The 72,089-nt window shown below is 42.6% G+C and overlaps 2 protein-coding genes across 2 annotated transcripts in view; one reads left to right on the top strand and one right to left on the bottom strand.

Moving 5' to 3' along the window:
- The window catches only part of snrnp48 (small nuclear ribonucleoprotein 48 (U11/U12)), an 18,437-nt gene extending 5,420 nt beyond the window's left edge, over positions 1–13,017 (bottom strand). Inside the window, exons 1-5 of the mRNA XM_083644770.1 lie at positions 12,778–13,017; positions 9,788–9,901; positions 8,999–9,059; positions 7,485–7,565; positions 195–365 (exon numbers count right to left, since the gene is read on the bottom strand). Of these exons, the coding sequence (XP_083500896.1) occupies positions 195–365; positions 7,485–7,565; positions 8,999–9,059; positions 9,788–9,901; positions 12,778–12,933 (583 nt within the window). The 5' untranslated portion in view covers positions 12,934–13,017. The remainder of the gene's footprint in view (positions 1–194; positions 366–7,484; positions 7,566–8,998; positions 9,060–9,787; positions 9,902–12,777) is intronic.
- A 19,680-nt stretch (positions 13,018–32,697) lies between these two features.
- Positions 32,698–69,464, top strand: sri (sorcin). Its single transcript, XM_083638027.1, has 8 exons — positions 32,698–32,969; positions 39,484–39,549; positions 40,353–40,422; positions 42,710–42,753; positions 47,254–47,401; positions 63,952–64,065; positions 64,994–65,052; positions 68,978–69,464. The coding sequence occupies exons 1-8, from the start codon at positions 32,922–32,924 to the stop codon at positions 69,002–69,004; spliced, it is 576 nt and encodes a 191-aa protein (XP_083494153.1). The 5' UTR covers positions 32,698–32,921; the 3' UTR covers positions 69,005–69,464.
- The last annotated feature ends 2,625 nt before the right edge of the window (positions 69,465–72,089 follow it).

Genomic DNA, 72,089 nt, shown 5'->3' with positions numbered 1-72,089 from the left:
AGCGTCATTCTGGCAAAAAAAAAAATATATATATTTTCTTAATTGAATATACATTTTTAAAATAGAATGTCAGCATTATGAACGGATACTCAAATATTGGAGTACAGCCCTAGTATACTGTGATGTGATGATGATGCTATGTAAAGCCCTTTGAGACATGCTTGTGTGATAAGAGGCTTTAAGCTGAACTGCACCTTTCTTCAGCTTGGCCACCAGGTCCACGTACAGATCCTCCGTCTGCCCTTTCTGCCGGGCGGTGGCGGCGGTCACATGATCATACAGAGCCAGCCGGTCAGCCACAGTGAGGTCACACAGTGCCCTCTTGTGGCTCTGAGGGATGTCAACAGGCTGACCCGAGTACTGACCTGGAGAGGAAACAGACGCTTTACACACCGAGGGAACGCTAGGTTAAAACACACACACACGTTTCATTCATTTCAGTTCATTCAAGTTTTTTCCCCTTCAGATCTCCCCCCCCCCCTTTGCCTCTACACTGCTTTTACCTCTACACTGCTTTTACCTCTACACTGCTTTTACCTCTACACTACTTTTACCTCTACACTGCTTTTACCTCTACACTACTTTTACCTCTACACTGCTTTTACCTCTACACTGCTTTTACCTCTACACTACTTTTACCTCTACACTACTTTTACCTCTACACTGCTTTTACCTCTACACTACTTTTACCTCTACACTACTTTTACCTCTACACTGCTTTTACCTCTACACTACTTTTACCTCTACACTGCTTTTACCTCTACACTACTTTTACCTCTACACTGCTTTTACCTCTACACTACTTTTACCTCTACACTACCCAGACACCCAATCATTTGACTATATGACTCAACTTGCCTTTTCATTCCGTCTGCCAGCATTAAGATTTTGCAATTTTTCTGATTTGTTTCTCGGCCAATACGCTCTTTGTCTTTTGTTTGTTTTCCTTTCTGCAATGTTTGCATGTACTACATATCTTCTGCAGCTGTTTTATTCACAGAGCATATGATCGACTATAAGCCTTCAAAAGGCACAAAAACATTCGGTATGTGCAAAGTCAGCACTAAAGACTTGTGATTGGTTTAAGACTGGACCAATCAGGGGTTAGGGCACTGGGTAAGCACATGCTTTAAGTTTCTGCTTCAGCAGATATGGACTCTGAATGTACAAACTATTAGAAACATCTTCCTGATGCTGAGTTGCACAATCCACTTCTCTGTATCTGCATCTCCTCCTCTGTGATACGGGAAATCAATAAGGCATAATGTCTTTTACCGGGATTCACCACATCATCAGTCTATTGCATGAAAAGTGAATTGACCCTAACATGGACATTCAGTGTAAAGCTCTTTGTTTTGAAACGAGCCATAAAACAACGTTTATTTAGGGCTGGGCGATATAAACGATCTTGATCATTTTCACGATAAAATCTTCCCACGATAACGATGATAAAATTATGAGCTGTCGTTTCTATAAAGTAATTATTTTAACCAATCCCACAGCAAAGAAACAAGCGCATGCTACATTAACAGCCAATCCCACAGCAGGGAAACAACTGCGTGCTTCCGCAATCTCGGCTCCTCCTCCCACTCACAACAACGACTCAGTCTGGCCGCACACTGCAGCTCTCCAATATTATCCAGCTCCAGCAGTCTGATAAATTAGGAAATTAGCAGTCCAAGCGAAACCGAGGGTCGTTGTACTCTAACAACTGCCCTGGATCTCAGTTTACGGAGTTTATCAGTCAGTTGTCTGTCTGACAAAGCACAGACCAGCGTTAGGTGCAAAATTATGTCGGCAGCCAGTCCTCAGCATTACGGGAACCACCACCAGTGGCACAAGAGCATGAGTTTACGTTATCATGCTACCGCTAGCCTCTCTGCAACTAGGCTGTGTGTAGTCTTTCTGATTTATAACTTAACACGTTCACTGCCAATGGCGAGTTGACTCGTCAAAAAAAATCCAACGGTTGACTGCCAATGACGAGATGAGACGTCAAAAAAAAAAAAAAAAAATTTTTGACGGTGCTACGTGGATAAATGCCCCCCACGTCTCCTATAAAAATATTGGAGCCACCGAACGTGTACAACCCATTCCACCGACCCACTAAGTGGCGACAGCAAGCAAAAAGCAGTGTGAGGAAGCCATTCTCATGAAAATGGATTGGCGAAAACGCTTTCGCGCTTGGGAGCTGGCGGTGGGGTTTTGCAAATTTGCATAATAGATTACGGGTGGAACACACTTTGAAACACGCAGCATAAATAAGACCAGAATCGCAAAAGCTTCATCAAAGCTCTCAGAACCCCAAGAAACGAGCGAGCCCATCCAGACTTGCCCAGCGGCCGCCAGCAGACAGGCACAGCAGCAGCAAAGCAGTGAGCCTGGTGATGCGAGGTTACAGCAGCAACAGAAACGAGCTTGTGACACGCCCGCTGCAGCCAAGAAGAACACACACGGAGGGAGGAGTTTGAAGGAGAGGGGTGTTTCCTGCTGTTATGGAGGAAATTACTGTTCAAAACTATTGTTTAGATGTCTGACGTCTTACTGATGCCAAAAATGAATGGTTAAAGTGACTGTTCTATCGAATTTCACAAAAAGCCGTTTATCTCAGAATAAATTTTCAGATGCTGAAACCATGCTGTATTCAACTGCTAATGCTTACATAACTACGGTACTAACTCTACAAACTAACTCTTTTAGACAGAGAAAGCACACATTCTATTACCGTAAATTCCGGACTATAAGCCGCGGCTTTTTTCCCGTTTTTTGGCCCCTGCGGCTTATATAACGGTGCGTCTTATCTATGGATTTTTTCAGAAAAAAAAAAAAAAAAAAAAAAATCTCTCTTTTTTAGCACTCTTTCTAACTATAAATCCACTTCTGTTTTAATTTCCTCTCTTGCCCTCTTTTCACCACACCGCGGACACTGTGTGCACTGTAAAAATAAACAACGGTGGTGTTGTGTTATGTTGTTTTGTTGAAATGTTACGGTAATACGGTAAATGGGAGCTTCCTCAAACAGCCATCTCTTTCCCGACAATCCCCTCTGTGCGTGACCACTTACATATGGTAATTACGGTAAGCAAACGGCCACAAGCCCATCAACTCCCTCCCCCGACTACCAGGAGAAAATCACAAACTTCGGCGAATTCACACAAAGGAAGATCAAGGAATATTCCATCGAACCGGAGCAGATCATAAATATGGATGAAGTGCCTTTGACGTTCGACCTGCCACTCACTCGGACTGTTAACAAGAAGCGCCCTGGAGGATTCTTTCACCAAAAAAAAGCTTTGCTCGTTCTCGACAGCATGAGAACGAGCAGTAGATGATCATGAGGTGGTTTTTCAGACGTGTCGATATAGCAGTTTATCGCAAAAGTGTAATGGAAACACATTTTTCGCATTTGCACGTCATGTGACCCATATTATCCCTTGGAAAAGGAGCGGAAAATAAGTTTGGTAAGTAAGGTTCGATAGCCGTGTCAAAACCTCCGCAGCAAGTGGAAAACTTTGAAGCAACGCTACCTAGCAGAAAGACGAGTGTTGTGCAAAAGCGTAGCCGGGCAAATTAGATAATGTTTAATGGCAGAAATCGGTCCATGGTGACAGCAGGCTGCCTGTGTGCGCGCATTTGGCACAGCGGCGAGATGAGAGGATGAAAAGCACACACTGGTGCGGTGGTGCTGTCTGAAGTGAATACAGTGACTGTGAGTAGGCTAATACATTGCACACGTTTCAGGTGCAATTATAGAACCAAATCAGCCTTTTCCCCCCTCCATCTCTAAATCGGACCAGTTGTAGGCTATTAGGCTACCTTTTTTCCTCTGCCTGTCGCGCTGACTGCATTCACGCAGCCAGCAACATTTTGCGACTCATTTTCTTTTGAATTGATAATCAGGCTCGTTTATATGCATTGTAACTTCATGTTGGGATTTCCATTGACCATTGGTTGGATTTGAGCATGCAGGGGACGGGATATGGGGCAGATCCCCGTGCGTAATCACTGTGGCAGCTGCTGCAACGGGGAATCACTCAAACGCAACTTCAATGGAAACGACTACAAGTCGCAATTGTACATTGTCGAAGTTGTAGAAATATCGCAATTCTTTTGCGAAAAACTGTAATGGAAACACAGCTATAGATGAAGAGGAGTTCGTTGGTTTTGAGTGACAATGAAGGAGAGAGGAGAGTGGTTGACGAAGCCACCCTGAACCTGTTCGTTTCCGACACTGAAGATGAGGACTTTGGTGGTTTCAGTACGCAGGAAGAAGAGGAAGACGAGCATTAGTGACTTGACTTCTCTGGTTACAGGTTTGCTGCACATATAGCCTATTGTTGTGTGATTTTGTCTGGGGATTAGTGACCTGACTTTTGTTTTGTTTTGTTGAAATGTTAATAAATGGGAGCTTCCCCAAACAGCCATCGCTTTCCCGACATTCCTCTCTGTGCACGAACCCTTTCATATGGTAATTAAACATCAAAACACCCGCGGCTTATAGACCGGTGCGGCTTATAGAAGAAAAAAATAGTCAATTTTGGTCCCGCGGCTTATACACCGGTGCGTCTTATAGTCCGGAATTTACGGTAGTTCTTTTGAGATATTGTGTGTTCACAAAATCCTAACAGAAACGAATCCTCGGCTCTTGAAAGATGAGCCAGAATCCTCAAAAAAACCCTCTGGCAGAAGCTAACTACAGTATTGAAAAACGGCTGGCAGTGAATGTGTTAACACATTGAATGCCAGCCATGTTTTCATTCCTGTAGGTAAGTTGTGCCAGGGGTGTTTTTGACGATTCTGGCTCATTTTAGAACAGCCGAGGATTCTTTTCTGTTAAGAATTCATGAACATCAATCATCTAAAAATAACTAATAGAATGTGTGCTTTCTCTGTCTAAAAGAGTTAGTTTGCAGAGTTAGTAGTTATGTAGATATTAGCCGTTGAGTACAGCATGGTTTCAGCGTCTGGAAATTTATTCAGAGATAAATGGCTTTTTGTGAAACAGTCACTTTAACCATTCATTTTTGGCATCAGTAAGACCGTCAGACATTCTAAACAATAGTTTTGAACAGTAATTTCCTCCATAACAACAGGAAACACCCCTCTCATTCAAACTCCTCCCTCCGTGTGTCTTCTCCTCCTTCCTCCTAACAGCGGGCGTGTCAGAAGCGCGTTGCTGCTGCCTGCCTGCCTGTCTGCCTGTCGGGCAAGACGAGTCTGAAATGGATTACTGTAAAATCACGTCGCCATTTCCTTGAATGGCTGGCTTGCTCCCGCGGTGTGTGTGTGTGTGTGTGTGTGTGTGTGTGTGTGTGTGTGTGTGTGTGTGTGTGTGTGTGTGTTCGCGCGTTGCTGCGCGGCTCTGGGGGGAAGGGATCTCTGTCCGTTCTGTGTGTGTGTGTCCGGGCTTCTGACTGTAAAATCGCCAAGCCATTTCCGCGGGAGGCGGCTGCTTTTGTGGCTTTTGGGTCCCGTGGCTGTGACTTCTCTCGGTCTCTGTCGCCACTTAGTGGTCGGTAAAATAGATTACACACATGCTCTTGCTCCAAATAGTTATCTCGAAGATGTAAAAGGGGTTGATTGATGTCCCACCGTCAAAAAAAAAAAATCTTTATGTAAGACGAGTTAGTCCGTCCTTGGCACTTAAGCGCTGGATTATGTAAGACGAGTTAGGTCGTCTATGGCACTTAATGAGTTAAGAGTGCCACAGTTTTACCACAAACTGTGACTTTCTCGACTTGCAGCGTTATCTTTTACATTGACAAACATAACGTGGAATCCCGTGGCACAATTCAAACGGGATCAAAAAGGTAGCGTATCGCTCCGTTCACCACCATTCATATTTTTCACACGCTGGTACAGGGAGAAGAGCAGGAAGCGATGTTCACTTTGGCTCTCTATTCACCTTATCGTGCCACGCCCACTTTTTCTCTTCCATGTCGGACGCAATTGTATTTCTTCTTCCAGTTCAGCGTGCCGGCCGGCCGGTTGCATTGTAAACATTGATAAACTGTAAACTATGAATGAAGTTTGGAAACATTCAGCCGCTACACTGCAGCGAGTGGTCAACTTCAGTTACATTGTCCTAGCGTTACTGCTGCGAGGAGCCGAAGCCGACCACCCGGTCGGCATAACGTCGGTTACAATTAAGCACGTCGACAGTGTTTTCTCACTGCCGGCTGGGTTGACAGATACTAGCTAGTCCGACCAGTTATAGCCAGCGCTCGTCATTGCTCGTTAAAAATGTCCAAATGGGAGTTATGTTGGTAAACTGGTCACATATTTGGAATGTTACGTTCTCATCCGAAAAAATATTAAAACTTTATAACAGTTTCTTTGCTTGAAAACAGCTTTTTGGCAAGTCGAAAAATGATAAAGGGTAGGAGTAATCTACTTCCAGGTCTAAAACGGAAAGACGATTACATGCAGAAGTATGCAGAAGCCTCCTGATGTGGGCAAATGATCAGGTGAATAGAAGGAACATTTGGAGGTGGTGAAGGTGGATGAGGGATTTAGACATTTTAAACCAAGATATGGCTCTCTAGCGACATCTAGTGGACTGTCTTTGTAACTGCATTCAAAAATAAAACTCCATGTGCCAGAGAGTTCCCACACCTTCTTAAACATGAAATTGAAGGACTTCTCAAGGACTTTTCAGGCCCAATTCCTTCAAATTCAAAGACCCTACAGTAGGGATGGGATATCGGTATCGGGATATCGATATCGGTAGCCGATATCACGTAATTCACATATCGGATATCGGACTGATGTCGCTGATCCACATTCCGATCCAGACTCCATTCATAGCCTGCACTGGATCATAAACCCACCGGAACATAACATGAAACAGTGCTAGTAAGTAGTAATAGAAGTGAGGTAGTAACAGTAGCGGTTAGCTAACTCAACAACATGTCCTTCTTAGTGTTTTGGAGATATTTTAGTCGCAGGGGTGTTTAATTGTCGCTTATTTGTTGAAATGCTAAATTAATCATTTTGAGTGGATCAATTGTTTTCTAAATATCTAATTACCCCCTATTAATTGTTTAATTGAATATTATGGGCCAGGTAACTAATGCTATGAGATCAATTGATACCAAACCAAATACTAACTGATGTCACAGTAGGAGCCAGCTACTATGTAAACATGGAGGCTGCAGCTCCTTGGAAGAGTTGCCAAGAGCTCTGGTATCGGAATCAGTATCGGTATCGACAGATATCCGATTTCAGGTATCGGAATCTGAACTGAAAAAATGTGGATGGGTGCATCTCTACCCTACAGCAGACATTTTGTATTGAGCTGGCCTATAACGAGCAGACATTTTGTATTGAGCTGGCCTATAACGAGCAGACATTTTGTATTGAGCTGGCGTATAACGAGCAGACATTTTGTATTGAGCTGGCGTATAACGAGCAGACATTTTGTATTGAGCTGGCCTATAACGAGCAGACATTTTGTATTGAGCTGGCGTATAACGAGCAGCTACCTTGCCAGAAGATTCCCTCCATCCTCATGAGTGGAGCAGCAGATCTGGCCTGGAGAATCACCCGATGCTGTGTGTCTTTGTCTGGATGGAGAGAGAGAGCGCCTGGGTGAGAACAGGACACATGATGATGACACTAAGGCCATGTTCAGACTAGGAGGCCAAATCTGATTTGTGAACTTTAGTGACCTATTAATTACTTTATCCAGATTGGTTTTATGAGAGTCTGGACGCTCCAAGTCTGATTTGTGTCACTTGTCCCAAACCACATATGGAGGTAGTTTCCAATCTGCTTCAAATGTGCTTTTGACTGATGTGTCTTCAGTGCGGACGCGCAGATCCACCAAATCTGATTTGAACGTCACTCACAACTCATCATCAAATGCTTCTGCGCAGGAAAACCACGTCACCAACATACGTATTTACTGACGCTCACGTCATTACCATAACAACCCATGCAGATAGGCTGTTTAGGTCTGGACACGTAGATCCGACTTTAAAATCAGATTTGTGGCAGTGCGGACACACTCCCAAATCAGATTTGGGAAACCAATCAAGATAATGATGATTAATGACTTTATCACCAAATCGGATTTGCCGGTAATGTGAACATGGCCTAAGTAATTCAGCCACAGACGGATATTTTTATTGTTCCTTACCTTTAAGGTAAGGAACAATTAACCGTGTTTGCCAAGTTAATTTGAAGACTTTTTAAGATCCTTTTATCACTTAGAATGAAATTTGATGCCAACTTCATCGGCAAAAGTATGAAGAACATGATGGAAAATCACTATGGATTTTAAGCCTTCACGGCATAGTTTGGGACATGGATGAAGATTAATTACTGTTACAACATTGTCATTGAGAATTTTTTCTGACTGCAATGCTTGTTAGAAAATATTTGTTCACTTATTCTCAATTCAAGCACTTTCAATGACCCATGTCTATTTTCAGAAACTTTCCAATGTCTTGATTTTTAATTTTCCAAATTCACAAACTTTCAAAGCTTTCAAGGACCTGTATATGTACTGTGGGAACCCTGTAAAAATATGTGTTTGTTGGATGAAGAGTCCCCAGCCCTCTCCATAGCCTCACAGTGCCTTTTCTTCAACTTCTATTGCTCTAATATTACATTACATCTCTCCCAGTTAGGACTATCATAAAATTATAGGATTATCATGAAATAGCCTACGCTGTCCCCTTAAACATTTTGCTAAATCAATACTTTTTCTCCTTCTTTTTTGTGTGTGCGATGGTTTATTGTCAATGAAGGCTAAATGTGACTAGCCGTATCTAATGTGAATATAGTTTATTAAGCTTTCATTTAAAAGCATAACCTCTTCATCAAGAAGACTTGAGGAGGTCAAAATTACTTTTTAAAAGTATTTTTTTCTGCAATTGTATTCACACAGATCTCAAAAGCATGGAGAATGTCCAACATTGTGACTTAAGGACCTTGGGGACATGAGATTTGTTGTGTTGAGAGCAGCTAGCTTCAGCTATCAGGAACAACTCACCCATTGTGAAGCTTGTCACGCTGCTGTTCTCATAACACACGGATGGGTCGCACATCTCCGCCTGCAGAGGGCGTGACAGCGTTTAGTGGACACTTATGGTACAGACAAGCTAACGGCATGTTAGCTCTGATGTACAGCACATCCTGGGAGGGTGTTCACTAACAGTCTGTAACAGTAATGAGATTTTGGCATAAACCACAATGAAATAAGAGTTTTGTAATTTTTTGGCATAAAATAGGTCTACAGGTACATAAAACATATATATATATATATATATATATATATATTCACCGCTCCCCCAGGGGATGGGTCAAATGTGGAGAACAAATTTCACACATTGTGGGACAATAAGTGGGACTTTACCTTTACCTTACACAAAGTGAAATATTTCAAGCCTTTTTTTTTATGATTACAGCTCAGGGAAATAAAAAATCCAGTATCTTAAAATATTAGAATATTACATAAGACCAATCAAAAAAATTATTTATAATACAGAAATGTCAAACTTCTGAAAAGTTCAGTATGGCACGACTGGAAGAAAAAGGTGAAATGTATTTTTTTATTTGAGTGTGACACCTCACCTTGGCCTAATAGATTCACAACTGAGAGGCAAAACAAAACATTAAATCCGTCGTAATGTGTGCGATGCAATGAGTTTAGTAGGAGTTTCAAAATCTTCTAGTCTCCTGCAGCCTCAGAGAGAACATCGGACATGTTACTGCCATCGTTTGATTAGCTTGTGTGTGTGCGTGCCGTGCACACGTGTGTGTGTGTGTGTGTGTGTGTGACCTGTTCCTCAGCTGAGTAGCCCATCCTCCTGAGCCTGCAGTAGGCTTTGTGTCTCTCCAGACTCCGGGCTGGCACCCTGTGACCCGGGTCGAAGGGGCACTGCTCCATCGCCTCCTGAAACGCACAGACAGACAGACAGAGACACACACACACACACACACACACACACACACACACACACACACACACACACACACACACACACACACACACACACACACACACACACACACACACACACACACACACACAGTATTTTTACTTTGCCTTTTTGTTATCTTGAAAAAGTCTGAGTTGAACAAATAGTGCAACGGGGCTTTGCAACTATTATGTCTTGGTGTACACTTCCTCTGTTGAAATTAGTGCAATAAGTTCTTTGTTGTTGACTGTTGTATGTGGTCTGTTTGTTAAGCCGGGATGTGGCTATATGCACTTTTTGCCCAAGACAAATTTTCCCCAAGAGACAATAAAGTTGATCTCATCATCTCATCACATCTCACACACACTCACACACATTTGAAATATTTATTTATGTCCACATAAATACAAGTATGCAAAGGACATAAACAGTAATAGTGCAGTCAAATGCTGGGAGTCAGTCAGTTACATGAGTGCCCAGACTGCAACCACAATAATGCATACACATAAGAAACACACAGGATGATAACATGGCAGGTTGATATATACAATTATACTGTAATGCAAGATAGCGGTCAGTGTCCACTTCATGGGTACAAAAAGCAGTGCCTCCTCCATATTGAGCGGCTGCCGATAATAGTAGATATTGAACAATATCTCGCTAACTGCTTGGCCCTTCTCTTTGGGAGACCAGCCATCTGAAGGCCTCTCACAACCAGCTTATGGACATGATCTAGGCTACCAAATATGAAAACTAGAAGTTTACACCTGTAGCCCAGCTGTGAAATGGTCTGTTCTAGCTGTTGGTATTTCATCATCTTGGTTAGAAAGGTCTCCTCTAGGCTGTGGTCAAAGGTACAGCCAACCTCTCGAACAAACACCTCTCTACGATTTTCATTGACAACAACAACATCAGGAGTGTTAGCTGGAATATTCAAGAACACATCTGAATCGTCACTACACAGACTGAACATGCTCGGCTTCACAATAGAATGTTTAAAAAGCGATATTGAAGACCCGAAAATAGAAGAGATATCTTTTGATATCAGATCCACTAATCTGTCATGCCTACATATGTAAAGCCCTTTGTATGCATGGCAACCATTTAAGATGTGAGCCATGGTTTCAGTGATCTGTTCATGACCATGATGTATACAGTGAGGAGCATGACTGTCAGGAAGCCAGATGGAAAGATTGAGCTTGGTTGGTAAAACTTGCAGTCTTGCTTTTAGAGTGAAGATGATAATGCTCTCATCCAGAGCGACACTTTTAAACACTGCATGAGAAACAGAGTGATCTGCTGCAGGGAGACATGCAAGTTTCCCTTGGACCTGGACCTGACATGGGCCAACCACACCGCCACTGTTGTCAAAAAGGCCCAACAGCGACTACACGGACTCAGGCGCCTGAAGAAATTCGGGCTAAGGCCAAAAATCCTCAGGGACTTCTACAGAGGCACCATTGAAAGCCTGCTGACTGGCTGCTTCACCACCTGGTATGGGAACTGCACCACCATGGACCGCAGGGCGCTAAGAAGGGTGAGGCGCGTGGCCCAGCACGTAACAGGATGTGAGTTGCCAGAACTGCAAGATCTGTACAACCAGCGGTGCCTCAGGAGGTCCCTGAAGATCATCAAAGACACAAACCACCCCCACAACAGTCTGTTCTCCCTGCTACCCTCAGGGAGGAGATACAGGGTCCCAAGAGCACGCACAAATTGCTTGAGGGACAGTTTCTTCTCACAGGCCACGAGACTCCTTAACACAAATAGTGTAGTAGCTGTACTGTACCGCACTGTAGATGCTACCATAATGTATGACTAATGTTCAATAGTATGTTTAATTAGGTACACGCTATTTGCACCTAACAGAATGTTATTATGTTTAATTATGTTTAAAGTATGTTCATGCCATTTGCACTATGGGCAGTGAATACGCCACTGTCTGTGGCGTGTCTTACTGCTCTATTGCTCGTTGCCTCTTGTTTTTTATTTATATATCTTTTATTTTTTGCACTATGTTGTAACGGAGTCTACAGCACAAGAATTTCACACGTGATACTTGTACTACGGAGTGACAATAAAAATCTTGATCATGAGGTGAAATCATGAGGTGACCTCGGGCATTCATTAGAGGGAGATGATGATCTACTCCACACACACACACACACACACACACACACACACACACACACACACATCTTGGATAACAACATTTTCTCGGAGGTGGGTACAGTTTTATTGTGATTGATAACATGTATATCACTGCGGCCATTTAGCGTTGCAGTGGACATAGGGGCCGCGTCTCGCGTTGAGGCTACATATATTGCATACTGTTGCAATTCCTAATACAATTCATAGATTAGCCTGGTCAGTGAATGCATATTGTAACAAAGTGAGTATTTGTCCAAGGAACTGGAGACTTGAAGTTGGTACAGGCTTTTTATTCTTGTCTTCACAATATAGCTGCTAGCTCTGCAACCACCCGGTCAGCTCGCCCACATGGCCTGACTGACTCCCGGCCCCCGGCCGCTGGTCCTATATACCCCCTTCCCCCTAGGAACACACCCACACACATTAGTTCCTAGGTGCAATCTAGACACTTCTATTGCACATCACATTACAGGTAATACTTGGATTACCTGAAACGCTACAATATTTAATGTCTAGTGTTGACGGTTGTGTCATGTGTGTTAACCATGGTGTTAACCAAGTAAAATTACAGTTAGAGTTTTCCTGACTGAGGTTTGTGACTCAGCAAACAGAGCAAAGGGAGATTTCCCTGCAATGTATCTTACTAAGATAAAGTATTGCCCCTGTTGTAATGTAATCATCCTGTAGCAGATGAGTTTACCTGAGAGGATTCTCTGTATTGCTGTGACCATCCCAGCTGTTGGAAGATGTGCTCGAGCTGATTCTTGCAGTTTTGTGTGAAGTCTGTGAGCTCCTGCAGACGCTCCACACGCTGCTGGAGGCTCTGTGTGTCCACACGGGCCGGGGACTCACACATTGATGCTTTTTCTCCTCCAAATTAAGTCAGAATTTGGCCTGAATTCGGCGTCATCGCTGACTCGCGGTTGCCGCGTTGTTGTTGTCGTCCTCTCTGTACTAGCGCGTGGTGATGACGTAGACGTAACCACGTACAGTCCTTGGGCAATGACGTCAGTTTACTTCCGTACTAAATAGTAGAGTAAACTCCATACCGGTTGGTGGCGGTAATGCACCAATTCGTTGTTTGCCAACCGCCAATAATAAGAATAAGAGTTACTTCCGTTGGTTCCGACTCCAAACCAAAACAGAGAACGTACGCCTGGAGAGACTTCTTCTCCTGAAATGCAGGAATGCTTAACAACAACTCGAAGTGATTTTGAAAGGTAATTATAACGTTATCGAGATTAAATGAAAAATGACTTTTTAACTATTTTAGATCATATCCCTGGTGGCCATGCTGCAGAGATGTATTACCATTAAACAGGCCTACCACCCGGGCCCTAACCAGGCCCATATAATAGAAGAGTTCCGACATCTCCATTCACTCCAATGGACCAGTTTTTTTCCAGGAAGTACAAAGTGGAACTCTTGAGTAAAAAAAAAAGCAGCACTGTCGAGTTGCAGCAAAATAGACAGTTTGTGTTGTACTTTGAAAGGGTTTTTCATCCCTTGAATCAAATTGTACATTATCAGCTTTATTTTAGCATGCAAAAGTAGCGCGAGACCCATTCCTGGCTGTCCCTATCAGCGTTGCCAGACGTGAAAGCAGAACTCTCCATTGATTAAATGTGCCGGGGTTTGAAAGCTTGATGCTGCTAATAAGTAGCTACCTCTTTTTATCCCAAGTCTGTGCCAGTGATATTTTCGAAAATGCCAAGATGGCGCCTTCTGTGTTTTCCCGTGTGCTTCCGACCAGAGGGGCGCTGTGGAGCGCTATGATGGCTGGGCGCCGGGCGCTTCTCGCTCATACCAAAGAGCATGGAAGGAAAGAGACGACACTCCGGCCATTTTTGGAAACAGAATGCGCCTCGCAGTGGTCAGCTGCGGTAGCGCGGGCCCCTATAATCAGCCTCTCTAAACAGTAACTCAACGGGAGAACACTCTAAATTTCGTGGATTCACATCTTTTCAGGGCGTACTGTAAATCTTGATTGAAGTGGTGTAACGGAAGCGTGTCCTGCAACGGACAATATTTTTACAAAACTCCTGTTAAAATTGTGCTTCAAACACTGCTACAATGATCATGTCATGTTTCCGTGTAGTTTAACGGCGAAAACGTTAAGTCGAACTTCTTTCTAGCAACATACCGTTGAAATAATTTCTTTTAGTTGTGTCTTTGATTTACCAGAGTCGGGGAACGGACGCTACCGCTGGCGTCTTAACTGAAAGCTGCTCTTGTCCTGTTACGGACAGCTCACTCTGCGGCTCTGCTGGCCTCTCTCTCTGACGGAAAGGAAGAGAGGCTGGCTAGCGAGACTAGCAAGCCAGTGGTTAGCAAGCCAGTAATAGTCAACAAAGAGTGGCTTGTAGTGGTCGCTGAGTCCCATTTTGCTGCATTATTGCCACATGCTGGCCTTGTTGTGTTTTAGACAAAACTAGCGTTAGCTAGCTAGCAAGCTAGCAACTTTAACGATCAGTAACTCTCGTCGCCCAAGCACGTCTTATGGCTTTCTGTCATCAAAGTCACTTTCCTAAAGTAATTTGACATGTTACCATGCACATATTCATATGAAATTCCACATATTGACACATATAGATGTATAAATTAGTTCCACTTTCACAAAGCGGCGATCCAGCATCTGAAATGCCTGCTAAAGTACCGGAAACCACGTCGAGAGACCTCTGACCCGGACGTGACGAAACAGGCGTCCAGGTGTCCGTTGCAGGACACGGTTACGCTAGTGCAGGGATGTAAAACAACAACCATATTGTGGAAACTAAGCAAAATTTTTCTTTTTTTTCTTTTAGTTTTTTCAAGATAAATAGTAAATGCAAAGGACCCGAGGTTAAAATCACGGCAACGCACTTCTGACGGAGTGGACGACAGCCGCATTTGCGCAAACTGTTTACAGGTTAGTAGCTTCTTGTTAAATTTGGATTCTGTCAGTTTTCATTGTCAGTCAGTTTTTTACAGACAGCCGAATTATAGTTGAGGATTTCCTCCTCTCCCAAACCCGGTCTTCGGTCATTAGAACTGGTAAAAACACTATAAAGCAGTTTGTTAAAACTCGCCAATTTCCCTACAAATACACGCTGCCTTTTACGGGAGGTGTGCCACGTGGGTGCAGAATAGGATGAATGGATGTTTGATGAGGATAAGCGCAGTTTTTACAGTAGCCTAATATAGTTTTATAAGTGTATATGGTTTATATGTTTACAGTTTTATAAAGTACACTGCCATTGAATAAATAAGTAAATAGTATAGGCTAAGTAAATAGAATAGACCAAGATTTGCAATACACCCGGAAAAGATGTTAATCCTGCAGTTTGTGTTGTCGCGCAAATGGCTGTCGTCCACTCCGTCAGAAGTGCGTTGCTGTGTTTTTAACCTCGGGTCCTTTTCATTAGCTATTTATCTTGAAAAAACTCGAAAAAAACGAAAAATTTTGCTTAGTTTCCACAATATGGTTGTTGTTTTACATCCCTGCACTACACCACTTCAATCAAGATTTGCAGTACGCCCAGAAAAGATGTGAATCCACAAAATTTAGAGTGTTCTCCCGTTGAGTTACTGTTTAGAGAGGCTGATTATAGGGGCCCGCGCTACCGCAGCTGACCACTGCGAGCCTGTGCGAGGTTCTTTTGGCGCTGTCACGCTTTCAAAAATAAAAAATGGCGGAGGCTGCTGGGCGCTGATGTTGCAATGGGGCAATATGGAGCTGTCATTTCTTTCCATAAAAGTTCTTTGCTCATACTGAGCGCATTAGCGCCCGGCGAACGTCACACATTTCCCATTTTACACTGTGCCATTTTCACGTCTAGGTCTAAATGCCGGCTCCTACCTGAGTCTTCACGTGAAGTGAAGACGCTATCGATGTAAAACATCCTCTTCTTTTAATGACACCTAGTTGTTGCATCCAAATTGTTGCATAAAATCCACTTTTCTGTCTCTCAAAAACCGAAAAGCATTTATCTGGAGCACCTCGAGCAACCCGGAAGTCGTTGTTCCGGGTTGCTCCAGATCAGAGAAGAAGAGGAAGGGGTGCTCCAGATAAATGCTTTTCGGTTTTTGAGAGACAGAAAAGTGGATTTTATGCAACAATTTGGATGCAACAACTAGGTGTCATTAAAAGAAGAGGATGTTTTACATCGATAGCGTCTTCACTTCACGTGAAGACTCAGGTAGGAGCCGGCATTTAGACCTAGACGTGAAAATGGCACAGTGTAAAATGGGAAATGCGTGACGTTCGCCGGGCGCTAATGCGCTCGTATGAGCCAGAAGCGCCCGGCTAGCGCCTATCCTCACAGTTGGCCGAGGCAGCCTGTTGTGCTAATGTTTCAATAGCCAGTTAGCATGGGGGAAATGGCTTGCTGGTTGAACAAAAGCTATTTTCGGATGCGGTCAGTTCATTTCACAACACAAACACTACATAAAGTAAATTTGGTGAAAAGGCCATTCTTCTGATCACCGTGTGCGCTGCCATGTTGCGGTGCCTGTGACATCAGGTGTGTTTATCTCAGAGAACTCGGATTGGTGAATGTTGCCTGAGTTTCCGACCTAGTCCAAACAAGTTAATTTCGTCTAAAGTTAACTAAATCATTGTTCATATGGAAAGACTAGTAGGTTATATTTTTGTCAATACCGTCACTTGATGTTGCTGTGAGGTGTCATATATCACGTGACGTCTCTGAAGAAGATTGCAGGAAGCTCAGCAGTCGAAACTGTCAGCTATTGACAAAAAATATAACCTAGTAGGGAATGGGATGGGGCCGATCCAATATCGGTATCGGGTGCCGATATTGGCACTAATTCACGGATCGGATCGGAATTGGATTTTTTTTTTTTTTTTTTTTTTTCAATTCCAGCACGGGCCGCACAGTAATTATAATACAAATAATACAAATACAAATACAGCTGGCCGTAATTTGCCCATGTATAATAGTATCCTTCTTTGCCTTGTATATTTTCTTAATTTTGTCTGCTTTTTGCAAGGTATATTTAAAAAAAAATCTTTAATTGACCAAATCTTTGCCTATACTGTAAACCAGGGGTGTCAGACTCATATTAGGTAGAGGGCCGGATTTCTTCAACTGAGACCTCATGGGGGCCGGATTTTCTTTTTTACTAAAATCAATTCGACTCATTTACCCATTTACTTCACAAAAGAAATACTGCTCTTTCCATTTCTCTTGAAACTGCCTGCATTCCGTGTCAACCTTTCTCTTTTTCGACAGCATCTTGTTGATTCCTTTGTTTTTTGGTAGGTAGCCGAATGCGCGATTCAATTCCAGCGTGGCATCATGGCGGCTTTGTTTACACCTGATGACCTACTGACATACTTCCTTGTAGTGCAGGTTAATTAACTTATGAATGAACTCTTCGCTTGCTTATTAGCCACACGTAGTTCATGATAATGGGGTGCGAATTTAATAATAATAATATATATATATATATATATATTTATTTTTTATTCCAAAACATCCCGCGGGCCGGATGAAACCTGCCGGCCCGCGGGCCGTATCTCTGACATCCCTGCTGTAAACCAAATTCAGGAATCGGATCGGAAGTGAAAAAAGTGGATCGGTGCATCCCTATAACCTTCTAGTCTTTCCATATGAATGAACAATGATTTAGTTAGAATTCCGACTTGTTTGCCCACTCCATTGCACTTTTCCGTGCCGGAGTTAATTTTTTCCCGAGCTCTTGAGTGCAATGGAATGCAGCAATAGAGTGCACCTATGTAACAATGTAGGCCAAAAAATTCACAAAAATAAAATGTATTTGTTTTTTCACATAAAAAGTGTTGTCTTCATTCATAACGAAATCTGCAGTGTGCTTACGTCAGCTAGTAGACTAATAGGCCAGCGAGCACGCAATCCACGGGGCTGTATTTACATTATATTTTGTTTGTAACATTGAAACCTGACCGGTAGGTTTCAGATTTGTCCGTTAAAATACATTATTTAGCAGACTGCATTCTCCCTCTGATCCGAGGCACTCAGTATGTTTACATGCACAGTTAAGTTGAGCTATGGTTATTGCTAGCCTAGGTAAACCCAGCCCCCACGTGACCTGCTCTCTCAGTTCCCAGTCACCTTGTGACTGTAAGCAGGGTGAGCCTGAGAGCAGGTCACTGGGGGCTGGGTTTACCCAGGCTAGGTTATTGCTTGATTAGGCTATTTACTCGGACTACTGTCCTTGTCTCAGTATACATGCGGGTGGGAAATTGATTTTTTTGATGGAATCATGTTGCCTCCGCTAAGATAGGTGGCGATATGCACTCTTTCCCCGCAGGCTCCGCCAATTCTAACAACTGGTAGCAGCAAGTCTCTTAATAATGCAGCTATTTCATTAAAAAAGACGATATAATTATACAAACGTTTCCCCTCAAAACGATCACTTCTGGCCCATATAATAGTGTGGCAGTGTGTTTATGTTGAGACGTTTCGCCCTGTGTTTATTTTAGTGATGGTACATTGTTTTGCTGTGTTCTGTGTTTATGTGGAGAGAGAGAGCACCGATGAACCGTTCAAATGCAGGGATGGTCAGGTAACACATTTAGCTACTACATCAACGAACTTCACATTTAGCTTTAGCTAATCGCTCCCTGACCGCTGACATAACAGTTTTACATGCTGTTCGACTTCCGGGTTAAATAACGTTAGCGCATGCGCTGATCGCCTCGTCCAGTTCCAGTCCGACTGGCCTGTATACATGCAGGAGTAAATTGACTCCCAATCACATTATCTGGGTGTGTTAGTCGGACGTTTATAACTTCGATTTCAGTCGAGCTAACATGTTTACATGCATTTCAAAAGTCCGGTTTTAGGCGGACTAACGCAATAGTTAGATTTTTTTAAGTGCATGTAAACGTACTGACTGAGAGCAGGGCACTCTCCTCGCATTGCCTGCATTCAGTCAGTCCATTCCCTCGTCCCAGACACACCCGCTTTTCAACGGTCAAATTAAACACCTCCACACACACACTTTCCCACCTCTCGATCCTGTTTCACTCGGAAATGCGTGACGATAAATGAGTCACATACTCTGCAAATGGTGTTTCAGCTCGACTTTAAGACAAATGTTTACATATTTATATTTGTGTTTTTCGATGCTGCCAGCGTAGCTTGCAGCGTGGCTACACACGGCAATGTCAGGTGGAATGGTTTAGGAACGGTTACGGAAAGGACGGAATGTGATGTGCTTCACCACATTGCCTCTAGAGGGCGGCATTGACTAAGAGTCTTGACTGAGATTCCGTCCGTGGCTGCAACACGTGAGTCAGAGGGTTGAATAATAATTAATTAATAATAATTAATCATAATTTTGCCTAAGGTCATCATACATTATGATTTGTGGAGGTAAATACATTGCACATTCATAAAACAAAAAATATATAGATTTCTCCGTGTTATTGTGATACTACCCGGTATCGTGATACTTAGGCTGGTATAGTAGCACAGGGTAAAATCTTGGTATCGTGACAACACTACTGCTTATATTACCGAGATTATAATGATACGAAGTGGGTTGATAATCGGCAACGCCTCCCTTTAATGTATCACACCAACTGACCTATTCTGACACTTGTTTAGAGTAGCAAATTGGTAACAACTAGTGGGGATACAAATAAACAAATGATGCTCATGTGATTCATCATTTTGCTCTTTCCATTCTCTTTGTGTCCATCTCTCTCAGCAGCCCATCATCCTCCAACAAGAATGGCACAGTCATCAAGAAGCTCCTACTGCAGCGTCCATCGCTGTTCTAATAACACACAAAATCGTCCCTATTTGAGTTTCCACGATTTTCCCGAGGACACAGAATTACGTGCCCGTTGGGTGAAGGCAATCAAAAAGGTTGAGGGGCAGAGTTTCAAAATCCTTGGTGGCACGTTTGTGTGCAGTCAACACTTTGCCCGAGAGGATATGTGTACATCAGCCAATGGCCGAATCCGGGTTAAACAAGGAGCAGTGCCGTCTAGATTCGACTGGAATGAATGGGGTAAAGGTAGGACAACATTGTTAAACGTTTAACAATAAACGTTTCACACAATGATTTGTTATATTAAGTTATACATATTACAGTGCATTACAATTAATTATAATGTATTTGTTTGAAATACATAAAGAAAAATACATCTATGAAGGTTGAGTATTGAGTTGGTTTTGAATTTGCTTTTTAACACAGCTTGTATTAATTCGTACAGTTGTTTTAAGCACAATAAATTGTCCTGTTGCCATATAAAGCATTGTGATGTCGTGTTAGATTTTGTGATATTTTTGCAGACTGAAAAATTATTGCCAAAAATGTATCATGTCTGTCAATTGTATCAACATATTTCACACCTCTAGGAAGTGGCTCACAAACTCAGAAGTCAGTTCACGGGCGAGCAAGAAAGCGTCTTCGTCCTGCAGTCCTGGATGATTCTTGGGAGATGCCTGTCCCAGGGGGCAGCACAGAGCACACATCGCCTGCAGTTGTTGTGGCAAAAGATCATGATTATGCCTGCCCTCTTTCTCCTGGTTAGTATGACAAAAAAAGAGTAACAGCTTATTCTGTCTTGCAGGGAAAAAATTTGACACACGCATAGTCGTTAGTGCCACCCACTGGCAACACAAAAATCGAGGTATCTAGAGCAGGGGTTCCCAACATTTTTTGTGCCAAGGACCGGTAGATATATGGAAAAAAAAGTCGTGGACCGGTTGTCAATTTTAATGGTTTTAGTTACATATATATTTACTCGCCAGGTGGCGACAAAGGGTGTGAATCGGTGAATGTGAGGTATTCATGTAAAAGCGCTTAGGGTAGTCGATAGACTATATAAAATGCGCCTCTATAAATACAGTCCATTTACCATTTACCAAAGGGTAAATAACAGCCTTTTGTGTTGTACTGTATGTAGCCTATACAGTATTTATGTTTTTGTTTTAACTACAAACATAAATAAACGTCAACTTGAAAGAATGTTTCAACTACCACACACAGCCTGCCCTATAATATTATACTATGTTTATTTTTATCTTTTTATTTTTTGACCGGCTCGCGGCCCGGTACCGGTCCACGGCCCGGTGGTTGGGGACCACTGATCTAGAGCAGTGGTTCTCAAATGGGGGTCCGCGGACCCCCAGGGGTCCGTGGCACTTTGCCAGGGGGTCCGCGAAAAGTTTTCAGGGTAAAAAAAAAAAAAAGTTTTTTTTTTTTTTTTTTTTTATTAAAAAAAAATGATACATGTTACATATTCCTTCTCAAACTACTTCCTACATGGTGCTAGTCTATCAAAAATATATTGGCTGTCATTGATTGTGTTGCATAGTGGTTTTCTGTACTGTTGACAAATTGTGATATTGTAAGTCGCTTTGGACAAAACAAAAGCGTCTGCTAAATGACGTAATGTAAATGTAATGTAATAAAAAAATAATTAAAAAAATTGTGCAAAATCTTCATAGTTCAACGAAAATAGTTTATGCTTTAAATCTAAAATAGTTCATGGATTACATTCTAATAACAAACCTATCAAATTAAAAGTCAAGCACGTTACAGTGGAAACAATTAAGCTTAGCCCAAAATCACAAATCAGAATGAGGGGGTCCCCGGTATATTTTCTATCTTGTAAGGGGTCCTTGGCTGAAAAACATTTGAGAACCTCTGATCTAGAGAACCGTTCATCCGATTGACTTCAACCTTGGGGAGTGTGCTACCAGGGACCCGAACCAGTGCCAAATTCAAATCATAGTGCCACCTACTGGCAACACAAAAAAATCTCGAGACGCATTCGTCCGAATTCATACTTGGCTGGTGCGCTGCTGGGTACCCAAGAAAGTTCAGTATTGAGTGCGTTTACATGCACACTAATAATCGTTTATTATGGGATTTCTAGAGTTACCTGATTATCAAGTGGTCATGTAAACGGCATCCTTTACCGGGTAAAGGCAGCTATCGGTTTATGAGAAAACGATAAATACTCCTAGGTTTCTGTTGAATCATGGTTTATTCATTGCAGTCAATGTCATTCATAAGTGCATGTAATCAGGAAATCAGATTATTGCCAGTTGCCTGATTATTTTCAGTTCTGTTGTTTATTGTGTGCATGTAAACGCACTCACTGAATTTTGTGCAGTTCGACTAATCAGAACATGTCTTTCACATATCTCGAGAACCGTTCATCCGACCAACTTCAAACTTGGGGGGTGCGCTGCTGGGGACCTGACAGAGTGCAGTGATGATTTTATTTTATATATACAGTATATACGTAAGGGATAATGGATAGTGAGCCGGTGATTACTGGCGAAATAATGACCGACAGGTGATATTGAGCCCGACGCGCAGCGGAGGGCTTAATCATTCACCTGAAGGTCATTATTTCCAGTAATCACCGGCTCACTATCCATTATCCCGCTTAGAACACGGCCTACAACTAAATCATTCAATAATCTGACAAAAATAATTATTCAAATAGATTTTTTAATAGCGTTTTCAACGACAAAGCGGTTTCATTCATAATTGGCACACAAGACACCACAGCTGCAACTGGTTGGCCTAATTAGTAGTGTCTTGCTGACAAAAGGCTCTTATCAACTGATTAATCCAGGTGTGGCAGAGCAGCGGTCGGTTGTCGAGAAATAATGACCGGTGAATCTTGTTGATTGACCAATCAGAATCGAGTATTCAAGAGAGCCGTGTTCTAAAGATAGATATACATGTACAGTATATAGATATTAATTTCACCCCCATTTTCAATTCCCATTGCCAATTCCCCCTGCTGCCCCGGTCGCTGCCCCACCCCCTCTGCCAATCTGGGGAGAGCCGTACACGCACACACGCTTCCTCCGATACATGTGCAGTTTCCAGCCACTTCTTTTCACCCGACACCGGGGAGCTTCACCGGCAGGACGTAGCATGTGGGAGGATCACACTATTCCCACCAGTTCCCTTCCGCCCTGAACAGGCGCCCCCTACCAGAGGAGGCGCTAGTGCAGCGACCAGGACACATACCCTCATTCCGGCTTCCCACCCGCAGACACAGCCAATCGTACCTGCATGGACGCCCGACCAAGCCGGAGGTAACACAGGGGCACAAACCTGCGACCCTCATGTTGGTAGGCCGCAGTGATGAATTTTGGCAAGAGTTTGGTCACACCCCAAAAAAGTGTGCACATGGCGCATCGTCTCCAGACTATCCACCCTAGAAATGTCTAGTTTAATTTTATTAGTCTTCACCTCAAAAGAGAAAAGTCAAGAATTACTCTCAAGCTCGCCTCGCCAACAAACAGCATCCAGTAATGAAAAGTGAGTGAAAATGGATAGATGGATGAGTGATAGTTATCAAGTTGTATGCTCTTTCTTCCCCTTAAGGTGGTGCCTCTCTTAGAGTTCAAGAGTTGGAGCTGCAAGTTTCATCACTAGAAACTGAAATCCAGCAGCTGGCAGTTAAGAACCATCAGCCACTGGTTTTCGTGTATTGTGTCACAGATGAGGACTTTCGTTACTACACAAGATTCGGCTCCAAGGAGGTCTTCACTGTGTTTTGGGAGTCAGTTTACCCCTCTGATTCAAGGCTTGTGTACTGGTCTGAGGCACAGCAAATAGCACAACATACACCAAGTCATGAACCCAAACTCCCACTCATTGATGAATTCTTCATGTTTCTCCTTCGCGTTGCAGCTGGCCTTCAGGAGAAAGCCTTATCATCCATCTTTGAGGTGAGCCTGTCCACAGTTAGTCGCACCATCTTAACGTGGACTAGTTACCTTTACCAGGTTCTTGGGTCGCTACCATTGTGGATGACAAGAGAGCAAGTGCAGGCCACCTTGCCTGATAATTTCAAGCTCTACTGCCCTCAGGTGAGAGTGATAATACACTGCACCGAGATCCGCTGTGAAGCACCATCCGCCCTCTCACTGCAGTCGGAAACTTTTTCCAACCGTAAAAATCACACCACCTTTAAAGGTCTGATTGGTGTCGCTCCATGTGGGGTTATCACATTTGTATCCAAACTGTACACTGGCTCCACCTCGGATGTAGAAATAACTCGGAAATCACAGATCTTACAGTTACTTCAGCCAAGAGATGGAGTAATGGCCGACAAGGGTTTCCTGATCGAGAAGATGCTGTCAGAGGTGGGGGCAACACTCATCATCCCTCCACTGAAGAAATCTATTCAACTCAGCGTGGAGGGCACCCAGAAGACCCAGGCTATTGCCTGTCTGAGGGTTTTAGTTGAGAGGGCCATATGCAGGGTAAAGGAGTACCATATTTGGGATGAACTTGTTCCTCTTTCTATGGTAGGTTCAGTCAATCAGCTGTGGGTTATCTGTTGCCTAATGTCAAACTATCAGGGACCACTTGTTTAGGGGACAAACCAGTCTGAAGTCTCTCACCTTCAAGTCACATATTTCTTGGATGAGCCTAGTTCATTATTGCAGTTAGCTGTATTTGGCACTGTAGATGGACTGTAAATGGAAGTCTGTTGGGACCTGAAACGAAAGTATCTTCGTAATAACTGACAAATGAAACATCATATACATTCACTGAGCGAAGATTATGATGCACATTTCTCACTAGAAATGTTATCAAAATGCATGTTAATACTGAAACTATTAGAACATTGCATTTTCCTGAAATTTTTGTTTTCGCAGAAGGAAACTACATTATTGTGAAACTAATACATTTTGAGTTGCGGGTCAATGTAGCTATTACGCATTTTGATGTGGGACTGGGTTGTCACAGCACTGTGGTCCCTGACAGTAAGGTCGCTTTCACATATAAGCTGTTTACCAAAGTAAAACCAGAAATCCCAATATCGCAGGTGGTGTTGCTCTATGGTTTGTGTTTTGCGGATTCACTTGTGTTGTTCACAGGGTTCTGCCAAGGTGCTTGGATTTTGAGGAAAAAAATTCAAATCCTGGAATACCTTGAAAATAGCCCCTTTTTTAAACAAGGTGCTTAAAAGTCCTTGAAATTCAAATGAACCACATAGCACTGTCTGTCAGTGACTGTCAGGTCTGATATTTTGACCCTAAGTTGGTATTAAAAAGACAAAAGGCGCTTACTGAGGTATGAGCATCTGTTCAATGTCAAAGCAATCTTTAGACAAATATTTTCCCGTGCCATTCACAAGATTGATAGAAGTAACTTGTTAAAGACCAATGTAATATAATTCAAATTTGATGCCCCTTTTGGGTCAAATTTATATTTGAAAATCAATTATTTGATTTGCGTGAAGCCCTTGAAAATGAAAGAAATAGTGTTGGAAAAAGTGCTTGAATTTGGTTTTGTAATGTCTGTATGAACCCTGTGTTCAGTCAGCCCTCAGCGAGGCAAGAAGCCGGCTGAACAGGGGACATTTCCCTTCTCTATTCTGTCCAATAGATGAGTGACTGTTTGGACCACGTGACTTTGTTCACAAAGTTTGGTGCTTGTGACAAATTGCTGTGTGAAAGCGAACCAGACCAAATGAAAATTGCAACAATGTTGCAACTTCACCCCCACCAAATCGCACCGAGTCCACCAGCTTATATGTGCAAGCGATCTAAGTTTCAGTAATTAAAGATCTATAAATCATGGCATCACAAGTGTAGGGGTATCAAAAAAAATCAACTCATGTAAGAATCCTGGAATCCCGCTATGTCTGACTGACTGACTGAGTGGCTTTCAAAGTGGGAGGCCGTGGGAGGCCGGGGGGGGGGGGCACTAGGGTGGGCCTCAGCAAATTAATGGAAATGCTTAAAAAGCATGTTTGTTTTTCATCTTTGTTTTTGTTTTATTTGGTTTGTGTGTGGGGGGGGGGGGGTGTGTGTGGTCACTCCACTTCACTACATGTACGTGCACACACGTAAAAAGTATTCAGCTGGGGGGCAGGGACATAAAAATAATATCCTGGAATGTCAAGGGGCTAGGCCAACCGGTCAAAAGAGAGAAGGTGTTTAAGCATCTCAAATCATTGTGGGCAGCTACATGTAAAGAAAAGCTCCCGCACACTGTCTCACCTTCTTAGGAGAAACCTTATTGGATATTAAACGTTTCGGTCACTAGGACCTTCATCAGCATTATAATAATACTGATGAAGGTCCTAGTGACCGAAACGTTTAATATCCAATACATTTTCTCCTAAGAAGGTGAGACAGTGTGCGGGAGCTTTTCTTTACAGTTTCATGTCTTTCCCCGACACACCTGTCATATTCCCAGGTGTGCAGAGATCCTTTCTGGGCAGCTACATGTATCCAGTGAGTTTGACTTGCAATGATTGACACTTGATTTTTTATATTTATTTGAAATGGGCCTGTTTTAATGGCAGCCAGCGGCTTGAAATTCCTGCTCAGTTGACACTGTACAGAAATGTCCAAAACAATAAAATGTACACACATGATGGGAGCCAGCGGCTTGAAATTCCTGCTCAGTTGACACTGTACAGAAATGTCCAAAACAATAAAATGTACACGCACCAGGCTTCAAGATCAGTTTCCTATGACAGATGGACTATGCAGCTGCATGTATCAAGTGAGTTTGACTTGCAAGGATTGACTTTGATTTTTTACAGAGCTTTGAAATTGGCCCGTTTTAATGGCCTTTCTGACTGATGGGAGCCAGCGGCTTGAAAACGATTGACTTTGAATTTTTTATATTTATTTGAAATTGGTTAATTTCTCTGGCCTGTCAGTGGTCTGAGAGAGCCCAAGAAGCTTGGATTGTGCATGTCCAGCCATAACAATCAAATTTACACACAGGCTTCAAGAGCAGTTTCCTATGCCAGATGGAGCATGCAGCTACATGTATTTACTGAGTTTGATTTGCAATGATTGACTTAGAATTTTTTACAGCGCTTTGAAATTGACCCGTTTAATGGCCCTCTGATTGATGGGAGCAAGCTTAATATAATAATACAGAAGTAGTCAGTACTACAATACCAAAGGATATATAGATCTAAATGCAATATAACCTTTTCCATGGGTATGTATATTCAATTTATGTGATATCACTTCAATTTGTGTATTTTATCGAGTTAGAATGATAGCTTTTATTTTGAAAAATCCTGACCGAAAGTAAGAAATTCCTGCAGCTCCGTGTGTCAACGAATATAACACTTCCGGTTTCCCGAGCTACCGAATATAAGAGTTCCGGTTTGGACGTTCAGCCTTCAGAGTAAAATCTAAAAATCTAAAATCTAAACGAAGGTATAGGGTGAATAGAGGTATTATGGGACACTTAAGCCTAGAGGCTATATTTTCATAACCTTGCTTGCAAGATGGATAACCTCGCAAGATCAAAAGAGATTCTCTCGACTGGTTTAGTGAAACGTATGTGGAGCTATACCATCCATCTGGCAGCGTCAGGTTAATATTTTCATGCCTAATGAGTGAAAATAAAAACTTTTTTCTGAGCCCTACCTGTGAAACTACACAATCAAAATCGCATGCCCTCATTGGTGTGACATCACATATGTGGGCGGGGCAAGCTTCAAACAGGAGGTTGACCCTGCAGGGCATGAGGTGAGGAAAATGACATAAGCTTTAGCTAGTTTTCATCATAAGGTCATAACATTCTCATAGCTAATATATTGCACAAACTTTTGATGGAAAGATTAATATGATGTACTTTTGCAACAAAATAATAATAAAATTATTTTATTTTATTTTTGGAATTAGGTTGTTTTCATTTTGTCCCATAATACCAAACACGGTTTGGTATTATGGGACTCCGGTATCACATCACTCAGCAGGGTTTGACGGCCTGCCATGTTTTTTTTTACTCCTCTCGAGCTTAGCTGAGAGTTAGATGTGATAGAGGGGGTCTACCCGAGCGTGTGCATAATCGTTTGTGCTGCCACTTTGGACACAGGCGTGTACAGTGTCCAATATTTGTACAACAATGTCACTATGAGTTAGAGAGCTGCGCGGGCCTGAAATCTCGGCCTGTGCCCGACCCGGACCGGATCAGGATGAGTTATGAAATGAATTGGCCCAAGCCCGTTGCGAGGCCCGACATCAATATCACGATATGACGACACATATCTCTCTCGCTCTCTGTGCATGCTGCCGTGCTGCTGAACTCATTGGACCAAAACGTTGCTAGCCGCGGAACCACACGGGCCATGGCCCGGGTACATTTCATTTTTACAATGAGTTCCCCCCCCCCAAAATATATATATATATATATATATATATATATATATATATATATTAACAATTAAACCTCATTTACTTATTACACTCGACTGGTTGTTTTTCAGATGTGATGTGAATCTAAAGTGAACTAAACAAGTCAGATCCACTATAAATGTTTTTCAGTAGATGCTGTGATGTAGCCACAAGAAAGGTGCAATATTAATGTTTTTCAGGAGATGGCGATGTTGCTAGCTATAGGTTCTAAACAAGATTTATGGTTCAAATGTTTACAGTAGTTTTCCTTTCTTGCTGCACTACAATGTTACAATGCTGTGAGACGGAGCTAAACACAAAAGATGCAATAATAATAGTTAATAGAACGGTCCGGCCCCCGGTCCCTTAGGTTTCTGACAATGTGGCCCCCTGAACAATTTAGTTGAATAGCCCTGCTGTAATTTATAGATTCATTATGCTCTAACTTATTTGTACTGATACGTATGCTTATATTAACCCAGTGGCACTCATATTCTGGTTTATTTAAAGAAAAACATTTTGGCTAGTTGAAATGAATTGGTTCGTAACTTTAAAATCTAGCAGCCATATTGGCTGGTGATAAAAAAAAAAGTTTAATCTCAAACCCTGCAGGTGGTGACATAGGAGCAGTGTTGGGACTAACGCGTTATTAAGTAACGCGTTACAGTAACTAAGTTACTTTTTGCGGTAACGAGTACTGTAACGAATTACTTCATCAGTAACGTAACGTACTTACAATTATTGCGGTTTAAACAGGCTCGTTACTCGTTACTCCACGATTCTGTGCGGGACCTACAGCAGCGAGGGTAGAGAGGAAAATGCGAGTCTGACGGCGGTCTGATGAGGAAGTAGGCTAATCGTGCGGCACTTCTATAATTTCTAATGTTACTGGACCAAATTCTGATAGTGAAACGGGTCATTTTGCGCGAGCTGTGTTGTGTATGGTAACGGTGTTCACTTCACACCGCTCGGCGAGTCAGCAGCATGGAGCCCTCTCCTCCTCGCTCCTCTCACAGGCTGTCTGTCACCAGTGCCCTGCTGCACCCAGGCAAGCACAGCACTCGTCTCTCACTTACAGATTCCCCTCGCGTTGGAGGGTGTTCACGGTGTGTTTCACATTGTTTGGTCATGAAATGGGGAAAAAATGCCTGCAAGTCTCCTGCCATTTGGAGATTAACTGCTATTAAAGGCAACCGCGACGAGCGGCTGCTTTGGGGCTCTGCTCTGTCCCTATCTGCAGGCAGTGCTGGGCTCTGCTGCTCACTCCGCTTTTACAAACGGTAACCACAGTGTTTATGTTGTTCAGCCAGGATATTATAGACTACTGATACAGTTGTTAATTATACAGTGCCAAAAGTGTACTGGCTACTTTTTGAAGGCAATAATAAATATGCCTCAATGTTGTCTTGTCCCACACTGTGCTACAGCAACCCCAAAATAATGTGTGTGCATTAATAAGAGAATTGAGAGTTAAAAAAAAAGTAACTCAAAAGTTACTTTCCTAGTAACTAAGTTACCTGGACAGTAACGAGTAACTTAAAGTAACTGAGTTACTTTTCAGAGCAGTAACTAGTAACTGTAACTAAGTTACTAATTAAAAGTAACTTGCCCAACACTGCATAGGAGTGAGTGAGAAAAGGAGCAAATATATGACTGAATACTGACATCACAACTGTCTAATCCTAATGTTAATTTAAAATGAGATATTCCTATATGAATCTGACTTCAAACGACCAAAATCTTTATATGATGATAATAATAATAATCAATGATGGTGGTTCACAGACGTGTGTGTGTGTGGGGGGGGGGTGACACGCCCCCCCGGCCCCCCCAAGTTCAGATGCGTTCCGCTGCCTATGGTTGCTAGACTGTGTTGCCTATAAAGACAACCACCGCAGCTTTCTCTCTGTCTCTCTCTCCCCCTCTCACACACGCAAGTTCCCCCCCCCCTTTTTTTAGCCATATTTAGAGTAATATATAATTTTAAATATATATATTTTTTAACCTTTTTTAGCCATATTTAGAGGAATATATCATTCTAAATCAACATTAGGATTATACTGTTGTGATGTCATTATTCAGTATATTCTCTTTCATGTCACCACCTGCTCAGCTCTCCTGTCAACATAATTGTAACTAACAAACACAAACTGTTTTAGCCAAATTCATATCAAAATGACACCTACAAACACAGGTACACAACCCAAGCCATACACAACACACAAAGTCATCATCGATAATAAAAAAAAACATACAGAGGGACCTGTTGGCTGGCTCACTTTCAATTATCTCGCCAGGCAGACAGTCATCTTCACCACCATGCTGCTGCTCTCTCCTACCTCTGGTCCTGGCTCCTGCGCTTGTCAAGTGAAATCAAGTTACCGCGGACGCGGCGTCAGATGACTTCCTGCCTGACGTACCTTTCGTTTAGAAATAAAAGCGATCCCGTGTTTTTCATGCTTTTGAAATATTAGGGGAGGTCCAGATCCCCCTGTCCTCATACCTAGCTACGGGCCTGGCTCGGAGCAATTCATAAAAAAGCCTGGCCCCAGCCCGTAGGCTATTGGCCAGGCCCGAGTGCTGCCACTTTCAACACAATCCTGTCCAGTGTCCAATTTGTAAAGGCTATGCACTCCAGTGAACAGCTTTTATCTATTAAAGGAACACTCCGCCCATTTTCAACCAGCTTTGTATCATTAGAACATCAGTAGTATATCAGAAAACTGTAAACGGTTTTGAAGTCTGTCATTTAATTTGACAGTTATTGAGTGTTAAAGTGTGGACCAGTGACATCACTGGTCCACACTAACTCAAATTAATAACTCATTAACTCAAATCAACTCTCAATAACTGTCAAGCTAGATGAATGACTTCAAAACCATTTACAGTTTGAGAGTTGATTTGAGTTAATGAGTTATTAATTTGAGTTAGTGTGGACCAGTGACATCACTGGTCCACACTAACTCAAATTAATAACTCATTAACTCAAATCAACTCTCAATAACTGTCAAACTAGAACTAGATGAATGACTTCAAAACCATTTACAGTTTGAGAGTTGATTTGAGTTAATGAGTTATTAATTTGAGTTAGTGTGGACCAGTGATGTCATTGGTCCACACTTTAACACTCAATAACTGTCAAATTAAATGACAGACTTCAAAACCGTTTACAGTTTTCTGATATACTACTGATGTTCTAATGATACAACGCTGGTTGAAAATGGGCGGAGTGTTCCTTTAAGATACTGAGAAGAACGTTCTCAATGTTATTGAAACAGTTATTGTCATACAGAAACATCATTTGTATTGTATAGCTTCATTTAAATGCTTAGTTTATTAGTTTAATGTGGAAAATAATCATTTTTGAATCAGGTACTCTTGCTTAATTGTGCAGAATCGTTTTTTTACTTTGAAAAACCTCGCCGGAACTTCTTATATTCGCTGACAATACTCAGGCCCAATTCCAATTCGCCCCCTTACTGACTCAAGCCCTTAGAGGCGCGTTCACGTGAAGGGGGTGAGGGCTTAGGGATGTCCCACAGTGAAATCGCAAAGTGAATGAGGGCTCGGAGTGAGCCCTTTCTGCCCCCTTACCGTAAGGGAGCAGCTATGGCCACTTACGGAAAGGGAATTGCCCACAATGCATAGCGTTGTGACGTATAAAATGGGGAAGGCTGCAAATATCTGCCAAAAAAATAAAAGAACACACGCGCGAAACGAACGCGGTGTTTGCGAGTGCGCTGGAATGCCTTAATTGACAATGAAACATTACATTAATAGGGATTTCAGATTAGACAAAAATATTATATCAGAGGAATGCAAGTAATTATTTGACACAATCCTAGAATAATCATCGATCATTTATTACAATTGCAATCCACAACTTTTTTGATGAATGAGAAATAGTTTTACAGAATCTGTATTGTACAGTATTGACATTGTGTATAATGTTGGGTGACATGTCATGCTTATTTTAATTATAATTACACATGTTGCAGATTGCAGATTTTGCAGTAGGCTACATTTATTTTTAAATGACCTGTTGTCCACTCTGTAGAGCGAGAGCACAGAGAACAGACTCATCCGGGAGTCTATCCTTCAAAGCGTCTTGACAATAAACAATATATAGCGAACCCCAAACCTGCCAGAGTCAACATCAGTGCAAAGGGCTCTGCTGTCCCAATCCTCCTATTTATCCAATGTGGATCCCTTCCACACTTGATGACTCAACCACTTTCAGATGGCGGCCATTAGAGGGACTGAGGGTTCAGGGCTTGAGTCTTTAGGGGGCGGATTGGAATTGGGCCACAGGCATTCCAGAAATAGTGTTAGGGAAGTAGTTCGCTTCCTTGTAGCTACAGACCATTGATAAGTCGATGCTACAGACCTGTATCAGAGGATATAGGTCAATGTGCAGTGACGTAGTTATAACAGTGTGAGGCAGCAATGCACCAACCCGTGCCTAGTCTGCCGGCAATCAAAAGAGGAAGAAGAAGACAGTTCCTGCTCATTTGACACTGGCCTGCCTGTGTCCACTCTGCTCTGTGTGTTGTTGTTTTCCCTGATAATCCACATTTTCCACCCGCCTCACTTTGTAACCGAACCGAACACACCCTGTTCGTTCAAATCAGGAAGAAGCGGCCGTTGAGGACAGAGACCGCTGTTCCTGTTGGAAAGCCACTGCCGTTTCTTTGCTGTTTTAACCAGAGACATGGCATATCCAGGATACGGCGCTCCCCCGGGCGGACACCCAGGAGGCGTGAGTTAAGACATGTTAAAACATGATACTGTTATATATTAACGTAGAAATAGCCCGTGTCCACCGGCCACCGCCCCGAGGCGGCTGCGGAAGTTTCTTGACACGATTGGGGTATCATTCCAAAACAAGGCCTGTGTCCATTTGTTAATTTACTATAGGACTCAGGCTTCTCAAACTTTTTCACGTCTAGGACCCACAACCTGACAAATTAGACCACATACCGTCATTTGATACGGTTTGGCCCAGGCCCCCCATCTGATTTTTGCTTTTAGATGTTTTATTTCAGTGTAACCTTTAGCCCCATAACGTGATCTCCGTGAAGTGAGCAACAATCTCCCACAATTTGACTTCCGGTTTAGCGACTTTACCCCTAACCCAGACCCTAAACCTAACCCCCTAAAACAACCGCACCCTAAAATTGTTGCTGGCTTTATCCTGCTCATAAAGTGACCCTGCTACTATACTCGTCACTTGGCACCCAGAAATGTGGAACCCCACCGCAGAACTATAGGCTACATCACATCGCTTATATTTTGACATTCTGAGTGAGAGCAGAAGTAGCTCAAGAGTTTGATGCATAATATATACATGTCGTGTTAAATTTGTGTGAACTGTGCAGTTTTTAAAATGTAAACAGAGTTATCCGGCTAGAGTCAGACACTCAAGCCTCGCGCCGGCACTCATGGTGCCTTCCATTGAAAGTCGGGTGTCAGAAGTTCTGACGCAGTATTTCCGTGTTCCACTCTTAATAGGCTATTTCACACACAGATCGCGCAAAAATTGAAGTTTAGGAGTCCCGCAATGCCTGCAGCCTCGCCACAGAAATTGCTTTCACACAGAGCCAAGCAGCACGGCCACATTCCCGTCCTGCAGTGTACTTTCAGGTGAAATCCCCCGCTCCCGGATTGAAAGGCGAGCACCACTCGCATGGTGGGCGGACTCGCCTTAATATCAAAACGGGCTCCGCCGCGGTGTGCATCTGCCGACTTTCTGGCAGCGAAGTGTTGCATGAATTGCATTCAAGGAAAGCCAACTTTATTTATACAACACATTTCATAGAAGTAAATTCACTGACTAAGCAGATGGATATGGTGTCACCTTGTGTAATTCCTTGTGTAATGTGTTGTCCACATGCAGCATGGTAACCAGTAGGGGTGCACCGATCACGTTTTTTGCCATCGATCACCGATTGCCGATCGCCTATGGGAAATATCTGCCCAACCGATCATCGACCGATCACCGATTACCGATCACCGATATATAAACTCCTCAAAGAAAGTTTGGAAACGTTATTTTAGGTCGATTATTTAGCCCCTTTAATAATACCAATTGGCATTGTATTTTATATCGTTGGAAAGCCTGATTAGTGATAGGGCTTTTTTTTTATTAAAAAAAAAAAAAAATTAGATAAAAGAATTGCCGATCGCCGATCGCATATTTGAGGTCAATATCGGCCGATACAGATTGCTTGCCGATCGATTGGTGCACCCCTAGTAACCAGGCTTTCAATATTCATCTGATCGACTTTATGGATGCATCATGCACCATCATGTAGCCTATTAGGTACAAGGCTAATTCTTATCTTTTGGTTCCGTTTTTGTGTAAAGCAAATTATTCCCATTAAGTAACCTAATTAGCGTCCGTACTCCGTTCTGAAAGACTACGCCCGCATATCAAACAGCTGCAGTCTGCATAACGTTCGTCGGGGGAATAGTATAGGCTATAAATGCACATGACTACTTAACCTTAGTAGTTTTTGTAAGGGAATGCACAGAGCTGATTTCGAGAGGGAATATCCTCAGACCAACTCGCCACAGACAGCTATAGCCCTCTGAAGCTTATTATATCCGTTAATTTTACCTACAAATGTCAACATCGTTTGAGCATAAAGCCTAGCCACACAGAGCATTCCTCCTGGCGTCCCTGCAGTCATGATTGTATAGGCTACTTTTTTTACTTTCACTCGTGCACTTTCTTGCTACATGAGGTGATTTCCCCTGTAATTTTTTTATGAATGAGCTGACCATTCGCTTTTTTTTTTCCGGCTCGCTGCGACGACGCTTTCAAGTGGAGGCGGGTTGCCAGGTAACCCGGTGCTGTGACTACCTACCGTGGCGGGACAAAAGGCGTAAAACAATTATCCACCAACGCGCGTTCATGACTTTCACATCGGAGGCGCGAATCCTATTTTCCGTGCATTTTTCGGCTTTCAAGGCCGGTGTGAAAGAGCCTAATGTGTTCGAGTGCAATTGCACGGAAAAATACAAACATGGACGGCTAGTAGGCTACCGCATGCTTCTATCAAGCACAAATCAACTGTATGGGAATCGAAATGGCAACTAAAAGTTGCCTCATAACACAAACACTACATCAAGTGAAACGTAACTGCTCACTTATCACTGTGTATGTCTATTTGTGCACCACCATGTTGATTTTGACGTCAGAGTGTCTATCTCGCTTGGTGGATGCTGCCCGAGTTTCCGACTTGGAATTCCGTCTTGAATGACCGTTCCATTGCACTTTTCCCTGTCGGAGGTCATTTTTTCCGAAATTCCGAGTGCAATGGAATACACGGTCAGGCTCCATAGGGTTCTATTGCCGTTGCCACCCAGTGATGCGGTTTGTTTACCAAAATGCTGCTCGGCTGATCCCTCGTATAAGGGGGAAAGGCTGTTCCAAACCCTCTCCTACCCGGCTCCGACGTCCGATTGCAGATCCGAAGATATGATAGTCCTCCTACGGAAGCCAGTAATTTAGCCGGTGCTGTTAAAATGATACTGCTGCGTGAAACAACCGTTTAAAAGCAGTCTTTCCACAGCCTGTGCTGTATTGAGGACAGGAGAAGCTTCCTAGTGCCAACAGGAACCTTGGGAGTTTGAGTATTTCATGACATGTTTTGCTTCCCAGGTGCGCTGGATTTGCGTTGTTCACCAACTGAGCCGCCGTCTCCGTGTGACTGCATGTGTTTGCTCGCCGCGTGCAAGCGGTGCACCATGATAGTGAGATCAAACACACCCTGCTGTAAATTCAGCACAGGCTGTGGAAAGACTGCTTTTAAACGGTTGTTTCATGAAGCAGTATCATTTTAACAGCACCAGCTAAATTACTGGCTTCCGTAACTGGCTTTAACTACCGTTTCAGGCACCGTTTAGGCACCGGTACCGTTTTAGAAGTATCGTTTTAGCACCGGTATCGAAAAATATGAAACGATACCCATCCCTAGGTGCAGGTGTGTGGAACGGGAAGCAAACAGAATCTGTTTGTAGAATCTCAATTAATAATCTGTTAAAACAACATCTACAGACAAAGCCAAACAGTTGAATTGTTGAATGTCAACTAATAAGCTGTTGAAATGTTACAAATACTCTGTAGACTCTGTGTAGGTGGACTATCTACTATGTTACAAATACTCTGTAGACTCTGTGTAGGTGGACTATCTACTATGTTACAAATACTCTGTGGACTCTGTAGGCGGACTATCTACTATGTTACAAATACTCTGTAGACTCTGTGTAGGCGGACTATCTACTATGTTACAAATACTCTGTAGACCAGGGGTCACCAACCTTTTTGAGGTCGAGGGCTACCTGAAGGGTAGAGAGTCATGTCGGGGGCTACCTGTTGAAATTTGCTCGATTTACCTTTAAATAATGAGTATTATGCATTTAATCGAGACATACACTCTTTTCTTTCACTGTTGTGAAGAAGAACTCTTCCTCCCACTCCTCTTGAAATTGGTAATGTTTTTTCTTTCACTTTTCTGCCATTGTTCTTGCGTTCCATCATTTAGCTTAGCAGACTGATATAATCATTGGCAGCTGGCAGTCGCACTGTCGCAGAGTGAATGACGTAGTGACGTAACGTAAAACTAAACTTTGACCCCAGCCCAGGCGGATCAGAATAGTTAATCAATAATTAATTATACACAGACAATAAATTATACACAGACAATAAACGTTTTTAAAACGTATGCATTGTTAAACAAATTATTTTCTACATTTGTGTGTTATTGTGGGAAGGGAGGAGAAAAACAAATAAAAAATTAATTTTTCTGATTATATTTTTTTGTTTCGTTTTTTTGTTTTTTCTTTCTTTCCCCTGTGGCTGAGCCTGTTTGTCTGTTTTGTCTTGTTTGTGTAAAAAAAAAAAAAAAAATTTTTTTTTTTTTTTTTTTTTTACATTTTTCTGAACGTGGCTTGCGGGCGACACAGCGCCACCCCGCGGGCGACTGGTTGGCTACCACTGCTGTAGACTCTGTGTAGGTGGACTATCTACTATGTTACAAATACTCTGTGGACTCTGTAGGCGGACTATCTACTATGTTACAAATACTCTGTAGACTCTGTGTAGGCGGACTATCTACTATGTTACAAATACTCTGTAGACTCTGTGTAGGCGGACTATCTACTATGTTACAAATACTCTGTGGACTCTGTAGGCGGACTATCTACTATGTTACAAATACTCTGTAGACTCTGTGTAGGCGGACTATCTACTATGTTACAAATACTCTGTGGACTCTGTAGGCGGACTATCTACTATCTTACAGATACTCTGTGGACTCTCTGTAGGCGGACTATCTACTATCTTACAGATACTCTGTGGACTCTGTAGGCGGACTATCTACTATCTTACAGATACTCTGTGGACTCTGTAGGCGGACTATCTACTATGTTACAAATACTCTGTGGACTCTGTAGGCGGACTATCTACTATGTTACAAATACTCTGTGGACTCTGTAGGCGGACTATCCAAATAAAGTGTTACCAATTTAATTTAGGATTAGTAGCCTAGCTTTAGAGTTCCATTTTGAGTTTCCTATGGAATTCAGTTTTGGATGACAGCCAAGAGAGGAAGGGTGGGGGTCTTACAGAATGCCTGTAGTACACACGTGCGCACGCACACACACACACACACACACACACACACACACACACGCACGCACGCACGCACACCCACACCCAATCAGGTCAACTCAATCAAGGTCTTCTCAATAGGCTGGGACACCCACACACACACATTGGGTAAGTGCTGGTAAACTATGCAAAGTATGTGGGCAACAACATGTAATTGTTCTTTGATGAATGGCACACAAGACGTGTGTATCACTGATGCGTTGTTTTGTTTATGAGCTTTACATGAGATCAGCTAATTGAGTCAAACGTTTGCACAAACATTAGGGATCCACGATTTATACACATCGGTATCGTCCGATGAGCAAAATAACAGCAATGTTAATATCGGTTATCGGTATCAGCCAAAATTTTCATATGGTGCATCCCTATTAGACATTGGACTTTGCCCTCCCGCGACACAGGACACGCACACGCTGAAAAATCACACCAACATTCTTCAGTTTACATTCTTCAGTTTAAAAGTCATGTAGTCTACGGGTTGCGGCAGCCCACACCCAGCCTATTCACCTTATGTAGTAGGGGTGTGCCACCTTAGGCACCTCACGATTCGATTCGATTACGATTAAGGGTGCTACGATTCTATTATTAAACGATTATTACGATTATTACGATTAATCACGATTTTCGATGCATCTTTTTCACCAAACAGGATTTTTTTTAAGCAAGGTATATTTGTCAGTATCCATTAATTAAAGTAAACAAACAAATGTACCTCCATTATCTTCAGTTGCGACTGAAGTCCACGCATCACATGTTACAGCCACCCTGCATGCTTTCTTCAGTGATTCCAGTTTCCAGTACTTCGGTTTTGGTCTCGTTTTACAGTTAAGGAACTGCTTTCCGGGCGAAATACCGTATTTTTTGCAAATAAAGCAAAAAAATTTTTTTGCAATTTTTTGCAAATCGATAATCGAACATTGTGAATCGATTTTAATCGTCACGTGACTCATCGCGATGCATCTAAAAAACGATTAATCGGCACACCCCTATTATGTAGCCCCGCCCACTTGACCCGTTTGTGTTATGACTTCCTGTTCAAAACGCCGGCAGTTTTACCTGCTCAAACCAGAGATCATCTCTGGTCAAAGTTAGTGGGACTCACTGGAAGCAGGCTGCGGGGATAAGCTCTGCCACAGGAAGTGTGAACACAATCAGTTCTGATTGTGTTCACACTTCCTGTTAGTCTCTCAAGCCAGACTGTCTCTTCTACATAAGGCGAATACAGCCTGACGAAGACCAGTGACATTGAAACGCGCTGCGTTTTCTGCCCCGGTGTCTGTATGAAGATGTACAGTTAAATTGTCTTTCGTTACACATGTACTCTAATTCATGATTACATTTGCTACAAGTATCCAAGAAAGCTCCTTTTTTCTTCATTGTTATATTTTTGGCCTGCTGAGCTTTCTTCTGCCACGTTTTGGATCTTTCCTCAGTTTAAAAGTCTACAGATGATCAAGTTGACCCTGTCTCTCTAGGGATGCAAACTAGTCAAATGAGTGAGTCACATTTTGGACCCCAGAATAGGGCACTTTAGTGAATGTTTTTGTGTCTGCTCTGCCTGGTATGCGTCACCTTCTTCACTCTGTCTGTCCCTCAGTATGGAGGCTTCCCTGGGCAGCAGCAGGATCCTCTCTATGGATATTTTACAGCTGTAGCTGGACAGGTAATGACCTCAAACAAACCTCATTTCATCACAGTATTATTCAGCCTATCATTAATACACTATCCTTGTTTTTTTACCCTGGGCCATATCTTGTGCCCAGTGCAAGAGCAAGCGTTATCTTTGCTAGTTTCTGGCACTCAAAATCTCCCTTTTTTTCTTTGAATTACCACTTTGTCAGTACATCAAAGGGCATGTTTCAGCAACCCAGTGGTAATAAAAAGAAGAATAAAAGGAGATTTTGAGTGCTACAATCTAGCAAAGGTAACCATTGCCCTTTGCACTTGCACTGGGCGTAAGATATGGCCCACTGTTTCCACCCAGCATGTGTTAGTCTTTCAGATTGTTAAATGTGAGTTTTGATTCTAAAGTGCTTGGTGCTGCTGGGCATCCGCTTTGGGGACGACATGGTGATTTGCTTAGTTTGAATAAAATGCAGGATATTTGTCGGCCAATGATTTTGCAAACAGAACCACAGTGTCTTGTTTCGGAAACCGCACAATACACCTTTGTTTCCAGCATTTAAAAAAAACTGCAGCATCTCACAATTCAATGTGAGACTTCATTGATCTCTGTAGGGAAATTCTCTTCTGTCAATCTGTGAGCTACAATAGTTGACATTGGGATTTTGACAGTTTCTCATTCTTTGTGCAGCTCTGTCTGGTACCTGGCTATACAGTCACACTGTATGTTCTGTCTGCCTGTCTGTCTGTCTGTCTGTCTGTCTGTCTGTCTGACTGTCTGTCTGTCTGTCTGTCTGTCTGACTGTCTGTCTGTCTGACTGTCTGTCTTCCTGACTCTAACAGGACGGGCAGATATCAGCAGAGGAGCTGCAGCAATGTCTCACACAGGCTGGCTTCACTGGTGGCTACAAACGTAAGAGCAAAAAAACACAGTACCACCATGTCACATATCAGTTAAAAACCGTACCATGTCACATATCAGTTAAACACTGTACCATGTCACATATCAGTTAAACACTGTACCATGTCACATATCAGTTAAACACTGTACCATGTCACATATCAGTTAAACACTGTACCATGTCACATATCAGTTAAACACTGTACCATGTCACATATCAGTTAAACACTGTACCATGTCACATATCAGTTAAACACTGTACTATGTCACATATCAGTTAAAAACTGTACTATGTCACATATCAGTTAAACACTGTACTATGTCACATATCAGTTAAACACTGTACTATGTCACATATCAGTTAAACACTGTACTATGTCACATATCAGTTAAAAACTGTACTATGTCACATATCAGTTAAACACTGTACCATGTCACATATCAGTTAAACACTGTACCATGTCACATATCAGTTAAACACTGTACCATGTCACATATCAGTTAAACACTGTACCATGTCACATATCAGTTAAACACTGTACCATGTCACATATCAGTTAAACACTGTACCATGTCACATATCAGTTAAACACTGTACTAGGGATGGGCATTTCTAGCAAAAACACTATTCGAAATTCGCTGGCCAAAGTCGACTTTTAATCGAAATTCGAAAAAAAAAAAAAAATGTAATTTTTTTTTATTATTTTTTTGTGAGTGAAATGTTGCATTGTCTCCCCTGATTCTACCTATAGTCGAATCGCTTGGTTTGAGCAAGTAAAACAATTTTTATAAGCATTTTAAGCAAGGTTTATGGAAAAATGAATGGCGGATGAAATCCCATGAAGAGGGAGAGGTTGCTTATAAAAATTGTTTTACTTGCTCAAACCAAGCGATTCGACTATACTTAGAATCAGGGGAGACAATGCAACATTTCACTCACCCAATTTTTTTTTTTTTTTTTTTTTTCAATAAACGAATTTTCGACTTTCAATAATAAAAGTCGACCTTGATAATAACAACGATTATTTCGAAAATTCGAAATTCGATGCCCATCCCTACACTGTACCATGTCACATATCAGTTAAACACTGTACCATGTCACATATCAGTTAAACACTGTACCATGTCACATATCAGTTAAACACTGTACCATGTCACATATCAGTTAAACACTGTACCATGTCACATATCAGTTAAACACTGTACCATGTCACATATCACTTAAACACTACCATGTCACATATCAGTTAAAGGCAGAAACACACTGCAAGTTGTTCTACCCCAAAAGGTTGTGAAAGGAGCAGAGACTCCTAAACGTCGTGCTGTGGACAAGAATTATGTGAAAATTGTCTCCTCCATCAGGGATTGGATTTGTGACAAAAACATGAATTGGACATGACATTTTCAACATTAGCGAATGGTTCAGTTCAGGCAACTAAATGTAAATGTGTAGCTCCACCTACAGAATAGACATTGCCTTGTTTTGTTAAAATACATCAAACTCTAAACAAATTGTTTGTTGTTTAAAATACATACTACAGCATGCCCTGGGACGCGTCATCAGTGATGTTAGCTGGGGTCGTAAGGTGCTCGGCGCAGGCGAATGAGCTGCACGTCATTCGCCTGCGCCGAGCACCTCGCTCTAGCCTGAAGGACCCCAGGCCGTGCCGAACTTTGCACAGATTTTCAGGAGGCTGATCCGTAGCGTTTGTGGATTTCTCCCTCACGAGAGAGCCAGGCTGGGGTGCTAAACCCATCCCGTACCGGATGCCGTCTCTCCAACCGTCAACTGTCTCTCCAGCTTGTCACCAAACTATACTCGGTTGTCACCTAGTCTATTCCTAAGTGTTACTGGCCAGGTGAGCCAGGATTCTATGTTTAAAATACATACTACAGCATGCGCTGGGACGCGTCATCAGTGATGTTAACTGGGGTCGTGAGGTGTTTCGGGTCTGTCACACATCATACACCCTCGCCCAGTAGACCCAGCCGAGGCCGATTAAGACCCTGACCCGCATCCCAGAAGCAGCCGCTCACGGATCAGCCTTCCTACTCTGTCTGCAACGTTGGAAGGCGTTGATCATGCCCAATCCGCTGCAATAGAGTTAGTCCTACACCGCAGTATTTAAAGACCCTTCGGTGCATGGAGGGTCTAAGGCCCTGTGGGTGACTCCAGGCCGGGCTCCTCCTTCGTCTCACGTTTGATTGTATTTGAATTGAATTTGATTGTAATCCAGCATGTGAAAGCAGTCAGGGATGGGGTTCACTCCAGAGTGAATGTATGTGTGTTTCCTTCCAGCCTTCAGCCTGGAGACCTGCAGACTGATGATCAACATGCTGGATGTATCCTTCACCCATCAGCCAATCAGAGAGGCTCGGTCGGCAGAGTGATTGACAGGCCCATCAGCCCATTCAGAGAGGCTTGCCAGATTGACAGGGGGGCGTTAGTGAGAGGACAGTAGGGTAGATAAACTGTGCGAAGTGAGAAGAGAGAAGTGCCAAGGAAAGAAACTCAATAAGAGCTAAGAAAAGGAGAGTGGGAATCAGAGTGAGGAGGAGGTGAGGCTCTGGCACACTGTGCCTGCCCTCCACTAGGGGTGGGAATCGCAGCGTAATTCGCGATACTATCACGATACTTGGCCCTCGATAACGGTGGTATCACAATACAGTAGGGGTGTCACGGTACACAAAAGTCACGGTTCGGTACGTACCTCGGTTTCGGGGTCACGGTTCGGTACAAATACGGTACAACGGAGAAAAAAGCAACAAATCCCAAATTATTTTTTTCCCCTTTGAATTTGACTGAATTCTGTGTTTTGCTTTTTACGCTCATTTTATCATCAGAAATAGTGTCTAATAAGTGGCAATGAATAAATGTCCACAATTTAATAAGATCTAGGCAATCCACACAACAAGGTTTTATTTACTCTAAAGCAGTGTTTCTCAAACAGTGGTCCACGGGCACCCCCTAGTGGTCCGCGAGTAGATTTATATTTTTTCCTTTTTTTTACCTCCCACTATCCAATCAGAGAAATGTTTACATTTTCTGGGAAACTCAAGGTCAGATCATGATGCCTATAAAGGACTATATGTATTTTTTCACCCAGAATCCAACGCCGTCACCACTGACTCTCTACGACTTACGCTTGCGGAGATACGTCCACTCTGCCTGCAGGGCTACAGGAGAGAGACAGAGTACAGCGGGTGGTTGGGAGTTCCAAGTTACTGACCAAACACTCTATTTCAGTAATTGCTGTCAGAATATAGAGCCATTTAACACTTATTTGAACACAAAAACATCACTGAATGCAACTTGAAGATGGCAAAAGATTTGACTTTGGCAACATTGTGCATTTATTGAACTAGAAAAAACTTTCTTTGAGCTTTGAATATATTTGAACTGAACAGGAGAAATAAATGTAAAAAAAAAAAGTAAATGGACTAACTAAAATAAATTACATAATATATTTTTTATATCGGTTATCTTGTTTTCATAATTGTGGGAAGCCAAAAATTAGATTAATTGTACTGCTATTTGTCATTTAATTGGCATGTAATTTGTAATTTACAGTTGAAGTACCGTAAATTCCGGACTATAAGCCGCACCGGTGTATAAGCCGCACCTGCAAAGTTGACTATTTTTTTCTTATATAAGCCGCACCGGACTATAAGCCGCGGGTGTTTTAATGGTTTTTTTTTTTTTTTTTTTTTTTATTGTGTTTTAATGTTTAATTACCATATGTAAGGGTTCATGCACAGAGGGGATTGTCGGGAAAGAGATGGCTGTTTGAGGAAGCTCCCATTTATTAACATTTCAACAAAACAACATAACACAACACCACCTGTGTTGTTTTTTACAGTGCACACAGTGTCATACAGTGTCATACAGTGTGGTGAAAAGAGGGCAAGAGAGGAAATTAAAACTTATTATAGTTATATAGGATTTATAGTTAGAAAGAGTGCTAAAAAAGAGAGTTGTTTTTTTTTTTGGAAAAAATCCATAGATAAGCCGCACCGTTATATAAGCCGCAGGGGCCAAAAAAGGCCAAAAAACGGGAAAAAAGGTGCGGCTTATAGTCCGGAATTTACGTAGGCCTATTGTTTTTGGGGATGTTTTTGGGAGTAGGTGTTCCCCCCGAGTTTTTTTCATTGGTTTAACCCATTGATACCTGATGCAGCATTTGTGTATGTATCCCTTAACACATTGAGTGCCAGCCGTTTTTTCAATGCTGTAGGTAAGTTATGCCAGGTTTTTTTTTGAGGATTCTGGCTCATTTTACAAGAGCCAAGGATTCTTTTCTGTTAAGACTTCGTGAACACCAATCATCTAAAAAGAACTAATAGAATGTGTGCTTTCTCTGTCTAAAAGAGTTAGTTTGTAGAGTTAGTACCGTAGTTATGTAGATATTAGCCGTTGAGTACAGCATGGTTTCAGAGATTTTCAGAGAGTTTTGAGATAAATGGATTTTTAGAACCACCTCACGTGCCTGTGATTATGGGTGCCCTTGGGCAAGTCTGTATACTGTATTGTGTGTGTGTGTGTGTGTGTGTGTGTGTGTGTGTGTCTCCAAACTCCTCCCTCCGTCTGTGCTGCTGCTGCTGGCTCCTGCTGGCGCTCTCGGGCAGTTTGGATTACTGTAAAACGGGCTCGTTCGTTTCTTGAGGTGTCGGCTGAGAGCTTTGAAGAAGCTTTTGCGATTCTGGTCTTATTTATGCGCAAAGGTACTCGAGGGTGTGTGTGTGCGCGCGCGTGTGTGTGTGTGTGTGTGTGTGAAATCGAAAGAGTTTTCGCCCAGCTATTTCCTTGAAAATTAGAATGGCTTTCTCCCGCGGACCCGTGGCTGTTTTTTGCTCGGCTTTCTCTCTGTCTGGAGGGCACTGTCGCCACTTAGTGGTCGGTAAAATAGATTATACACATTCTCTTCCTCCAATAGTGGTATAGGAGACGTAAAAGGGGTTGATCGATGTCCCACCGTCAAAAAAAAAAAATGTTTATGTAAGCCGAGATATCTCGTCCTTGGCACTCAACGGTTGGATTATGTAAGCCGAGATATCTCGTCCTTGGCACTCAACGTGTTAAAGACCCGGTTCGCCGTCTTAAAGGGATACACACAAATGAGGGATATACACGCAAATGCTGCATCAGGTATCAATGGGTTAAGTGGTCCTTGGTCTGAAAAAGTTTGAGAAACACTGCTCTAGAGCATCGATTTTCAAAGTGTGGGGTGCGCCTCCCTCTCAGATGTTTGTATTCCAGCTGTTTGACAGGGCAAAGGGATTTTCCCCCACTTTAAATCTCTATTGTACACAAGTTTGTAAACAGAGTGCATGTGGAGTAGCCTAATACTCCCACCCACCCCTCCCCTGTTGTCAGACAGACAGCGGGGTGGCTTTCACTTTCCCAAGTAAGTACCCTAATGTTATTGGATGCAAGTTTTGTTTACCATAATGATTATGTTCGGTCATCATAATGGATTAATGGAACATGACAAGGAGTCATCCCCTCTTCCTCACCGCATCTTGCTTGTCATTGCACGCGATGTAAGTTGCTTGTTTACAAGTTAACAGCTTTGTCAGTGTTATGTAACGTTTAGCCGCGACGCGCAGCTATAAAGGACTAAAAGAAAGTCCTTTATAGTTGTGCGTCGCGGCTACGTAACATTACATTAGCAAGCTTACCTCATTGGCTTGATGTTGAATATCCAAATCCCCAAATTGAAAACCCAATACCTTACCTACCCAAACGAATAGTCGGATATTCGGGTCCAGCCCTAACGTACGTGTTTACATAATTTTCTTCAACTCATTGCTCGAACCATCGACATATATAAATGGACAGAGGATCTGGTCCCGTTCAGTCAGGGCCGATCCTGGCCATTTGGGTGCCCTAAGCGTAATTGTTCTGTGGTGCCCCCCCCCCCCCGTAAAACTTTCAATAACTGTCAAACGAAAGACTGCAAAATCATTAATTATGAACGATACTAGTGTATCTCACATTTCATTACATGTGGGAAACAAACAATTGTTAGAATTACTGTACATGTCAGCAAACAAGTGATTGTTAAACTGTACATGCAAGCAGGGGCGGACTGGGATCATAATTCAGGCTGGGCATTAGATACCAAGCAGGCCAGGCCGATACAGGCCGACGTGCGTGCCGGCGTCCGAAGGGCGGCGGCGAAAAATTTGGGCTGTTTGAAGCCCAATTTGGGCCGTTTGAAGCCAGATTTGGGCTGTTTGAAGCCAGATTTGGACCGTCTGAAGCCCGATTTGGGCCAGTTGAAGCCAGATTTGGGCCAGTTGAAGCCAGATTTGGGCCGGTTGAAGCCCAATTTGGGCCGTTTGAAGCCCAATTTGGGCCGAGTCCAATTTTACAATGAGATGCACCCTGAATAAAGTAATAAAACCACTAGTAAACCAGTAGGCGGCGCCTGGCCTGCTGTTCAGTGAGTGGCCTGACTGAGGGCACCAAAAAAAAAAAAAAAAAAAAATTTTTTTTTTTTTTTTTTTTTGGTGCCCTCAGTCACGTGATGCCCTACGCAGTCTGCGTACTCTGCGTAATGGGTTGGAGCGGGCCTGCGTTCAGTGAAGCCGCTGCATGTTAGATCGCCGCTATGGCGGCAGGTGCCAGTATAGGTCACAAGGCCTGTGGCAATCAAATGCATCCATCTCCCTGAACACTAGATACCGCTTAATATTTATACTTGCTCAGGAGGTGGAGCTTAGAGGAAGTAGGATCTTCCATACAACCAGCCTGCAGTGACACCTACAGGTCTGGCGGCGCAAAGCATATACATACACAATTCTTCCCCTTGTGATTGGTCCTTGACGAGCTGCTATCAGAGGGACATGTCCTGCACCATGGGCTTCAATGAGTTCAAGGAGCTGTGGGGCGTGGTGAACAGCTGGAAGCAGCACTTCATGTCGGTGGACCGGGACCGCAGCGGGACCGTGGAGGGCCAGGAGATGCAGCAGGCTGTGACTGCCATGGGTAACTCACTTAAAAATAATTAACCTTTTTCATAGCAGCCATTTTGTGTCTAAAAGGCAGCGTGAACACAGGTGCAACCAAAACATTAATGAGGGTTTCCAACTTAAAATCCATTTAGGTGTTCCATTGCTGGCGCCCTCATTAATGTTTTGGTTGCTCCTGTGTTGTACCTTGCCTTTTAGACACAAAATGGCTGTTGTGAAAATGCCCATCCCTGAGTTTTCATACAAATACATTTTCTTTCATTAGGATGCTGCTCATGTCTAAAAACTCTTTAGTGGGTGTGATATTCTAGCCTGGTAAAACCACCTGCACACGTCTAAAAACTCTTTAGTGGGTGTGATATTCTAGCCTGGTAAAACCACCTGCTCACATCTGAAAACTCTTTAGTGGGTGTGATATTCTAGCCTGGTAAAACCACCTGCTCACGTCTAAAAACTCTTTAGTGGGTGTGAGATTCTAGCCTGGTAAAACCACCTGCTCACGTCTAAAAACTCTTTAGTGGGTGTGATATTCTAGCCTGGTAAAACCACCTGCACACGTCTAAAAACTCTTTAGTGGGTGTGATATTCTAGCCTGGTAAAACCACCTGCACACGTCTAAAAACTCTTTAGTGGGTGCGATATTCTAGCCTGGTAAAACCACCTGCACACGTCTAAAAACTCTTTAGTGGGTGTGATATTCTAGCCTGGTAAAACCACCTGCTCACGTCTAAAAACTCTTTAGTGGGTGTGATATTCTAGCCTGGTAAAACCACCTGCTCACGTCTAAAAACTCTTTAGTGGGTGTGATATTCTAGCCTGGTAAAACCACCTGCACATGTCTAAAAACTCTTTAGTGGGTGTGATATTCTAGCCTGGTAAAACCACCTGCTCATGTCTAAAAACTCTTTAGTGGGTGTGATATTCTAGCCTGGTAAAACCACCTGCTCATGTCTAAAAACTCTTTAGTGGGTGTGATATTCTAGCCTGGTAAAACCACCTGCTCATGTCTAAAAACTCTTTAGTGGGTGTGATATTCTAGCCTGGTAAAACCACCTGCACACGTCTAAAAACTCTTTAGTGGGTGTGATATTCTAGCCTGGTAAAACCACCTGCTCACGTCTAAAAACTCTTTAGTGGGTGTGATATTCTAGCCTGGTAAAACCACCTGCTCATGTCTAAAAACTCTTTAGTGGGTGTGATATTCTAGCCTGGTAAAACCACCTGCACACGTCTAAAAACTCTTTAGTGGGTGTGATATTCTAGCCTGGTAAAACCACCTGCTCACGTCTAAAAACTCTTTAGTGGGTGTGATATTCTAGCCTGGTAAAACCACCTGCACACGTCTAAAAACTCTTTAGTGGGTGTGATATTCTAGCCTGGTAAAACCACCTACTCACATCTCAAAACTCTTTAGTGGGTGTGATATTCTAGCCTGGTAAAACCACCTGCTCATGTCTCAAAACTCTTTAGTGGGTGTGATATTCTAGCCTGGTAAAACCACCTGCTCATGTCTAAAAACTCTTTAGTGGGTGTGATATTCTAGCCTGGTAAAACCACCTGCTCATGTCTCAAAACTCTTTAGTGGGTGTGATATTCTAGCCTGGTAAAACCACCTGCTCATGTCTCAAAACTCTTTAGTGGGTGTGATATTCTAGCCTGGTAAAACCACCTGCTCATGTCTCAAAACTCTTTAGTGGGTGTGATATTCTAGCCTGGTAAAACCACCTGCTCATGTCTCAAAACTCTTTAGTGGGTGTGATATTCTAGCCTGGTAAAACCACCTGCTCATGTCTCAAAACTCTTTAGTGGGTGTGATATTCTAGCCTGGTAAAACCACCTGCTCATGTCTCAAAACTCTTTAGTGGGTGTGATATTCTAGCCTGGTAAAACCACCTGCTCATGTCTCAAAACTCTTTAGTGGGTGTGATATTCTAGCCTGGTAAAACCACCTGCTCACGTCTAAAAACTCTTTAGTGGGTGTGATATTCTAGCCTGGTAAAACCACCTACTCACATCTCAAAACTCTTTAGTGGGTGTGATATTCTAGCCTGGTAAAACCACCTGCTCATGTCTCAAAACTCTTTAGTGGGTGTGATATTCTAGCCTGGTAAAACCACCTGCTCACGTCTAAAAACTCTTTAGTGGGTGTGATATTCTAGCCTGGTAAAACCACCTACTCACATCTCAAAACTCTTTAGTGGGTGTGATATTCTAGCCTGGTAAAACCACCTGCTCACATCTAAAAACTCTTTAGTGGGTGTGATATTCTAGCCTGGTAAAACCACCTGCACATGTCTAAAAACTCTTTAGTGGGTGTGATATTCTAGCCTGGTAAAACCACCTACTCACATCTCAAAACTCTTTAGTGGGTGTGATATTCTAGCCTGGTAAAACCACCTGCACATGTCTAAAAACTCTTTAGTGGGTGTGATATTCTAGCCTGGTAAAACCACCTGCACATGTCTAAAAACTCTTTAGTGGGTGTGATATTCTAGCTTGGTAAAACCACCTGCTCATGTCTCAAAACTCTTTAGTGGATGTGATATTCTAGCCTGGTAAAACCACCTGCTCATGTCTCAAAACTCTTTAGTGGGTGTGATATTCTAGCCTGGTAAAACCACCTGCTCATGTCTCAAAACTCTTTAGTGGGTGTGATATTCTAGCCTGGTAAAACCACCTGCACACGTCTAAAAACTCTTTAGTGGGTGTGATATTCTAGCCTGGTAAAACCACCTGCTCATGTCTAAAAACTCTTTAGTGGGTGTGATATTCTAGCCTGGTAAAACCACCTGCTCATGTCTAAAAACTCTTTAGTGGGTGTGATATTCTAGCCTGGTAAAACCACCTGCACATGTCTAAAAACTCTTTAGTGGGTGTGATATTCTAGCTTGGTAAAACCACCTGCTCATGTCTAAAAACTCTTTAGTGGGTGTGATATTCTAGCCTGGTAAAACCACCTGCTCATGTCTAAAAACTCTTTAGTGGGTGTGATATTCTAGCCTGGTAAAACCACCTGCACACGTCTAAAAACTCTTTAGTGGGTGTGATATTCTAGCCTGGTAAAACCCCCTGCACACGTCTAAAAACTCTTTAGTGGGTGTGATATTCTAGCCTGGTAAAACCCCCTGCACACGTCTAAAAACTCTTTAGTGGGTGTGATATTCTAGCCTGGTAAAACCACCTGCTCACGTCTAAAAACTCTTTAGTGGGTGTGATATTCTAGCCTGGTAAAACCACCTGCTCACGTCTAAAAACTCTTTAGTGGGTGTGATATTCTAGCCTGGTAAAACCACCTGCTCACATCTCAAAACTCTTTAGTGGGTGTGATATTCTAGCCTGGTAAAACCACCTACTCACATCTCAAAACTCTTTAGTGGGTGTGATATTCTAGCCTGGTAAAACCACCTGCTCACGTCTAAAAACTCTTTAGTGGGTGTGATATTCTAGCCTGGTAAAACCACCTGCTCACATCTAAAAACTCTTTAGTGGGTGTGATATTCTAGCCTGGTAAAACCACCTGCACACATCTCAAAACTCTTTAGTGGGTGTGATATTCTAGCCTGGTAAAACTACCTACTCACATCTCAAAACTCTTTAGTGGGTGTGATATTCTAGCTTGGTAAAACCACCTACTCACATCTAAAAACTCTTTAGTGGGTGTGATATTCTAGCCTGATAAAACCACCTACTCACATCTCAAAACTCTTTAGTGGGTGTGATATTCTAGCCTGGTAAAACCACCTACTCACATCTCAAAACTCTTTAGTGGGTGTGATATTCTAGCCTGGTAAAACCACCTACTCACATCTCAAAACTCTTTAGTGGGTGTGATATTCTAGCTTGGTAAAACCACCTACTCACATCTCAAAACTCTTTAGTGGGTGTGATATTCTAGCCTGGTAAAACCACCTACTCACATCTCAAAACTCTTTAGTGGGTGTGATATTCTAGCTTGGTAAAACCACCTACTCACATCTCAAAACTCTTTAGTGGGTGTGATATTCTAGCCTGGTAAAACCACCTACTCACATCTCAAAACTCTTTAGTGGGTGTGATATTCTAGCCTGGTAAAACCACCTACTCACATCTCAAAACTCTTTAGTGGGTGTGATATTCTAGCTTGGTAAAACCACCTACTCACATCTCAAAACTCTTTAGTGGGTGTGATATTCTAGCCTGGTAAAACCACCTGCTCATGTCTAAAAACTCTTTAGTGGGTGTGATATTCTAGCCTGGTAAAACCACCTGCACACGTCTAAAAACTCTTTAGTGGGTGTGATATTCTAGCCTGGTAAAACCACCTACTCACATCTAAAAACTCTTTAGTGGGTGTGATATTCTAGCCTGGTAAAACCACCTGCACATGTCTAAAAACTCTTTAGTGGGTGTGATATTCTAGCCTGGTAAAACCACCTGCTCATGTCTCAAAACTCTTTAGTGGGTGTGATATTCTAGCCTGGTAAAACCACCTACTCACATCTAAAAACTCTTTAGTGGGTGTGATATTCTAGCCTGGTAAAACCACCTGCTCATGTCTCAAAACTCTTTAGTGGGTGTGATATTCTAGCCTGGTAAAACCACCTGCACACATCTCAAAACTCTTTAGTGGGTGTGATATTCTAGCTTGGTAAAACCACCTGCACACGTCTAAAAACTCTTTAGTGGGTGTGATATTCTAGCCTGGTAAAACCACCTGCACACGTCTAAAAACTCTTTAGTGGGTGTGATATTCTAGCCTGGTAAAACCACCTACTCACATCTCAAAACTCTTTAGTGGGTGTGATATTCTAGCCTGGTAAAACCACCTACTCACATCTCAAAACTCTTTAGTGGGTGTGATATTCTAGCTTGGTAAAACCACCTACTCACATCTCAAAACTCTTTAGTGGGTGTGATATTCTAGCCTGGTAAAACCACCTACTCACATCTCAAAACTCTTTAGTGGGTGTGATATTCTAGCCTGGTAAAACCACCTACTCACATCTCAAAACTCTTTAGTGGGTGTGATATTCTAGCCTGGTAAAACCACCTACTCACATCTCAAAACTCTTTAGTGGGTGTGATATTCTAGCTTGGTAAAACCACCTACTCACATCTAAAAACTCTTTAGTGGGTGTGATATTCTAGCCTGGTAAAACCACCTGCACACGTCTAAAAACTCTTCAGTGGGTGTGATATTCTAGCCTGGTAAAACCACCTGCACACATCTCAAAACTCTTTAGTGGGTGTGATATTCTAGCCTGGTAAAACCACCTGCACACGTCTAAAAACTCTTTAGTGGGTGTGATATTCTAGCCTGGTAAAACCACCTGCACACGTCTAAAAACTCTTTAGTGGGTGTGATATTCTAGCCTGGTAAAACCACCTGCACACATCTCAAAACTCTTTAGTGGGTGTGATATTCTAGCCTGGTAAAACCACCTGCTCACGTCTAAAAACTCTTTAGTGGGTGTGATATTCTAGCCTGGTAAAACCACCTGCACACGTCTAAAAACTCTTTAGTGGGTGTGATATTCTAGCCTGGTAAAACCACCTACTCACATCTCAAAACTCTTTAGTGGGTGTGATATTCTAGCCTGGTAAAACCACCTGCTCATGTCTAAAAACTCTTTAGTGGGTGTGATATTCTAGCCTGGTAAAACCACCTACTCACATCTCAAAACTCTTTAGTGGGTGTGATATTCTAGCCTGGTAAAACCACCTACTCACATCTCAAAACTCTTTAGTGGGTGTGATATTCTAGCCTGGTAAAACCACCTGCTCATGTCTAAAAACTCTTTAGTGGGTGTGATATTCTAGCCTGGTAAAACCACCTGCTCACATCTCAAAAGTCTTTAGTGGGTGTGATATTCTAGCCTGGTAAAACCACCTGCTCATGTCTAAAAACTCTTTAGTGGGTGTGATATTCTAGCCTGGTAAAACCACCTGCTCATGTCTCAAAACTCTTTAGTGGGTGTGATATTCTAGCCTGGTAAAACCACCTGCACATGTCTAAAAACTCTTTAGTGGGTGTGATATTCTAGCCTGGTAAAACCACCTACTCACATCTCAAAACTCTTTAGTGGGTGTGATATTCTAGCCTGGTAAAACCACCTGCACATGTCTAAAAACTCTTTAGTGGGTGTGATATTCTAGCCTGGTAAAACCACCTGCTCATGTCTCAAAACTCTTTAGTGGGTGTGATATTCTAGCCTGGTAAAACCACCTACTCACATCTCAAAACTCTTTAGTGGGTGTGATATTCTAGCCTGGTAAAACCACCTGCACATGTCTAAAAACTCTTTAGTGGGTGTGATATTCTAGCCTGGTAAAACCACCTGCTCATGTCTCAAAACTCTTTAGTGGGTGTGATATTCTAGCCTGGTAAAACCACCTGCTCATGTCTCAAAACTCTTTAGTGGGTGTGATATTCTAGCCTGGTAAAACCACCTGCACATGTCTAAAAACTCTTTAGTGGGTGTGATATTCTAGCCTGGTAAAACCACCTGCTCATGTCTAAAAACTCTTTAGTGGGTGTGATATTCTAGCCTGGTAAAACCACCTGCACACGTCTAAAAACTCTTTAGTGGGTGTGATATTCTAGCCTGGTAAAACCACCTGCTCATGTCTAAAAACTCTTTAGTGGGTGTGATATTCTAGCCTGGTAAAACCACCTGCTCATGTCTAAAAACTCTTTAGTGGGTGTGATATTCTAGCCTGGTAAAACCACCTGCACACGTCTAAAAACTCTTTAGTGGGTGTGATATTCTAGCCTGGTAAAACCCCCTGCACACGTCTAAAAACTCTTTAGTGGGTGTGATATTCTAGCCTGGTAAAACCACCTACTCACATCTCAAAACTCTTTAGTGGGTGTGATATTCTAGCCTGGTAAAACCACCTGCTCACGTCTAAAAACTCTTTAGTGGGTGTGATATTCTAGCCTGGTAAAACCACCTGCTCACATCTAAAAACTCTTTAGTGGGTGTGATATTCTAGCCTGGTAAAACCACCTGCACACATCTCAAAACTCTTTAGTGGGTGTGATATTCTAGCCTGGTAAAACTACCTACTCACATCTAAAAACTCTTTAGTGGGTGTGATATTCTAGCTTGGTAAAACCACCTACTCACATCTAAAAACTCTTTAGTGGGTGTGATATTCTAGCCTGGTAAAACCACCTGCTCACATCTCAAAACTCTTTAGTGGGTGTGATATTCTAGCCTGGTAAAACCACCTACTCACATCTCAAAACTCTTTAGTGGGTGTGATATTCTAGCCTGGTAAAACCACCTGCTCATGTCTCAAAACTCTTTAGTGGGTGTGATATTCTAGCCTGATAAAACCACCTACTCACATCTCAAAACTCTTTAGTGGGTGTGATATTCTAGCCTGGTAAAACCACCTACTCACATCTCAAAACTCTTTAGTGGGTGTGATATTCTAGCCTGGTAAAACCACCTACTCACATCTCAAAACTCTTTAGTGGGTGTGATATTCTAGCTTGGTAAAACCACCTACTCACATCTCAAAACTCTTTAGTGGGTGTGATATTCTAGCCTGGTAAAACCACCTACTCATGTCTAAAAACTCTTTAGTGGGTGTGATATTCTAGCCTGGTAAAACCACCTGCACACGTCTAAAAACTCTTTAGTGGGTGTGATATTCTAGCCTGGTAAAACCACCTGCTCACATCTAAAAACTCTTTAGTGGGTGTGATATTCTAGCCTGGTAAAACCACCTGCACACGTCTAAAAACTCTTTAGTGGGTGTGATATTCTAGCCTGGTAAAACCACCTGCACACGTCTAAAAACTCTTTAGTGGGTGTGATATTCTAGCCTGGTAAAACCACCTACTCACATCTCAAAACTCTTTAGTGGGTGTGATATTCTAGCCTGGTAAAACCACCTGCTCATGTCTAAAAACTCTTTAGTGGGTGTGATATTCTAGCCTGGTAAAACCACCTGCTCATGTCTCAAAACTCTTTAGTGGGTGTGATATTCTAGCCTGGTAAAACCACCTACTCACATCTAAAAACTCTTTAGTGGGTGTGATATTCTAGCCTGGTAAAACCACCTGCTCATGTCTCAAAACTCTTTAGTGGGTGTGATATTCTAGCCTGGTAAAACCACCTGCACACATCTCAAAACTCTTTAGTGGGTGTGATATTCTAGCTTGGTAAAACCACCTGCACACGTCTAAAAACTCTTTAGTGGGTGTGATATTCTAGCCTGGTAAAACCACCTGCACACGTCTAAAAACTCTTTAGTGGGTGTGATATTCTAGCCTGGTAAAACCACCTACTCACATCTCAAAACTCTTTAGTGGGTGTGATATTCTAGCTTGGTAAAACCACCTACTCACATCTCAAAACTCTTTAGTGGGTGTGATATTCTAGCCTGGTAAAACCACCTACTCACATCTCAAAACTCTTTAGTGGGTGTGATATTCTAGCTTGGTAAAACCACCTACTCACATCTCAAAACTTTTTAGTGGGTGTGATATTCTAGCCTGGTAAAACCACCTACTCACATCTCAAAACTCTTTAGTGGGTGTGATATTCTAGCCTGGTAAAACCACCTACTCACATCTCAAAACTCTTTAGTGGGTGTGATATTCTAGCCTGGTAAAACCACCTACTCACATCTCAAAACTCTTTAGTGGGTGTGATATTCTAGCTTGGTAAAACCACCTACTCACATCTAAAAACTCTTTAGTGGGTGTGATATTCTAGCCTGGTAAAACCACCTGCACACGTCTAAAAACTCTTTAGTGGGTGTGATATTCTAGCCTGGTAAAACCACCTACTCACATCTCAAAACTCTTTAGTGGGTGTGATATTCTAGCTTGGTAAAACCACCTACTCACATCTCAAAACTCTTTAGTGGGTGTGATATTCTAGCCTGGTAAAACCACCTACTCACATCTCAAAACTCTTTAGTGGGTGTGATATTCTAGCCTGGTAAAACCACCTACTCACATCTCAAAACTCTTTAGTGGGTGTGATATTCTAGCCTGGTAAAACCACCTACTCACATCTCAAAACTCTTTAGTGGGTGTGATATTCTAGCTTGGTAAAACCACCTACTCACATCTAAAAACTCTTTAGTGGGTGTGATATTCTAGCCTGGTAAAACCACCTGCACACGTCTAAAAACTCTTTAGTGGGTGTGATATTCTAGCCTGGTAAAACCACCTGCACACATCTCAAAACTCTTTAGTGGGTGTGATATTCTAGCCTGGTAAAACCACCTACTCACATCTCAAAACTCTTTAGTGGGTGTGATATTCTAGCCTGGTAAAACCACCTGCTCATGTCTCAAAACTCTTTAGTGGGTGTGATATTCTAGCCTGGTAAAACCACCTGCACACGTCTCAAAACTCTTTAGTGGGTGTGATATTCTAGCCTGGTAAAACCACCTACTCACATCTCAAAACTCTTTAGTGGGTGTGATATTCTAGCCTGGTAAAACCACCTGCTCATGTCTAAAAACTCTTTAGTGGGTGTGATATTCTAGCCTGGTAAAACCACTTGCTCATGTCTAAAAACTCTTTAGTGGGTGTGATATTCTAGCCTGGTAAAACCACCTACTCACATCTCAAAACTCTTTAGTGGGTGTGATATTCTAGCCTTGTAAAACCACCTGCCCATGTCTAAAAACTCTTTAGTGGGTGTGATATTCTAGCCTGGTAAAACCACCTGCTCATGTCTAAAAACTCTTTAGTGGGTGTGATATTCTAGCCTGGTAAAACCACCTACTAACATCTCAAAACTCTTTAGTGGGTGTGATATTCTAGCCTTGTAAAACCACCTGCTCATGTCTAAAAACTCTTTAGTGGGTGTGATATTCTAGCCTGGTAAAACCACCTGCTCACGTCTAAAAACTCTTTAGTGGGTGTGATATTCTAGCCTGGTAAAACCACCTGCACACGTCTAAAAACTCTTTAGTGGGTGTGATATTCTAGCCTGGTAAAACCACCTGCTCAGGTCTAAAAACTCTTTAGTGGGTGTGATATTCTAGCCTGGTAAAACCACCTACTCACATCTCAAAACTCTTTAGTGGGTGTGATATTCTAGCCTGGTAAAACCACCTGCTCACATCTCAAAACTCTTTAGTGGGTGTGATATTCTAGCCTGGTAAAACCACCTACTCACATCTCAAAACTCTTTAGTGGGTGTGATATTCTAGCTTGGTAAAACCACCTGCTCACGTCTAAAAACTCTTTAGTGGGTGTGATATTCTAGCCTGGTAAAACCACCTACTCACATCTCAAAACTCTTTAGTGGGTGTGATATTCTAGCTTGGTAAAACCACCTGCTCACGTCTAAAAACTCTTTAGTGGGTGTGATATTCTAGCCTGGTAAAACCACCTGCTCAGGTCTAAAAACTCTTTAGTGGGTGTGATATTCTAGCCTGGTAAAACCACCTACTCACATCTCAAAACTCTTTAGTGGGTGTGATATTCTAGCCTGGTAAAACCACCTGCTCACATCTCAAAACTCTTTAGTGGGTGTGATATTCTAGCCTGGTAAAACCACCTACTCACATCTCAAAACTCTTTAGTGGGTGTGATATTCTAGCTTGGTAAAACCACCTGCTCACGTCTAAAAACTCTTTAGTGGGTGTGATATTCTAGCCTGGTAAAACCACCTACTCACATCTCAAAACTCTTTAGTGGGTGTGATATTCTAGCTTGGTAAAACCACCTGCTCACGTCTAAAAACTCTTTAGTGGGTGTGATATTCTAGCCTGGTAAAACCACCTACTCACATCTCAAAACTCTTTAGTGGGTGTGATATTCTAGCCTGGTAAAACCACCTGCTCACGTCTAAAAACTCTTTAGTGGGTGTGATATTCTAGCCTGGTAAAACCACCTGCTCATGTCTAAAAACTCTTTAGTGGGTGTGATATTCTAGCCTGGTAAAACCACCTGCTCACGTCTAAAAACTCTTTAGTGGGTGTGATATTCTAGCCTGGTAAAACCACCTGCTCATGTCTAAAAACTCTTTAGTGGGTGTGATATTCTAGCCTGGTAAAACCACCTGCACACGTCTAAAAACTCTTTAGTGGGTGTGATATTCTAGCCTGGTAAAACCACCTACTCACATCTCAAAACTCTTTAGTGGGTGTGATATTCTAGCCTGGTAAAACCACCTGCACACGTCTAAAAACTCTTTAGTGGGTGTGATATTCTAGCCTGGTAAAACCACCTGCTCAGGTCTAAAAACTCTTTAGTGGGTGTGATATTCTAGCCTGGTAAAACCACCTACTCACATCTCAAAACTCTTTAGTGGGTGTGATATTCTAGCCTGGTAAAACCACCTGCTCACATCTCAAAACTCTTTAGTGGGTGTGATATTCTAGCCTGGTAAAACCACCTACTCACATCTCAAAACTCTTTAGTGGGTGTGATATTCTAGCTTGGTAAAACCACCTGCTCACGTCTAAAAACTCTTTAGTGGGTGTGATATTCTAGCCTGGTAAAACCACCTACTCACATCTCAAAACTCTTTAGTGGGTGTGATATTCTAGCTTGGTAAAACCACCTGCTCACGTCTAAAAACTCTTTAGTGGGTGTGATATTCTAGCCTGGTAAAACCACCTACTCACATCTAAAAACTCTTTAGTGGGTGTGATATTCTAGCTTGGTAAAACCACCTGCTCACGTCTAAAAACTCTTTAGTGGGTGTGATATTCTAGCCTGGTAAAACCACCTACTCACATCTCAAAACTCTTTAGTGGGTGTGATATTCTAGCTTGGTAAAACCACCTGCTCACGTCTAAAAACTCTTTAGTGGGTGTGATATTCTAGCTTGGTAAAACCACCTGCTCACATCTAAAAACTCTTTAGTGGGTGTGATATTCTAGCTTGGTAAAACCACCTGCTCATGTCTAAAAACTCTTTAGTGGGTGTGATATTCTAGCTTGGTAAAACCACCTGCTCATGTCTCAAAACTCTTTAGTGGGTGTGATATTCTAGCCTGGTAAAACCACCTGCTCACGTCTAAAAACTCTTTAGTGGGTGTGATATTCTAGCTTGGTAAAACCACCTGCTCACGTCTAAAAACTCTTTAGTGGGTGTGATATTCTAGCTTGGTAAAACCACCTGCTCACGTCTAAAAACTCTTTAGTGGGTGTGATATTCTAGCTTGGTAAAACCACCTGCTCACGTCTAAAAACTCTTTAGTGGGTGTGATATTCTAGCTTGGTAAAACCACCTGCTCACGTCTAAAAACTCTTTAGTGGGTGTGATATTCTAGCCTGGTAAAACCACCTACTCACGTCTCAAAACTCTTTAGTGGGTGTGATATTCTAGCCTGGTAAAACCACCTGCTCATGTCTAAAAACTCTTTAGTGGGTGTGATATTCTAGCCTGGTAAAACCACCTGCTCACATCTCAAAAGTCTTTAGTGGGTGTGATATTCTAGCTTGGTAAAACCACCTGCTCACGTCTCAAAACTCTTTAGTGGGTGTGATATTCTAGCCTGGTAAAACCACCTGCTCATGTCTCAAAACTCTTTAGTGGGTGTGATATTCTAGCCTGGTAAAACCACCTACTCACATCTCAAAACTCTTTAGTGGGTGTGATATTCTAGCTTGGTAAAACCACCTACTCACATCTCAAAACTCTTTAGTGGGTGTGATATTCTAGCTTGGTAAAACCACCTACTCACATCTCAAAACTCTTTAGTGGGTGTGATATTCTAGCCTGGTAAAACCACCTACTCACATCTCAAAACTCTTTAGTGGGTGTGATATTCTAGCCTGGTAAATTTAGCTTCAAGTTGTTTTAAGCATGTGCCAAATAAAAATAAAGACAATTAACTCATTGAGTGCCAGCCACTTTTGGAGAACGATGCTCCCAGTGCCAGAGTTTCAGAGCGTTTTCAGTGATTTCTCGAGGCCCACAGAATATTGTGTGATATTACTATGTAAACACCGAACACGCAAAAAGAACAAGGAGACTCTATTGTATCATTCATCAGCAAAAAAAAGTTTATTGATACCATTTTCCGTTCTTTAGTTATGAGCCGGAGAAGATAGGTTGTTTTCAGCGTTTTCAGGCATTTCAAATTATAAGCTGAGATATTCAGCCTTTTGTGAAATGAAGCATTTCAAGCACATTCACTGACTCTAGCTAATATTTTCTGATGTAGTGACGTGGTGTAGTTGTGTCCTGCCCTGCGTGCCCCACCCCCCTCTCCCCCCCTCAGCTGAAAACTCCTCCCCACACTAGTAACACACAGCCTCACGCACCCAGCGTCTATTTTCGGAGTGCTGTTTGTGCGCCGCCTCCCAGGCAGCGCAACATGGAAAAGCCACACGCGGACTGCAGGGAAAGGTTTGGCTTTTCAGTGTCGGCTGCTGCTTTTCTAGCGGCTAATCGTGTGGAGAAACTATGCTGACAGACAGACAGAGGCAGAAGGGCTCAGTTGTGTGCGCGGATTGACTGTGTTCGCAGGCACCGTCAGTTGCAGCCAGAACAATCTACATGGCTCTGGGCTGCAGCATGAGCGGTTTTCTCTTTGATCACGGGGCTTTTTCAGGCTGTCATTGGCACTCAATGAGCTAAATGGGTGACTATACTATAAATACTAAACGTGATTTAGCGGGTTCCTTTTATCAGTTTGACTTGAAACAATGTCACAGGCTGGGAAAGGGTCTGATCTAATGTAAACAAGCAAAACATGAAAGTACGTCCGAGTACGTCTTTGGCACAGAACGCCATTGTAAAAAGTACGTCCGAGTACGTCTTTGGCAGAGAATGAGTTAAGATGATAATTCACTCAAAAATAATATTTTCATGAACTTTAAAGTTTAGAGCATGTTAGCAGAATATTTATTTCTGGCATCAATGTACTTGCATGTAATAAATGTAATATAGTGCAAATTGCAAAACTGCAAAATAGTACACATTGAAATTGAAAACATATAGTGCAATGAAATATGTACTATCCATTGAATGAATAATGCAAAATAAAATTAGGGCACGACTACGTGGAATGGAAATGGAACCAAAAACTATTCACTATGTATGCAACCAAAATATCAACAAAAATAAATTGTTTCAGTCTTCTCAGGCATCAAACACATTTTTAAATGTAGTAAGTAGAGTGCAAACTGCGGAGTAAAATGAGGTTTCCAGTATTCCCGTCAGCAACACATGAGCTTAACGTTGCTATGATGACAACGTTACAGCAGGCTTAAGTTTTAACGTTAATATCGTTAGCCAATAGCTAACGTTAGCAGCTAAAATGTAACGTTGCGGTTGGCAGTGAGCTAACAAGCTAATTAGCCTTCATCTGCATTCGCCACAACGTGCTTCCTTTTGAGATGCTCGTGCATCATACTCGTGCTGCCATGATAAGCGAGTTCAGCTTATTTAGCAGATTTTGCACTTCACATTATTGTGGGTGAAATGCTCCCACACTTTGGACGTATGAGGACGGCTTGCTCTAAAGGCCTGCTCTAAAGGCTGCAAGAGTCAAGCCTCTGCTTAAGAAACCCTCCCTTGACCCTACTGCTATTCAGAACTACAGACCTGTCTCTCTTCTCTCATTCCTCTCCAAAACCCTTGAACGAGCAGCGTCCGAACAACTTTCTCTCTATCTCTCCCAGAATGACCTCTTGGACCCTCTGCAGTCCGGTTTCAAGGCTTCTCACTCCACTGAGACAGCTCTTCTTGCTGTCACAGAGGCCCTTCACACTGCTAAGGCCTCATCCCTCTCCTCTGTCCTTGTCCTCCTTGAGCTGTCTGCTGCCTTCGATACAGTCAATCACCAAATCCTTCTTTCCACTCTGTCTGACCTCGGCATTTCAGGTTCTGCACTCTCCTGGTTTGCTTCCTATCTCTCGAAACCGCTCATACCAGGTCTTATGGAGAGGGTCCGTCTCCAGATCCTGCCCTCTTAGCACTGGTGTCCCCCAGGGCTCAGTCCTGGGCCCCTTACTTTTTCTTCTCTATATCAGATCTCTTGCCTATGTGATCTCTTCTCATGGCTTCTCTTATCACTGCTATGCTGATTACACCCAACTTTTCCTTTCCTTCCCCCCCTCCGACACTCAAATCGAGGCTCGCATCTCTGCATGTCTCAAGGACATTGGCGACTGGATGTCTGCCCACCACCTCAAGCTCAACCTTGGTAAGACAGAGCTACTCTTCCTCCCAGGGAAAGACTGTCCTCTCACAGATCTCTCCATCTCCATCGACAACACCACTGTACTGCCCTCCCAAACAGCTAAGAACCTTGGGGTGATCCTCGACAACCAGCTGTCTTGCTCTGCCAACATAGCTGCGACAGCACGCTCCTGTAGGTTCTCCCTCTACAACATCCGCAAAATCCGTCCCTTCCTCACAAGAGAAGCGACTCAACTCCTGGTCCAGTCACTTATCGTCCCTCGCCTGGACTACTACAACGTGCTCCTGGCTGGCCTACCTGCCACCGACATCCGACCGCTTCAGCTCATTCAGAACGCTGCAGCCCGTCTGGTATTCAACCAACCCAAATTCTCTCATGTCACTCCCCTCTTCCGGGACCTCCACTGGCTTCCCATCTCAGCTCGCATCAAATTCAAGACACTGGTACTGGCCTACAGGGCAGTACACCAGTCAGCTCCCCTGTACCTGCAATCTATGGTCTCTCACCGCTCCCTTCGCTCCTCCACCAGTGCAGGGCGCCTCGCTCCTCCTTCGCTACGGGCGCTCAAAAGTCGCTCATCCCGATCTCGACTCTTCTCCTCCCTGGCACCCCAATGGTGGAACGAGCTGCCACCTTCGGTCAGGACTGCTGAATCACTGCCGATCTTTCGGAAAAGACTAAAGACTCACCTTTTCAGGCTCCACCTGGGCCCTTCTTGATCTAACTTCTTTCTCTCTCTTCTTTCTCTCTCTATAAAAAAATAAAAATAAATCCTAAACTAAAACTCATACCACTGTTCCTTCAGGATTTGTAGTTGTCATAGACTGTGCTCCATAGTTGATTGCTCTATTGCTGACAAAAAGTGTGTTATTGTAAGTCGCTTTGGATAAAAGCGTCTGCCAAATGACGTAATGTAATGTAATGTAATGTAATGTAATGCTAGACATTTCTTCTGTGGAGCACTGGGAGCAAGCTGCTTGTTTTTCCGCTGGCGAGAGATCATGTGCTTTTTTTCACCAGTCACCATTGGTTCAAGGCAACGCTGTGTTGCCTTCAAGTGAACTGGGACACAGGCTCTCAACTTTAATGCCGTTCTGATTTTTAAGGCTCTGAAAAAAAAAATATATATATTGAAGGTTGAATTCTGTACTCGCACCACGTGCCCCAAAAGGCATTTTACAATTCGCACTGTTCTATTTTTAGCCGCATATGTGAGTAAAACGTGCGCAGTGACCAGCCCTGACTCCAACAAGATGCACTTTTATGCATTTTTATATATTTATGGATTGATTGATGTATTTACTATTTAGTAATACAGAATCCACTGCCGGTACTGCTTTTTGCTTGTAATGTTGGGTATTTAGGCATTGAAGCTCATTGTTTTGATGCCCTCACTGAATCTCATTTATAAATGTTAATCTTGATTTGTTGTTGTGTTGCTGTGGAGGTTACAACCTGAGCCCCCAGGCGCTGAACGGCATCGTCAAGCGCTACAGCACACAAGGCAAGATTACCTTCGACGATTACGTCACCTGCTGCGTCAAGCTCCGCAGCCTTACCAGTGAGTTTACCTGTGTGTGTGTGTGTGTGTGTGTGTGTGTGTGTGTGTGCGTGCGTGCGCGATATTGTTTAAGGGTGCTCCGATCAATCGGGCACAGATAACGATCGGCCGATATTGGTACTAAATAGGTTGATCGTGGTCTCTATAAAGGCAGATTAGAAGAGACGATCATTCAAATGACACAAAACACACGAGACAATTTCTCTACATGCCATGTGGGGGAGGAAACAAGATCGGAACTGGACCGAACTGTATATGTTTTATTCCACAGGAAAGCTATACTTGTTTGTTATATTTTGACATTCTGAGTGAGGGCAGAAGTAGCTCAAGAGTTTGATTTATAATATATGCATGTCGCGTTAAAGTTGTGTGAACTTTTACAGTTTTTAAAATGTACACAGAGGTAGACGGCTAGAGCAGACACTCACGCCTCACACCACTTGGGCTCCATAGGGTTCCATTGCCGTTGCCACCCAGTGACGCGGTTTGTTTACCAAAATGCTGCTCGGCTGATCCCTCGTATAATACACTAACAGATTTTGCTGCTAATTGGCACAACAACTGCAGACTAGAGTCAACAAATACAGACTGAGCCCAACTGGAAATCCTATGTAAAATCGGAGGGAAACTCTTGTAGTGTATTTTAAGCATAAGAGAGTGGAATATGTTGCTCATGTTGCCTGCCAATAAACAGTTGGGCCGATACCGATCACGGGGTCCCAAGAAACCTGATGGGACCACCCTTATTGTTGTTTTAATTAGCTTTATTTGTGGAGCACTTTTCAATGAGTTACAGAGTACTTTACAGACAATAGAACAAAAAATAATCAATGTCCCTGAGATAAACGATAAGAATGCATTGGTAAAATCAAATATGAAAGTCTGTAAAAAAAAAAAAAAAAAAAATGTGTGTGTTTGTGTGTTTCAGATGCATTCCAAATGAGGGACACGGCTAGACAAGGTGCTGCCACATTTCAGTATGATGATGTAAGTTAACCCAACTGAAATAGAGAGCCAAAGTCCATCACCTTCTGGTCAGAGCCTATACGCACCAGCGTCTTAGAAATATGAATGGTGGTGAACGGAGAGATACATTAATTGTTTTGATTGTGTGAATTGTGTCACTGGGTACCCATATGATGTTTGTCAATTTATAAGATAACTTTGGAAGGCAATAAAGTCGCAGTTTGTGGTAAAACTGTGGCACTATAAATTATTGTTCGTTTGACAAGTGCAAGTTAAAGTTTTGTTTGTTTATTTTCTTTGATACTTTGGGTTTGTGCTGCCACGCGGTATATCCTGTTCATAGTGTAGTTTGATACAGGCACACACACAATCACATTGCCTTGCCTTCCACTCATCAACTACGACTACGACTATCACTGGACAGCAAACCGTGAGTAACCTGCATCACAAGCCTTGTTGAGATGTTATCTTGGCGAAAGAAATATGGCTAAATATTAGACTATGGAAGGAAGCCATATCAGCCCTAGTCGAGCTGAACTCTAATATGGACTTGAAACAAAAGATGAGTGAAGTGTCACTTGCACACTTTTGGCTGTCTGTGGAGACGGAGTTCCCCCAGCTCTCCAAAAAGGCTATAAAATTCCATTCCCTTCAGCTCAACATACCTGTGTGAGTGCGGGTTGATTAAAAGCAAGTACCGGTCAAGACTGCAGGTAGAGGATGATCTGTGTTTATTCCTTTGTACGTGTGTCCATCACTAGTATATCATATATATATATATCACATCAAAGACACAGACTCATTGTTCCCATTAAAGTAGGGTGTGCAGTGATGATGTTTGAAACAAGGATAAAGATCTTTTAAAATCTGAAAAATAAAGATGAACATTTTTGCAACTCATTTTTATGCCCGAGTGGAACATGCAACAATAATAGTAATAATATATTTCTGTGTGTGGGGGATGGGGGGGGGGGGGGGGGGGGCTGCATGTTCTCTCAGGGAAGGCCCACTCTGCCTCACTTTGAAAACCCCAGCCGTAGGCTATACAGTATGTAACGCTACTGAATGCACACTGTGCACATATTTTAGCAGAATAGCTGAATATACCCGTTGTGGGAACGACTGGGGATTATATGGGCTGCCCCAACGATGGAGATTCAACCTTTCAACTAAGAATTTTAAATAGGCTACTAGCAATCATATACTGTAAATATGGCTGGCTGCTAAATAAAAAAGGTAGGTTTATTTTGCCTTATTTGGCCTATGTATGTTTAAGAGAAATACAGTAGCCATCCTCTTAATGAGATGTCTATTATTTCAAAATGCCGTGATGTCTGCATCAAATGTAGCCTGACATTGCAGAAACACACAACTTGATTTAAAAATGAAAATGCGTTTGTTCTGATTTTATTACATGTATTCTGACACTTTATTTCCACTTCCGTCGATATCTTAAAGGATGGGTTTTCCGTGGGGAATATGAATATATATTAAATCTCACGCCCCTAAGGTTTTCGAATCCGTTGAAATTTTTGAAATTGGATATTCACTGCCAGAGATATCAAGCATCTCTCACATATTTTTTGGGCCAGCCGACGCGTTTCGCGTCATCTGGCCTAAGTCCGCCTTGCGGAACTCGTGCACCTATGAACTACAACTGTTGTTGGCCATGGTCCCGCCTCTAGAGGTCCTCCACGCCCCTTCAGAGGCCTTGACCAAAACAAAAACGCAGCCATCTTTTCAAGCGCCTAGCCTGCTGTAGCTAATATTAGCTTCCCATAGTTCCTTGCAAAGAGACCATTATCTCGGGAACGGAAGCACTAATCGACACGGGACTGGCGGCATTGGAAAGCTCGTCAAATTTTACATCTAGTAGTAGGTGGGTTGAAGTAACGAAATCAACGCTGAGCAATGTACCCGTTTTTACACATTTTTACAGAAAATAGTTACAACATCAGATGCGCGTAACTCCTAAGAAAATGCCTTAAAATGCATGAAATTTTTTTTATGAAGACATCTCCCGACATATATACTACCGTTTACATTTGGTGCAATTTGGAGGCAATTTTATTTTCGATTTATTTCTTGTTCTTTGTATATTTCATTGTCGAAGCCTTCTTCTTCTTCTTCTTTGAGTTTTATGGCGGTTGGCAAACATATATGTGCATTACCGCCACCTACTGGAGTTTGATATCAGCCAAATGCCTGAGGGGTGGGCATAAAAACGAAGGCCACGCGAGCCCAGTGCATTGTGGGAAATGTAGTATTTCGAGTCCCCGCACCCGCACCTCCCCCCCACCACCCCCCCCCACACACAGAGTGGATTTCGGTTGATATCTCTGTGAGTAAACCTCCAATTTCAAAAATTTCAACGGATTCGAAAACCTTAGGGGCGTGAGATTTAATATATATTCATATTCCCCACGGAAAACCCATCCTTTAACAGCATATTACTCTGAGAAAGGTTTGTCGGCACTCGGCAAGTGGTCATACTCGTCTCAACAAGCGCACCCGCTTGGCACATGCGTAGGCATCTCGTCGCCTTTGATCTACTGGTTATATAAGTGTGGTTGACACAGCCGAATTTACGACCGCAATCCCCAGATTAGGCTACAGGGCAATTTAAATGAAATAAATCAATTTAGAATTGAGTATAGCAGAGGAGTTATTGATGTATGTTCATATTACGCATGGGTTTTGACTGCTGGTTTGTGCATTGCAAGTTGGAGAGACACTTGGATTTGAGTCAGCAGGCGGCTCCACGCTTCACTGCTGCGAGGCAGCAAGCAATAGGTTATGGTTGTTGTTCATCATCATCATTACCCCAATGTATTCTGAAAAAGAATAGATCTACTCGACGAGGTTGGCTATCTCTCAGTATCATATCCAAATCCATAGCCTGTTAGCCAAAATGTAATTTGCTGTCCACATCTGTAGGGCAAAACTGCTTTGCTAGCTTAATCTAGCTGTAAATATTCTTTGTTACACACGACACGGCCCTATTCCCGTGGGAGTAGTATTACCTGGGGACCTCATGTGATTTTGAAATGACCATAAAACATAAAGAAAACAAAAAATGGAAGGGAGTTCTATTGTCTCTTCTGATTTGAGATTGGGAGGGAGGGGGGGGCGGGGGTTCTATTGTCTCTTCTGATTTGAGATTGCATAAACTTCTATGGGGAAATGTATGGAGAATTCTCTTCCTCAAGTCCCATGGGAAATCTTGTGATGGCGAGACTAGGCACTCTATTCACCTTATGTAGCCACGCCCATTTGACCCGGTTCTGTGGCCGTCCTACGACTTCCGGCTAAAAATAATAATAAAATAAAATAAAAAATGGCTGCGCTGCTCCAATATCATCTAACTCTGAATTAACTAATAATTTAGCCAATTGTATGTAACATACCAAATAAAAGCAAACGGCAATGTCTAAGAATGCAACGCCATGTAACTGGCTCATTAAGTCTCGCATTCCAGGGGATTACGTTAACGTCTGCGGGTCTTTATTGACGTTAATGGCTCGCGCTGCTATCGCGCTGCCTCGGAGGAGAGAAAACTATCCGAAGCTTTCTTTGTTGGAGTCCAGGTATGTTTTACAAGAAAGTGCTCGTCATTGTCGACGATAACGTTATCTGACCTGGCTAACAGTGGATACTTGCTTGCTTGCTGTGTACCGGCTCAAAGTAGTAGGCTACGTTATTTATTTTACCCCTTCACTGTCTGCTCCAAAAACAACTCTTTTATTTTGCGCCGTGACCGCCGGAAGTGTTAGACGGACCCGGAAGAATTTGGTCCACTGTAAGGTCTGAACATAAGGTGAATAGGTTGTAACTAAAATATTTGCCATCAGTTGTAATACCCAACTCTCTCTCTCTCTCTCTCTCTCTCTCACACACACACACACACACACACTCTCTCTCTCAATCTCTATCTCTCTCTCTTTAGTTCATCCAGTGCACCATGAGCACATGAAGACGGAAAGACTAAACAGAAAGGAAACTGGCCTTTTAATGTCTTCTCATATAAACAACATTAACAGCATGTCTTCATTGATTTTTATAACACCTTCTTTGTCATCACTGTATTTTTTATATATAGCTACGGTATATATATATAGCTATATATATATATATAGCCTATGTTTGATTGCTGTTACATAAAAGCAGCATTAAAACATCATTGTCACATTCCATTTTGGTCATTTTAATACATACTGTAACCGATGAATAGGAATCTCACTTGTAACCACTACTGTGCCTATATATATTTGAGGGTATTATCACTTTTAGATCTAGGATAGTGTCAATGTTTTAGCTCAGCAGTTATTGTGCTAACCCAAAGAGTGTCAAAGAGTGCTGTCTAACAAGCTGACCAGTATAAAAATGTACATGTATGAAATGAATAAACGTGGCCACCACATACATGGAACTTCTCACATGGTGTTTGGCTCCTTTTTGTCCCCCACCAAAGGGGGACTATGGATCAGTCTCCATCCGTTCATTAGTCACACTGTAATGTTGGCTTTGTGCTGCTATAGGCGGCAGCATTGACAATGAATGAATACATCACTGGGGGGGGACAACATGTTTACTATTTGCTTGTATTTCCTCCAACCATGGTTCACACAACAACAGTTAGAAAATAACTGTTTAATGTTGATTTTGGTTTTGGTTTTAGTATTTAAGTTGTACTTTATTTGCTGTCTGATAAAACATACTGTAGAACTAAACTACGGAAAAACCAGCTACAATGATTACTTAAAAAACAGGCAGAAGCAAATGACTGATTTGCGGGATGAGGGATTCATAGCATTGTTACATCAAGACCACCTTTGTAGGAAAATAACTGCTGACTGAAGTAAAAAATTAACAGGTGATTATAATCAACTACACGACCACACACAATGAGCTGCATACAGTACACAAAGGGAATACATTTCAAGCCCCATCAACATCTCATGGCTTACTTCACGTCAATCATGAGAGACTAGTATGAAGGTTTCAAAAACTTTAATGATACAATAAACAAATTTAAGTTTGGCGTATGACTCCATGATATGATGATGAGGGAGGGTGTCAGTGATGTATAGGATAGAGAATCCCCCATAGGGAATTCTTCAGGAGTCATGGTGGTGGAGGTGGTGCGAAGCAACTGCTTCAGCGGTGATCACAGCAACTGTGAGGCGACAACACATAGGTGAGTAACGACATGGTAAAACAAGGACTGGCCCTCCGTCTGGAGCCCCTGATGTCCAAACTTATTCACCCTGATCAAACTGGTTTTATTAAATCCCGCCTATCCTCTGACAACATTTGTACTCTTTTGCATATAATTGATTCCTCCTCCGACAGTCCAGCCCCATGTGCCGTACGTACTCATTAGATGCAGAAAAGGCCATTGATCGCCTGGAATGGCACTTTCTGTGTTGTCGGTCTTGCGGCACATGGCGTTTGGAGACCAGTTTACATCTATGATTCAAACTCTATACTCATCTCCCACCACAATGGTGTTGACAGGTAACATTTGCTCTGCCCAATTTCCGGTCTCTAGATCTTCTAGACAGAGTTGCGTCTTCTCACCATTACTATTCGCCCTTTCTCTGGAGCCTTTAGCCCAGTGTTACAGGTCGTTTAATGTGGATTCCTGATTGATTGTTATGACGTATGGTTGTCATTTAGAAAGTGGGAGTGGATTCGAGCAGGATATAATGTGGTAGGAAGTAGCAAATCCCCCTGCCATTTTTCGACTGCTAGTGTGACCACGGAAGCCATATTCTCTCTATCGGACCTGTTTCCCCCTTTTTCTTAACCCCCTTGCTTTGGAGATATTTGAGTTAAAGCATCAAAACCAATGGACGGAGGCAAACCCTGACTCGCCTCCAGACCTCAGCCTGAGATTCAAGATTCAAGATTTTTATTGTCACTCCGTAGTACAAGTATCACGTGTGAAATTCTTGTGCTGTAGACTCCGTTTACAACATAGTACAAATATAACAGGGCATATGAGTGCAAAAACAACAAGAGACACAACAAGCAATAAGGCAGTAGAGTGATAAGACAAGTCAGAGACAGTGGCATATTCACTGCCCTCGCATGGTCTTCGGGTCAATCTGACCCGTTTTAGAATTTCAACATCAAGGAAAAGTATGTTAAAATATTTTTTTCTCTATGAAACTTCGGCTTGGTTCATTTACTGTACTAAACATGTAATATGAAAATGGTACATTTCATGCATTTGCTACCCCCCCCTGCATCAACATATAACACCCATGGTCTTCGGGTCAATTTGACCCAGCCATTGAAAGTGGAGGCTAAAAGGGGTCAGAAGTGAAATTTAGACAATTTCTTTCTTTGAAAATGTTAGACATATTGGTATTTTCTAGTAAACATTGCATTCTGACACACACACACACACACACACACACACACACACACACACAATGAAAGTTCACTCAGAGTTGACAGTATGTTTTGATACTTTTTTGCTATTTTTAGCTACAGGTCACCTCTCTTGCACCTGTGTGGGCGGAATTTTCTCGGAGAAACCCCGGGAAAGAGTTGTTGAGATAAGCATTTTTTGTTGCAAGTAGGTGGTGCTAAGGCGAATTGCAAGATGTTTTATTTGTTGCCAGTAGGTGGCGCTATGCTGAATTGCCTGGAATTCAGCTCCCTGCACTCCATTGGGTCCCCCTAAGGCTTCAAACTCGGGGAGTGCGCTTAGGGCCTAAGCGCACTCCCCGAGTTTGAAGTTGATCGGACGAGGGGTTCTCAAGATAAACCACTTTTTGTGTTGCCAGTAGGTGGCGCTATGCCGAATTGCACGAAAACAGGTCACTGTTCTCCGTCACGTACTCCTTAGTACACTCCTAAAGTTTGAAGTAGATCCGACCAACGGTTCTGGAGATCCGGGAGGAACACACAAGGAACACGCGCACTGTGTTGCCAGTAGGTGGCGCTATACCGAATTGCACGAAAACAGGTCACTGTACTCCGTCACGTACTCCTTAGTACAATCCCAAAGTTTGAAGTAGATCCGACCAACGGTTCTCGAGATCCGG

The sequence above is a fragment of the Poromitra crassiceps genome (assembly GCF_964638095.1).
Source record: "Poromitra crassiceps genome assembly, chromosome: 1".
NCBI classification, from domain to species: Eukaryota; Metazoa; Chordata; class Actinopteri; order Beryciformes; family Melamphaidae; genus Poromitra; species Poromitra crassiceps.
The sequence above is the reverse complement of the archived record's forward strand: the minus strand, read 5'-3'. Positions and strand labels throughout refer to the sequence as shown.

Bases quoted from the DNA above. Each gene is read 5' to 3' on its own strand.
- sri (XM_083638027.1), top strand. From the start codon at position 32,922: ATGGCATATCCAGGATACGGCGCTCCCCCGGGCGGACACCCAGGAGGC. The intron at 39,550-40,352 runs GTAATGACCTCA...TGACTCTAACAG, and splicing joins TTACAGCTGTAGCTGGACAG to GACGGGCAGATATCAGCAGA. The intron at 42,754-47,253 runs GTATCCTTCACC...AGCTGCTATCAG, and splicing joins TGATGATCAACATGCTGGAT to AGGGACATGTCCTGCACCAT.